Source organism: Condylura cristata, unplaced genomic scaffold, assembly GCF_000260355.1.
Source record: "Condylura cristata isolate star-nosed mole 26May11 unplaced genomic scaffold, ConCri1.0 scaffold00023, whole genome shotgun sequence".
Classification (NCBI taxonomy): domain Eukaryota; kingdom Metazoa; phylum Chordata; class Mammalia; order Eulipotyphla; family Talpidae; genus Condylura; species Condylura cristata.
Window position 1 is genome coordinate 14829377 of NW_004567124.1, and position 61554 is coordinate 14890930.

At 36.3% G+C, this 61554-nt stretch overlaps 2 protein-coding genes across 3 annotated transcripts in view; both read left to right on the top strand.

Annotated features, from left to right (window-relative positions):
* The window catches only part of PYGO1 (pygopus family PHD finger 1), a 17348-nt gene extending 14774 nt beyond the window's left edge, over nt 1-2574 (top strand). Inside the window, exons 2-3 of the mRNA XM_012728532.1 lie at nt 104-189; nt 1450-2574. Coding sequence (XP_012583986.1) covers nt 104-189; nt 1450-2574 — 1211 coding nt within the window. The remainder of the gene's footprint in view (nt 1-103; nt 190-1449) is intronic.
* A 19897-nt stretch (nt 2575-22471) lies between these two features.
* Nucleotides 22472-60143, top strand: DYX1C1 (dyslexia susceptibility 1 candidate 1). Of its 2 annotated transcripts, XM_004687770.2 has the most exons (9): nt 22472-22605; nt 22957-23104; nt 27537-27670; nt 37068-37308; nt 41378-41523; nt 42669-42778; nt 56174-56327; nt 58306-58411; nt 59898-60143. In XM_004687770.2, the coding sequence occupies exons 1-9, from the start codon at nt 22483-22485 to the stop codon at nt 60008-60010; spliced, it is 1275 nt and encodes a 424-aa protein (XP_004687827.1). In that variant the 5' UTR covers nt 22472-22482; the 3' UTR covers nt 60011-60143. The 2 variants fall into 2 exon arrangements, with proteins under 2 accessions (XP_004687827.1, XP_004687829.1); XM_004687772.2 differs by lacking the exon at nt 58306-58411 and having other exon boundaries at nt 59898-59981.
* Nucleotides 60144-61554: the final 1411 nt, after the last annotated feature.

Sequence of the window (61554 nt, forward strand, 5' to 3'; positions counted from 1 at the left end):
CAGAACACATGTTGACAGGTAATTAAATAAATACTGCTATGAGAAATATAAAATTATTTTACTTAGGCGAAAATAATATATGGATTCTATATTTTATTTTTAGGTGGTGATAGTGGACTGGATGGGTTAGGAGGACCAGGAGTACAACTTGGAAGCCCAGATAAGAAAAAGCGCAAGACCAATACACAGGTAAATTGATGTTTTTACTTCGCTCATATGATGAGGAAAATTCTATTTGGCCATAACTTTTACTTTTTTTTTTTATACTCATTCAGAACCTAATAGTAAATTCTGCAGAAATTGTACTTTTGTTTTACTTTACTCTGCAAATAGCGGTTATTGTTAGACTGCAGATATAGAATATTGGAAGAAGGAAATTTTCCATTTTAACTTTAAAGTCATAAATGCCTATAGTTGTATTAAAAGATTTAAAAATATTTGAACACAAGCTTAACCTGAAGTAATGTTCAATTATAGTAAGTCAGCAGTGTGGCAATATGAAGCAGTCATATGGAGACATCTTTTTTTTTTTTTTTTTAAAGATTTATTTATTCATACAGAACTGCAGTACAGGCCAGAGATGCGGAAGGTGAGAGGATTCACCAGAGACAGATTGGGGAGCAGAACAGGCAGATGGACGAAGTACACTGTTGAGGGGAGCAGAGGGCGGGTCAGGAGAGGTCTGCCACGCCATGTGGTCACCTCCGGGGCAGGCTGGGAATTGAACTCATGCTTAAGCTTCTTAGTGCTGTGGTTTAACCTGCTGCGCCACCAGGGAGGGCCAACATCTTTTGTTTTAAATCTGTGGTTGTACTATACATTTTAAAATACAAACTCTCATGGCTTTGTTCTCAGTAAATTTGAAATACTCTTGTTATTATGAAGACTTCAGATGGATATGATGTGTATACAGATTACATTTTTCTTTTTTCAGTTTTGCACTGTATTTGTTAATCTTCCTATGACTAAAACTAGAAGTTTATTTTTCCAGTCTGTGGCCTAGAGCTTAGTGTTTTGGTAATACTTTAATAGGTATTCCCTAAAGTTGAGCCAGAAAGAAGTTTAGTTCCTGTTTATTGTTATTTGTTGTTTAATGGCTATTTGAGAGTGTGAAAGATATTTTTAGTTAGAATTTTAAGTGAAAGATTTTAGATTTATAGGCTGTTGCATTAAATGAAAATTATAGTATTGAAGCATCTTGTGAGGTTAAATACATTTAGTTAGAAATAACAATTTAAGTTAGAAAAACATTTCTTTTCCTAAGTTATAAATGTATATGTTTTAATCATTAAATATAACATCAATTAGAATTATAGAGTGAATTTAAGAATTAAATTTCATAACATTGCAAGAGAAATTTAATACAACTAGGTTTGTTTAGTCTTACTAGGACAATTTTAATGACTTTTCATTAAAAATCTGTATTTTAACCTCATATTCTCATTTCAGGGGCCTTCGTTTCCTCCATTGTCTGAGTATGCTCCACCACCAAATCCAAACTCTGACCATCTAGTGGCTGCTAATCCATTTGATGACAACTATAATACTATATCCTATAAACCACTACCTTCATCAAATCCTTATCTTGGCCCTGGTTATCCTGGCTTTGGAGGCTATAGCACATTCAGAATGCCACCTCACGTTCCTCCAAGAATGTCTTCCCCATATTGTGGCCCTTATTCACTCAGGAATCAGCCACACCCATTTCCACAGAATCCTTTGGGCATGGGTTTCAATCGACCTCATGCTTTTAACTTTGGGCCACATGATAATTCAAGTTTTGGGAATCCTTCTTATAATAATGCACTAAGTCAGAATGTTAACATGCCTAATCAACACTTCAGACAAAATCCTTCTGAAAGCTTCAGTCAAATTCCTCCACAGAATCCTAGCCAAGTAGCTAACCCTGAGTTGGCATCCAACTTTGTTCCTGGAAATAATTCAAATTTTACTTCTCCATTAGAATCTAATCATTCTTTTATTCCTCCCCCAAATACTTTTGGTCAAACAAAGGCACCACCCCCAAAACAAGACTTTAGTCAAGGAACAACCAAAAACACTAATCAAAATTCCTCTGCTCATCCACCTCATTTAAATATGGATGATACTGTGAATCAGAGTAACATTGAATTAAAAAATGTTAATCGAAACAGTGCAGTAAATCAAGAGAACAGCCGTTCAAGTAGTACTGAAGCTACAAATAACAGCTGTGCAAATGGGACACAGAATAAGCCACGACAAGCTAGAGGTGCCACAGATACTTGCACCACTGAAAAAAGCAATAAATCTTCCCTCCACCCAAGTCGCCATGGCCATTCTTCTTCTGACCCAGTGTATCCTTGTGGAATTTGTACAAATGAAGTGAATGATGATCAGGATGCCATCTTATGTGAAGCCTCTTGTCAGAAATGGTTTCATCGAATCTGCACTGGAATGACTGAAACAGCTTATGGCCTCCTAACTGCAGAAGCATCAGCAGTATGGGGTTGTGATACCTGTATGGCTGACAAAGATGTCCAGTTAATGCGCACTAGAGAGACATTTGGTCCACCTGCAGTGGGCAGTGATACTTAGTCACAGGCATTAACTAAAATGGTTTTTCTTCCCTGTGTATTACAGAGGTTCAGTGACACAGGATTTTAATGTTTTACATTATTTTTTTAAATGCACATGAAAGATGATTTAGCTTTTAGTGTTTATTACTATTACACTTCATCACTAGTACAAATTTTGTATTGTCTTTCCTATTTTAAGTGAGAATAATGTATATGGGGTGCTTTAGAAAGTACTATACAAATAGATGTTAGTAGTTGAGTTGTTGATCATAAATAAAAGCCTCTTGAAGCTTCAAAATAATATATAGCAAATATAGGCAAGTTTTGACTTAAAAGTTAAGAGTCATTGGAAAATGTGTATTTCAGTGCTGAAATTTGGCAATATGAAATTCAACATCTAGTACAACTTTTTTTCAAGGATGCATTTAACATATTTGCTGAGCAAAATATACACGACTGTAATATGGAAAAAAGCATAAAGTTTACTGGATGTTTTTAATAGAATATGACACCAGATCCTCCCCCAATAGGGTCTTTGAAATTAATGACTTTCATATTTTCAAGTCACTCTTTCCAGGATATTTGCTTGTACAGATATGAGACAGATGTGTTAGCATAAAGTAGACATTCAATAGGTACTTGTTGATTAGCTTGTTGATTGTGTCACATGAAATTGCTAATACTAGAGCAACTGAAAATTGACTGCAATTGGTCTGTTTTTAGTCATCCTATTTAGAATTATGCTTTTTGATTTTTTAAATTATTGAGTTGTTTTCTTATCATTTGCCAGAAAAATAATATGATACCCTCAGAAGAATTGTGAATACCTTTAAAAATATGATTTTAAGTGAATTAGTTAAGTAGGTAGAAATGTTACTTTAACCCTAGAGGGCTCTATTGGCCCTCTACTTGCAGAATAACTCAGTGGTGGTGGTTTGAAAGATCTGGTTCTGAGTACCTGACTTTTAAAATGAGATTCAGGGGAAATCAGAATATATTAATTTAGCGTCAAGGAGAAAGCTTGCTCACAAACAATTCAAGACCTTGCTGCAAACAGGAATTTCCGCTCTAACTGAAGAAAGAGTAAAAATGGCCCTAAAAGTATTCTCTTGAGAAGATAATCAGGATGGAGACAGTTGGAGGTGCACTTATTAAGATTCAAAACAGCACAAACCCACTTTTGAAAGGATAATAACATGATCGAAAGAAGAAATACTGTTGGACAAGTAATACCAATTTATACAATGATTGGGTGTTGGTGGAGCTCCCAAACTTGCACCAGTGTTATTTTTGTCACCAGAAAAGTTCTGAAGACCATATGGTGATTTGCAAAAGGGATAATTAATTGCTACTTTTTAAACCTGATGAGCAACAGTGGCAACATATTGCCAAGAAATTTAAATTATGCGTGAAATGTTTGATTGAAAAACAGTGCCCTTTGGTTTATAAACATGCATCTACCCTTTTATATGACAGCACTTGACCTCTCCCACGATAAACTATAAAGCAAAGTCACTTGAATTGGGCCATTAAATTTTGTCTGTTGTAGTCCCTAGAGCTTTAGCTAATGAGCTTCCATCTTTTCATCATTTGGAGTTTTTTCTAAGAACCAGCACATTCTTCAACTGAGAAATGATAATTGAGGGATTTGAAGATTATTAAACAACCTAACATATGATAAATTTTGTAAAAATGAAATACTTAGTATCCTATCAGAAGAAAATTGAGTGCATATGATGCATATTTTGATTGAATAAAAGGTTTTTTATTTTAATGTTTTAATTTGAGCTACAAAAACAGCAATTTCATATAGTACAAGGTAATCTAAACTTTTCTACATTTACCTGTGACTAGTTAGAGGTGAGTACAAATATTTTCAGTAGTTATAAAATATATATCTTTACAATTTGGGGAAATGAAATTATATAAATGCTGATTCTAAGTACTCCTGTGTGTGAAAAATTTACCAGTTGAAGCTAGTTAAAATGCAGATCAAAGGCCAGCTGTGACATTTGATGTGTTCAGTAGTGTACTTGAAGATTTTGCTTACACTAGCTTTTGTTAAAGATACATAATTTGCTAAATGTTTAAGGACCTAGTTATGTGATTCCTAAGGTGCTGACTTTTAGAAAATTGTGCACCATGTGCTATATGCCCCAGTCCAAGTATCAGACTCCAAATTTTTTGTGACTCTGAATACAGCTAGATAAATACTGAGTAGAACCTTCCAGTGTTTTCAAAAGCAAATATTCTACAGGGTAGTACTAGGGTGTACTCATTGCTAAAATTGCTTATGCAGTTTCATATGTCCTCTGTTATTTGCAGTTTCAATAGTTGTGTGAAATGAAATAATTTTCTCCATGCTAGTCTAAATATGCTAGATGTATACTGTGACTCTTTCATTTTCCAATTCCCTGTGGTTATTTTTAAAGCCTACAAATACATTTTTATCAGGTACTTAGGTCTTCAGAAACCTTACATAAGAATCTGTAAATAGTCAAAAGAAAAACCATAGTTGATTTTGACACTGAATCATAGGCAAACTATAATCAGAGTTGATGAATGTTGTCACAAATTTGAATTAATTTTCTTCCTAGTTCCACATTTGTCTCTACATAATACTAAACCAAAAGTAATCCAAATGCTTTTGGTAGGGAAAATAATGAACTGTAAGAATGGCTAGGTATTTGTCTAACTTGACCCAAGGAAGGCTATTATAAAAATTGATAAGGGCTTTCTTAGAACAAATAATGAGCTGCTCTAAACTTTTCAAAATCTATCACAGTAGTGACAAAGTAATGCACACAGTACATTAGCTTTACACCTCTTTTGGTGTAATTGTTTCATTTCACTGACAAAGCCCTCATGTCGTGTACATGTACACAGAGACACACATACACAATTAAGCAGGAAATTGGAGTTTCTCCTGCATTCTCAAGGTTTGCCAAAGTTCAGCCTGGCTAACTACCAATAACTAGGCTCTCTCACCAAGACCAGGTTACTAACAGTTTGAAAGCATCAGTTCTTTTCTCAAAACTTGCTTTGTTTATTCACTAAAATATTTTGATCCACTTGTTTTTAGATGGTACTGGATTCACTAATACTGAACAACTTGTAAACGAAAAATTCTTCAGATAGAGTGCTTAGCATTAGAATTGTGATCAGTGCTTTCCTTTTGTGTGAAATACTTCAGAATATTGCTATTATGATTCTTGTTACTCAAATTAGAAGATTATGTACATAAAGCTGAAGGTTTTCTTTTACTAGTACTTATTCATAGATGAATATGATGTAAAGAAACCTTTTTTTTTTTTGATGTTTTTTAAAGACTCCACACTGTGCCTAGTGATAGAAAAAAATGAATAGTATGGGTCACCAAGAAATCCGCCAACTTTAATCATCCAAATAAAGTAAGTGTCAGAAGTCTTCATCCAATATTCTTTTGAACTTGTTTGTCTTAAACAAATTGAGAGTGTTAATACTTAATGTCCAACATAATTGCATTTGTCAATAAAATATATAGCAATGGTTTTTTAAAAGGGAGCTTTAAAGAATTTTTAAATTTCTATTTTGCAGTGTGTAGAGGTTTCATATGCATGCATATTTGTGCTATTTTAGATTATTATTTAATTTAAAAAGCTTAATTAAAAGCATCCTGGCTCCCAAAGCTCATTTGTAAATAGTGGTTTGGAACTCTATATAAATTGATTAGATTTTTAGGGAAGTAATAAAGGCTTATTTAGACCTTAATGTAGTTAACCAGTAGTGTCGTGCTGAGCACTCACTTTTCTTAGGGAACCATTCAACATGGAAGAGGAAACAGCAGAGATTATCTTTTTCCTGATGTGACTCAGGAAGGTTGAGGGCTTTGTGTGTTTCCCAGTTGCCCTCTTTCTGTTCTGAGCTCTCCAGTGGTAAGCTATATAAATATGATTACTTGGCTTTCCCCTGCTGGCTGCTTTGTGCTTCAGATTTTCATACCTTTTCTCCAATCAGATTTCCATTTTGTGGTATGACTGTGGTTGACTATAAATTTTAAGGGCAAAGTGTCTACCATCAAGAATTGAATGAAAAATAGCAAATGGGACTTAGTTTTTTTTTTTAAGACTTTATTCAGAATCAAATCAATCCTTGTCTAATATCTAAGATTTCAGACATTATGATTACATTTCAGCCATTGTGGGAAGCAATATATTTAATGAATCAACTGATACTGTCTTGAGAGTACTGCCCACTTTAGATTACTGTGATTTTTCAATTTCCTTTTATTTTTTTAAAGCTTCCTATTGCAGGTGCTTTTAGTTTCTGCATTTCTGTAACTTCTCCCTTTTCTTTTTCCATTTGCCCAGTAGAACAGTAGAGTGCTATATCTCTGCATTTTCCCCAAATCTCTCTGTAGTTATGGGAGTTTAAAGGTACCTCTGAAGTAAGGAAGCTAAAGATGTCATAAACATCTCAATTGAACAATGGTCTAGGAGAAATGAAGGGAAAAAATTTGACATTGATAAGATAGAGGCTGCCTGTGTTCCTGTGTGTTGTTTAAATCTTTTAATGAAACCTGATGGATAAGCTTCATGTTGGCTTATTTTGTCAAATACATTACTTGCAATTATATAAAAATGTATTCTAGATACCTGTACCTTTCTTGTTCTATAGATTATGTAGATGATGTTGCTTGTTAGTTAAAATATTATCTTTTATAAAAGAAAGTCCTGCTTCTTATCATGATGTATGTGACTTAAATGACTGTTTCATATTAAAACTATTTCTTCCTTATGTACTGTTTACATATACCTCTTTTTGGGATATTAGTTCAGTACTTTTATACAAATCTGAGTGTGTTCCACATTGGTGACATGTATTTTTGCAGTAATTTTTTGTTTTGTTCTTAGAGCATGTCTGAAGTAACACATGCACTAGTGCTGTGGTCTGTGGCAAAATTACTGTAATTCAAATTGGAAAATAAAATGTTTCCAGACTTTGTCCAACATTTATTCCTATGGCAAAGGAAATTACTATGTAATACTAATTATTTCTTATGCTGGTATGTTTAAGCTACTCTATGAAGTATGTGAAACATCAATATTTATGGATTAGTAGATGGCCTGATGCCTTTGAAATGAGAGTAATGAATAAAAGTTGGTGTTACAATTCATACCATTCATAATGCAATAATTACCAAAAAAATGAGCTTCTTACAACTATAATTTACTAAGGATTTATCTTAATTGACATTGTATATCAGGATTTTTTAAAACTACACCAATAAAATCATATACTACACTTTGAACTTATGCTGATATCTTCCAACCAAAAAAGAGTTTATTCACTCCATCACAACCAAAATAAGTAGTAATACTAATTTTCACTATTGAGAAACTATTAAGATACTTTAAAACTCTTCCAATTTACTTAAATTTACAACCATTGGAACAAAGACTTTGTATTTACTTTTTACTCTCTAATGAAATGATTTGTTAAAATAAGTTATAATCAAGAATTTAAAAAATGATTAATGTTGGCAAAATTTTGAGGCACTTATCCCAGCATACTAGTTTAAAAATACTCTTGTTATTATTAAAGTAAGTATACAAAAGAATTGTAATAGGTAAAAACTTGGCCAATGAAATTTGTTTATTTGAAATTATATGCTTGAAAGAAAAAAAAAAAGGAATGCCTGTGAGTGCTTAAACTTCCTATCTTTTTAAAATATTCAAAAGTTTAGACTTTTATCAATTCCAAATCCTAAAGTAATAAGGTTTACTGTATCAATGATGTATATTACAAGATAAACGTCTTCCAATGCTATGTTAATGATAACTATACAGCATAACTTTTGGCATGGTAGCTGTGGTATAGTCTGTACATTTGATTGTTGACTGTTGATAGGATTGACATAGCAATAAATTTGATTCAGTTCGTAATCAAAAAAGTGCCAGGTAACCATACTGCATCATAATCCTATACATTTTATCTGGATGCCCAATATTTTCCTCAGTGTACTTCTTGTCCTGGCATTTTCATGTACAATCTCTTAGAACTGAATCTGGTCTTTCTTAAATCATAAAGGTTTAAAGAAGAATTAGTGTTAAATATTTCATGAATTGCTTTGTGGAAAAATTTAAGTATGAAATAACTAGCTTGCCCAAAATTGTTTTTTTATGTGGTTAATATACATGTGACAGCTTTGTGAGAAATAAAATTGGCTTGATAACTGATTGATTGAATGTAGTAGATAATAGATAGTTTGACTATCTTAAGGGCTTCCAAATGTTAAACCAAATCACAATTCTGAATTTTTTTTTTTACTAATCACTATAAATAGTAGTAAGCCAATTCTCTTCTCTTTTTGAAATATTCAATTCTTATAACTTCCTACTTACTTTTCCTTTTTCCTTAAACAACATACTTGAATTTAAAATTGAAGGAGTTTAATTTATCTTCCACTTTTTCATTTTTTATTCTGTAGATAAATAGGCAAGTAGAGATTTTACTATCAGTCCATGTTACTCTTGACCTTTCTTTTCAAGGATCATGTTAAATGTCATTTGTGTGTTATATAAAAGAATGTTATTTATCAGTATATAAACCTATTAGTAATAGAAATCATGTATGGCAGGCTTTCTTGAACAATATGTATTGTAAGTTTGTGTCCTATGGTGTTATGCTTCAGATTCTTTTTAATAAAGATAGTTTTTAAAGAGAAAAATAACTTTTCTAAGTTCTTGACTTTCATCAGTGCAAGTATGTGACTGTCTTGGCTTTGGGTAGGAAATGTTGAGCAGAGCAACAGCCTGTAGTGTACCAAGAATTAGATTTTATATTGCAGAGTAGACCATTATATATGTATTGGCCCTGCTACATACATACTTTCCCTCCTGAAGTTCATATGTAACACTTAGTACTGAGTGATATTAAGAAACTGTTGGTATACCATCTCTTTTTTATTTTAATAAATTAGGACTTTAGTTCTGTTAGTGTAGAATTAATTAGAAACCATGATCCCTGAAGCCCTGTAGCAACATTGAGAACTAATGTGTTTGAATGATGAGGTTAGTTTTACAAAAGTTTTCCAAGGTTTGAAACAATAATCAGGTGCCTTCAGTCCTGAAATGAAAAGAAAACATGAAAAGAGTGTGAAGTCCTGACTGTGTCAGTGCAACTTGATCTCAAAGGTAGTAGAAGTGATAGTATTATATAACAATTGAAAGCAAGAAAGTTCTATTTGAATTAATGGAAGGAAAAGAATCAGTAATAATGTTAACCTCTAAGTAGGAGGTAGAAAAGATGTATAGAGGCTGCTGGTCATATAACATGAATTGGTGCTCTAAGGCACTCCTTGTTCCGAACATTAAAACTTGGGTTCAAAAAATATAAATATATCCAAGTATATATAGATAGAGAAAAATAAAAAGTATAAAAGATAAACTATCCTGAACCAGTAACTTACCTGATTGGATTCAGAAACAGAAATTTGCAGTCAAAATTCTAATCTAAGAAAAGTCAATTAAAAAAAAATCAGGCCTTCCCAATGGGACAGGGGTTAAAGTCTCAGTATTATCAAGTTACTGCCAGTCACTGCAACATGAGCATGAGTTCTATCCCCAGCCAGGGAGTTAATAATCCAGATGGCACAGAGACGTCTCTGTCTGACTTGCTACTCCCCTAGCCGTGTTCTTCAATAGATCTGCCTGTTCTGCTCCCTATCTGTCTCTGGTGAATCTTCTCAACCTATACCTTTGTTCTACATCCCAGTTCTTATATGCATAAGTAAATAAAAAATAAATCTTAAAAAAATGAATTAAAAAGTTTTAATTTGGTAATTATGTATACTGCTTTTCAAAAAGTATGCAGTGCATAATTCAGTATTAAAAAGGAAATGTAAAGCTTTAGACAATTTGTTTTCTTTTAAAGATTTATTTATGCATACAGAACTGGGGTACAGGGCAGAGGTGCAGGAGTGGTGAGAGGATTCACCAGAGACAGAGTAGGGAGCACAACAGGCCAACTAACAAAGTACACTGCAAAGGAGAGCAGCGGTTGGGTCAGGAAAGATCTGCCGCACCATGTGGGTCACCTCCGGAACGGGGATCCAACTCATGCTGAAGTGGCTTTTAGCTTCTTAGTGCTGCACTTTAACCCACTGTGCCATCAGGGAGGGCCAACTTGAGACAATTTTTAAGCTTCAAATGAGTTAGCTTACAGAGAATAAAATGTGCGTATGTAATCTAGTATTTTTACAATTTTCTCCAAATAAACTGAACATCTTTTACTTTCAATGCTCTTTTAAAGGAAAAGAACTCAGAAACTGCTAGCTCAAAAACACTTTTAATTTCATACAACCAAATCAGACATAATTGATCATTTAGGGCCAAAAACAGTCCTACTTTCTTCCTGATTACATTAGTGTGAAATAAAACAAGTGTGTACACTTTATTCTTTTTAAAGATTTGAATTTTACATGAAGAGAATAATCTGAATTTTCTACATTTCTTGATATAAGAGAATAATCTGAATTTTCTACATTTCTTAATATATGAGGTTTGTTTTGCTGAACTAACATGACTCCTTCATACTTAGGATAAGGAATCGTGAAATGAAAATTTAATTTTGAATTTAATTCTGAAAATGTTTAAATATTAAGATTTTAAACACTCAACATTGTTCTATGGTTTGTCCATTTAAATATTAACTTTCAGGCCTTAAAATATAATAAATTGAGTTAATTAGTAAATAAACGTTGTATGCTTTGATAATTTCTAAATAATATACAACACCAAACTAATATTGTTTGCTGTGCACAATTATTATTCATATATTTTTAGATTTTATTCTTACAGGTTATAGAATGCTGTCTTTGGGTCCTGGTGATGAACATGTTTGTCACTTTAAGGTACAAAAGAGATAAGTGTGTGTATTGTATATATTTTAAGAGTTGGGGCCACTTTGTACTAGTGGCCTAATAGTGTCTATTGAAATGCGCACAAATTCCAGGTCTCAGCAGATGTTCAGCCTCTTAACAAGGTAGGTAACTGAACTGAAGTGGTTCATTGACATTGAGCTTACTATAATCTTCAATAGCTTTGGCTCCATGAGAAAATAAACTGCCACTCTCTGCTTGCTTTCTAACCTATTTTTCAATTGATTTGCTCTGGTCATGTACGTCAGAGTAAGGCAAAGGTATAAAAAACAACAAAGAATTCTTCCAACTTAGAACTTTGTGAGACTGCCACCCAGGAAACATCAAGGGGAAGAGAGACAGGTTGTGATTTCTGTTTAAAGAAAATTGCGGGTGGGGATAGGAAGGATGTCATCTTGACTTAACATATGCTAAAATCAAAATACTGTTTCTGAGAAACTAATATTGTTTCATGAAATGAGATGGCAAAATATTGGAACACAGCCTAACATAACAGTTCAATCTATGCATCTAAATGTACGAATTATCCCAATATTTATATCTCTATCATGTCTTTACTACTACATTCTTAATCTTTTCCAAGATAGGCTTACATAGCACTTAGGCCTCTTTTTTTTTTTTAAGATTTATTTATTTTTACTTTTTATTTATGCATACAGAAGTGGAGTACAGGACAGAGGAGCAAGGGCAGTGAGATGACTCACTAGAGATAGCGTGGGGAGCAGAACAGGCAGATCAACAAAGTACACTGCTAAGGGGAGCAGTGGGCGGGTCAGGAGAGGTCTGCCTCGGATCACCGGATCACCGCCAGGGCTGCAAATGGAATTGCATTGAAGTGGCTGTGGCTAGCTTGCAGTGCTGTGTCCTTACCTGTTGGGCCACCAGGGAGGACCCTTAGGACTCTTTTAAATGAAGAATCAGATGTTTTTCTTTCTGAATGATTCTTTGCAAGTGCTTGATTTTTAAACAGTGACAACAGTTTTAGATCACAGTTTTCCTTGACAAACCACAGCCTAGTTTATAGCTACAAACTATAAAGCCCAGAAGAAGGCAGGAAAAAAAGGGGTAATCCAAAGGGATAAATAAGAAATAAGGAAGATTGTAGATTAAATGCATTTTTTCAATAATCACATTAAATTTAAATATTTCAGTTAAAGGGAAGATTATCAATTTGACTCAAAGTGAGAGATGTTTGTCATTGATGAAAGGATATATAAACTTCCAGATATAAGGTGAGTAAGTTTTGAGAATATAGCTTGTTGACTAGTTAGTAATGTAATATATTTTTGAAAATTACTAAAATAGTATATCTTAAATGTTCTTACCACTACCTCCCAAATTGTAATTATTTGATGTGATGAACACATTAACTAACCTTACTGTGGTGATTATTTCACAGTATGTGTGTATCAAATCATCATATTGTGTGCCTTAAACTTACACAGTGTTGTGTGACAACTATCAAAACTGGGGTGAGAGAACCACTAGAAATATAAAGACAGACCTGAATTGAATATAAAAAAAATGGAAAATAATATGTGTTGCCCTAGCATAAATTAGAGGAAAGCTGAAGTAGTTACATAAATACTATAAAACTATATTTCAGAGCAAAGAATTATTTTAAAGATTTATTTATTTATGCATACAGAAGTGGGGTACAGACCAGGGGTGCAGGAGCAGTGAGAGGGTTTACCAGAGACAGAGTGGGGAGCAGAAAAGGCAGATCTACTGAAATACATGGCTGAGGGGAGCAGTGGGTGAGACAGGAGAGGTCTGCAGACCATGTGGGCCAGCTCCTGAAGTGCCTACTGCAGCTAGCTTCCATAGTGTTGTTCTTTTATCTTGTTGCTCCACCAAGGAGGGCCCCAGAGCAAAGAATATTATCAGGGATAGAGAGAGCCATTTTATGATGACATTTGTAATGATAATTCATTAAAAATATAAAACAAGCCTACCTAATGATTCTCCCATATTCAGGTTCTCTTTTCTTCAGTATTTTTCCCTATAAACTTCTTGGCCTCCCTCCAACTTTTCTCCTCAACTCAGGAAGACTCCTAGACTCTCCCTGAGTACCCTATCACCATGTTATGCATTAGTCATGCTCTCCAGGGAGTAAGTTGTTAATCTTAGTTGACCTCAATCATTGCCCTCATGTACCTTGAGCCTAATATCTTAAAAACTATATTGTTCTGTGAAATTTATTTTCCAGGTATTTAGTCATTTTTTTACAGAAGAATAAACATAGCCCTGTTACAGATCCATCTTTGTGAAAGGGGAAGGAACATTGTGAAAGGGGGCAGATCATGACAGTTTATGAATGGGCATCATTTCCCTACCTCCAGTTATGTGCAACTGTCTTGGACTACAACTCCCAGCAGGTCATACACTAGACTTAATGATGGGCAACTGGAAAGGAGTAAGGTAGATATATACATCGGAGATCAAACAAAAGAGGAGTAAGGGACAGCACAGAGAGAGATAAGCAGATTGAAAATACCAAACAGATTAACATGACAGCCCTTCTAAAATGAAAGACTAAAGAAGATATATAAGTAAGTGATAATCAAAGACAAAATGATGAAGTTTATGAAAATCACAAATCTTCAAATTCAGGAAGTACAAGCCTCACTAAAAATATAAATTCATACCAAGACATTTTAGTAAAAATGCACAGCATAAAATAACAATCATCTTTGGACCTTTTTAAGATGCCCCTGAAAGTCAAACAATTTTTATTTTACTTTACAAAAAAGAGGAATAATAAGGTAATTGGTAATATCAGATATGTTTCATATTTCCTTGTTCATTTATTATTTTATTGAAATTAATTTCAATCTTTTCTATATTTATTTTTAGGTAAATACAAGTATAAACCTATTTCAGAGATTATGCACTAACATTTTATCAATACTTCACTATCTGTAATATATTCTTTCCCATGGGGGAACACTGATCAAATCTTATTAGTTACATATATTGCATCCCAATAGAGATGTTTTACTCTCCTCTATTTTTATTTAGCCTGGACCATTCAACACGTAGTTTTTGTTTTTCTATCATATTTGTCTGAAGCCTTTGTTTTAAGCTGCAGGTTAAAAATTAGGTCTTTAACTATACAGGAAAGTCTTAGAAAGTTTTAGAAAAGATACTGCTAGCTATTCTCAATTATTGATGCCTCAAGAAGTTAGAGAAATTGAAAGGTGGGTGGGTCTGAGTGATATTTAAGACTTGGAAACTGGATATGCTAGAAAACCCTATCAGGTCTGTCAGAATGTGGGTAAGGAAAACTTACGGTCAAGTTCAAGAAGCCCTGGATATGTTCAGATATCTAACACTCTATCCAAAATCACACTGTTTTTTTTTTTTTTTTACACCATTGTTCATTTTTGTGCAGTGAATGTTTGCTTTCTCCTTTTAGGTGAACTCCCCATAAAATTCACACCACCAATTCACCCATGAAACATTATCATAGTCCCTTGAGTTCTCAACACTTTGTAAAAAGATATTATTTTTTTATTTTACAGATGAGGAAACTAAGGCTCAGGGGGTATAAGAAACTTGCTCAGTATCATATAGTTAATAGTATTCTGACACTACCAGTCAGACTTCAAACATTAGGATGGAAGACAGGTTTTAGCACCAGAGTTAAAAAATAAGAATTTATGCCTGAATACTTTCAATTGGCATTTCTAGCAAAGGTCTCATGTGGAAATGAGCTCTGTTAGCAATGACCTTTACCTACAAAATAACCATTATCCTTTTTTCTGCTTTTCTCATTCCAGGATCATACATTTGTTGTTGTTGTTGTAGTTTTGAACCTCATTCCAGGATCATACATTTGTTGTTGTTGTTGTAGTTTTGAACCTTTATGTCTTTAGTTCATTCATAATATTAACTGTGTCATATTTTGGTACTAATGTCATATTTATTAATATCATTAATAAATGTTAGTTTCATTTTTTGGTCATAAATAGCTGTCCAGTTGTTCCAGCATCATTTGTTGAAAATACTATCTTTTATATTTACCTTGCTCCTTTGTCAAAGATCAGTTGACTATTCGTGTAGGTATATTTCTGGGCTCTCTGTTTTCTTGCATTGATATTTGTCTATTCTTTTACCAGTGCTGCACTGTAGTGATTATTGTTCTTCCTGACTGATCTATAGGTTAAATAAAATTACAATAAAAATTTGATTTATATTTTGTGGATATGGACAAACTAATCCTACAATTTATACAGAGAGGCAAAAGACCCAGGATAGCTAACACAATATTAATGGAAAAGAACAAAGTTAGAGTATTCACCTCACCTGAGTACACAAGTCCACCTGGGGTTCCTTGAAGAACTCAAGAGAGTGGCTTTGTCTTGCTTCATAGGCAGTGCAGTCAGTCCTCTGTGTCCATGAGTTTCTCATATGTGAATTCAACCAATCAAGGGTAGAAAATACAAGTTATGTAGTTAAAATGGTTACATCTATACTACAAGTACACTCTCTTTTTCCTTGTCATTATTCCCTGAACTGTGTAGTAAAACAACTATTTGTATAGTATGTATATTGTGTCACATGTTATAGGTAGTATAGAGATGAATTAAAGGATATGAGTCGGTTATGTGCAAATAGAACGTTGTATAAAAAGGACTTAAGTGACCATGGATTTTGGAACCTTGGAGGCCAGGACCCATTCCCTATGAATACTGAGGAATGACTACATACCCTTTGCTTTTATTTTCTGAAAGAGATTGTAGCGAGTTAGTATAATTTTTTCTTTAGATGATTGGTAGTACATTCACCAGTGAAACCATTTGGGCCTGGTACTTTCTGTTTTGGAAAGTTACTGATTACTGATTCAATGTTTTCTGTAGCAATAGGTCTGTTCAGATTGTCTATTTCTTATGTGAGTTTTCACAGATTGCTTTTCAGGAAACTTATCCATCCATTTGACTTAGATTATCAAATTTGTGGGTACAGAGTTGTTATATCCTTTCAATGTCCAAGAGATCTAGTGTGATAATCCCTCTTCCACTTCTAATATTAGTAAATGATTCCTATATCTTTATTTCTTACTTAACCTGATGTAAACATTTATCAATTTTATTGATATTTTCAAAGAATAATCTTTGTATTGTTGATTTTTCTCAATTGATTTGCTATGTTGGGTTTAGTCGATTTTTGCTCTGTTTATTATTCTGTGTGTGTGTGCAAGTGCGCACATGCACTTACTTTAATTTGTCCTTTTTCTAGCTGCATAAGTAAACACTTAAGTGATTGAGTTTCATATCTTTCTAGTATATATACATTCAATGCTATAAATTACCCTCTTCAGTTAAACCCTGATAAAACCTCAGCAGGTTAGACTTTGATTAAATAATTTCTCCTTATGCTAGATCTTGCTAAGAAGAACATAATGCTCTGGGATATTGCAAAGTAATTCCCTCTTCCCTCCCTGCATTGAGCACAAGGGGATTTTTCTCTAACATTCACCAGTAGAACTTCAGGAAGTAAAACTCACAAAACCGTTAGGGTTCTCTGATCACTGGGTTCTCAGATTTTTTTCTTCTCAGACTTGTCCAGTGAAGTCTCCAACAATTTACCAATTGCCGTTCAGTTTTTTTACATCAGCATTGATTCCCATGGAGCTTTCTGCTCTAATTGAATGTGATTCTCTGTACTCACATGTCATTCCCTCCCAGTTACTGATTAAGAGGAGTTGTTGAGGGCCCTCTCTGGTGGCGCAGCGGGTTAAAGCACATCACAAAGAGGCTTAAGCCACTTCCGCATGAGTTTGATCCCCCTGCCCTGGAGGAGATCCACATGGTGAGGCAGATCTCTCCTGACCCGCCCACTGCTCCCCTCAGCAGTGCACTTCGTCCATCTGCCTGTTCTGTACCCCACTCTGTCTCTGGTGGATCCTCTCACCCTCCACATCTCTGGCCTGTACCCCAGTTCTGTACGAATAAATAAATAAATCTAAAAAAAAAAAGAGGGTTGTTGATTTTCATCTTGTTTTACTTATTAGGATGGAGTGGTGACTTCCAAATTCCTTAGCTGAATCAGGTGCTAGAAGCACTTTTTTATAAATAAATAATTTTTTGGCTAAAACAAGTTTAATAGGAAAAATTATCAATACCTATCTATCTATATATGATTTTTGGGCCACAAATGAAAGGAATATGATGCAAAGGTCATTTCACACTCTATATGATTTCTACCTATACATTCTTGCCTAAATTGTAAATCATATTGTCTTTTCTTAAGGCCCAAGTTTAAAATAGTAAAATAACTAATGCATTTAAAAACCTACTGGCTAGAACCTTGGTCTTGAAAACTATTCTCCATTAAAAAGAACTGAGTGTTCCTAGAGATATAGCCTAAAGACAAAAAGAACAGATTTCAAAGTGGAACTAAGTTACCTTGTTTGAAGAATTTTTAAAAGACTTTAAGAAGTTATAGAGTGATTTTAAAAATTATAGAACTCAAATGTTCTCAATAGCCAAATTTGACAGTTGCATCCTGAAAAAAAAATTATAATTATTGATTTCAGGTTAAGAATAATTAGACTTAATTTTTGCTTTATATATATTTTCACTACATAAGGACCTTACAATATATAAGAAGAAAATAATGACACTTCTCTACGATTTTTAAACTTTAATTTTGTAATATTTGTTACATATAAAACGTGTATTTTTACATATATCATGAATTATACAATGAATAAGTACAAATCTGTTACCTAAAATTAGGAAACTACTTTGCAGTTTCTTTGATACTCTGATAGCATGCTTTGATGTAATGAAAAGACTCAAACAAAAATGACCTATGGTATTTCTCTCTGGGTTTTCCTAGGGAACCAGGCAATGGGAGCTAACCCTCTTGATTTCCAATGGGTGGGGCAGTGCCTGAACTCAACTTCCCATGGTACTGGTGATTTCTTTTTTCCAAGTAAAACTTTCCGTGTGTGAGTCAAGTTGTTCATATACAGGTAGCGTGTGAGTCAAGTTGTTCATATACAGGTAGCTGTAGTTTCAGACAAGCCTTATAAATCGCTGTCACTTAAACCAAGTCTGCCTGTTACTCTGGCAATTTTCCTACTGATAATTTTCATTCTGACCTATAAGAATGGAGAACAGAGGGCTGGAATTCCTCTTTTGTAATACAAACCCACTGGATTCAGAATATTCTTCGAGCTCCAGTGTGCTTCTCAGGATGATGGAGAACACTGTATCTTTTTCTGGCTTTGTTAAGTTTTCCCTCACCCCAGTGAAACCTATTCCTTAACCTATTAGTTCTCAAACTTAACTGTGTATCAGAATTGCCTTGTGGATTTGTTAAAATAGATTCTTGGGCCCCATTTCCAGAACTTCTGGTTAATAGGTCTTGGAATTGGCATTTCTAGCAAACATCTCGTGGAAATGAGCTCTATTAGCTATGACCTTTACCTATAAAATAACCATTATCTTTTTTTCTGCTTTCTTCATCATCTTACCACATATACAGGAATCCTTAATAAACAGGTACAGTTTTAAAATTTTATCAGCATATTATTCCTTAAGGACTTGCTGTTTTTACTCATCCATCCACTATATAGCTATAATTTATTTTTACTGTTGTGTGATATTTTGCTGGTGAATGTAACAATTGATAGATATTTGACTTGTTTTCAGGTTTTTATTTGACTTGTTTTTTGCTAGGAAGCTGCTATATAGAGTTACTTATTTACTGAATTATAGAATTACTCTCATTTTCTCAAAGGATCCAATCTATAAGGAAACCTCTCCCCCTTAGACTATCTCCTTAAATCCAATACCCTCCTACTGAAGCACCTAATGGTGTATGTTCCTTGTTCAGTGAGTACCTCATTTTGTTCAATTGCAGGTTTTCCTACAGTCTTTGGTTGAAGGGCATTTACGTATTTCTGTACCTTTCAGTGAATACCAGTTCTTAATTTGATTCAAGGTTTCAATCCTTTTCCTTTATTGCATGTGTTTGTGTGTGTAATATTTAAGAACCTCTTTTCTCTCTCCAGGAGCATACATTTTCTTGTTGTTGCTGTTTTAAACCTTTATGTCTTTAGTTCATCTGTTTTGTGTGTCACACCATATGCTTTTGTGTGTCACACCATATGCTTTTAGAAGTCCAATCTCTTTTTTCCCCTCCACATGGTAACCATTTCCCTAAAATCAGTGTATTCAAATCATTCCTTCTTTTGTTTTTCTTTACTTGTAGAGCTATCTTTGCTATGTATCAAAATTTTATCTATGCATGGATTAAAGCTCTTCAGGTTTTTTCAATCTAATTAAAAAATACAGATTAAGACTTTGAAATCAAATTAGTTTTGAAGCTTGTGAAACACTGGATGAGTACAGCTTCATGAAACATTGCATAAAAGTTAAGATGTCTTAAATTGGTACAAGTAGATGTAATGATTTAATACTAGAAATTTTTCTTTCTTTAAAGATATAATTCATTTAGCATGTAAAAAGGTAAGATTTTACTTGTCAGGAGGATAATTTCACTGCAGAGGTGTGTATGTGCTTAACGAAGTGAATTGTTAACACTTTCCTCAAATTCCCAAATAGCACAAAGTGTCTTTTTCATTATATTACTTGGATTTTAGAATAGTGGGAGAATCTAGACTAGACTTTAAAATTGTATATAACAGAGTGTATAAACAAACTCCTTTTGAAGACACAGGAGAATCTGAAATAAAATGGTAAAAGTAGGAATAAAATCAAAGGGAGACAGGCCCTCCCTGGTGGCGCAGCGGGAAAGAAACTTAAAGTACAGCACAAAGAAACTTAAACCAGTTCAGCAGGAGTTTGATCCCCGCCTGCCCTGGAAGAGTCCACATGGCGAGGCAGACCTCTCCTGACCCGCCCGCTGCTCCCCTCAGCAGTGTATTTCATCGATCTGCCTGTTCTGCTCCCCACTCTGTTCCTGGTGAATCCTCTCACCCTCATTTATTCTGTATGAATAAATAAATAAATCTTAAAAAACAAACAAACAAAAAGCCCAAAGGGAGACAAATGGCAACATAAAAAAAGAATCATTAGGCTTCTTCACTTAGGAGAACAAGGTGAGGGGCAGGGGAAGTCTAAGAAGACCCCCAACATTCAAGGGTAGAGATGCTGAGCCACTGACAAAATTGAATGCATATAAAAAGTTTGATAAGATAGCACTTAGCAAGCCTTGGCACAGAGGCAGGCTAGTTTGGGGGAAGGAATGATTTTTTTTTTTATTCCAACTCTGATGCTGTTCAAATTTCCTCAAGGAGACTGGAGGAATTTGTAGTAATAACCTCCAAAAGTGAAAAATTTAAAATCCAAATACCTAGGTGGCAAGTAGTTTGTAGATGCTCAATTTTTTTAGATAATATAATAGTTTATTTTTACATCATTTTGTGCCTTTTCCCATCTCAGTTGTAATCCCTGTGGGCTGCCCATCACCAAATCACCCATGTGCCATCACCATAGTCAGTACACTCCCCCCCACCCCATTTTTGATCCCATTCCCCATTCCACCCCTGTAAAATGTCTCTGGTATATAGTTGTTCATTATTATTATTTTCTCTCCTGGTCCTTTATACTCCTGCTATGAGTGAAACCATCAGGTATTTTTCCTTTTCTTTCTGGCTTATTTCACTAAGCATGATCCCTTCTAGCTCTATCCATGTTGCTGTGCAAAGGCATGTGTTCATCTTTTTTTGACTACCGGGTAATATTCCATTGTATATATGTACCACATCTTTTTAATCCAGCCATCTACTTTTGGGCATTTGGGTTGATTCCATGTATTTCCTGTGGTAAATACAGCAGCAATGAACATGAGGGTGCAGGTATCTTTTACAATCAGTGTTTTTGTGTCCTATGGGTAGATACCTAGGAGTGGGATTGCTGGGTCATCTGAAAGCTCTATTTTTAGCAGTTTGAGAAAGCTCCAATTTTCCATAGTGGTGGTACTAGTTTGCATTCCCACCAGCAGTGCAGGAGAGTTCCTTTTTCTCCACATCTTCACCAACATTTGTTGTTGCTGGTTGTTTTAAGATGTGCCATTCTCACTGGTATGAGGTGGTATCTCATTGTGGTTTTAATTTGCATCTCCCTGTTACAAGCAATGTTGGACATTTTTTCATATGCTTGTTGGTCATGTAGATGCTCAATTTTAACCTAAATTTTTAAAATATCGAATTTCAGCAATTTATAAACTATCACAGAAAATAGACCGCAGAAAAAGCACTGGAATGGGAATGAAGAGGCAGGATTTTAGTCAGGTCTGTCACCGATAGGTAACAGTGGGGTGCTGAATGTATAGGTCTTACATTCCATCGGTAAGATTTTATGGTCGTCACATTTCTTCAGTATTAAAAAGTTTCAAGTTTTCTTAAGCAATTGTATGATGTCTCATGTAAAGCCAACATCCTAGAGTTGAGTGGCAATCAGGCATTTGTCTATTGAGACATAAGGTTGTTACTCCTCAGTTCTCAAACCGAGGAGGAAACCTCTACATATTTTCTTGGTGGTCTTAACAGTTGGTAGCATTTGAAGTGCCACAGTAGTACTGGTAAGCTTCCAGGCCAAGATATACATAATTCCTCCCGCCCCCCAAAAAATTGAAAACAGGAACACCCAATATTGTTAACTCATAGCCTCCATCAGAACAAACAAAAGATCAAGGCTGCAAGGCGTGTGGGTTTTGCACCTGCTTCCCTCGGGGATCACACCTTCCTGTGTAGTAAGTTCACACTCTTTTATATTCTTAGGCGCGATTCTCTTTTCTTAAGTAGATCAGAGATCCACTCAGACTGCCGGCAAGGAATAAGATATTGACAAATGATCTAAAGCGTCCACTAGAGTGCACAAGCAGACAAGAGGGGTCCACCGTGAGAGGTGAACGCTGGGTGGCCCGGCTGACCCGGAAGGGCTGGTGCGTGGCAACCCCGGCTTCCCTAGCAACCAGCCCTGCGTCGGTCCTAACCTGATGCCCCAGCCGCTTCAGCCACCTCCCAGGATGCCTCTGCAGGTGAACGATTACAATTGGCAGCAAACCAACAATGCGGTCTTTATCTCCGTGCCCCTTCGAGGCGTCTGCGTCAGAGACGCGGACGTGTTTTGCACAGAAAACTATCTGAAGGTAGGTAGGGAAGTAGTGTCCGCCGACTACCTGAGGGTGCTTCGGAACTTCTGCGAGAGTGCAGCTGTGTAAGCGCAACAGGCACATCTTTGCAGATAACGTCACAGGCTTTTAGTTATGTTTTTAAAAAGCGAATCCCACACAGTTGGCGCCGCATCTGTAGATAGGTGTCATCAGACCAGAAATCATTTTTGTCCTAGTTTCCCTCTTACATACCTTCTTAATCTTTTGTGACTTGGAGTAAAAGTATATAGCAGGCACTTAAAATGATTTTGCCCTTCACCACTTATTTCTTAATGATATTACCTTTAATCTGTGTAACTAAACTTCTATTTACTCTTTTCTGAATAGGTCAACTATCCTCCATTTTTATTTGAAGTGTTTCTGTACGCTCCCATAGATGATGAGAGCAGCAAAGCCAAGATTGGCAGTGACACTATTGTTTTCACCTTATATAAAAAGGAAGCAGTCATGTGGGAAAACCTTTCTGTAGCAGGTGGTAAGTTCCTTATTAAAGATGTTCTCATATGGTTATGCTTTTTTATTTTAAACCTTCTTAAAAATTGCATTTCTAAACAATTGCTTAATCAGGGTGGAAAAAAAGGGACATGGGCATGATTTAAATGAGAGTGTTTCAGCTGCACTTAAAATAAAAACCTAACGATTGAATTATTCAAAAGTTAGAGCATATTAATGATAGCTCTTAAGTAGAACATGAGGGTTTATATTTTCCATTCATAAGACTTCCTGATATGGGCTTTCCTGAGCACTTATTTATATTAAGCATGACTTTGCCTATTAATTCTCAGGACAGTCTTTTTCTTAGGTATCCTTTTTTATTTTTTAACAGATGGGCTCTGAGACACAGAAGGGTTGATTAATGGGCAAAAGCTATGCAGTTACTTAAGTGGCAGGCTGGAACTAAAGCCTTAGCAGTGTAACTAGTGAGCAGTGGCTCTCAACCCTGGCACTGTATTTGAATTACCTGCAGAACTGATAAATAATATAAATGACTGATAGGCTCCCACACCCATTAAATCAGTTTCTGGGAGTGGGACCCAGGTAGTGGTAGTTTTTAAAATCTTTCCAGGGGTTGCAATGTGTATAAAAAAGTGAGATCCTCTATTACTGGACTTAGTATTCTGCCAAGATCAAATTATAGGTAAATAATTCCTCTCTACTGCTTTAGTTCCACTTTCCTCCTCCCTATTCTGTTTGTCATGTTTTTTAGTACTTCATGTCTATTATCCTGTATTAATTAATGCCAGAGGGCATTAAGCCTTGAGTAGGGTTTACTGAGAATGAGGAGATTGTAATCATGCTTAATACTAATGTTTTCTTGGTATCTTGCAAAGGAATTTAATTTTTTTCAAAAAGATTTATTTATGCATGCAAGAACTGGTGTACAGGCCAGAGATGTGGGAGGTGAAAGGTTTCACTAGAAACAGAGTGGGGAGTGGGACAGGCAGATCTACTGAAGTACACTGCTAAGGGGAGCAGAGGGTAGGTCAGAAGAGGTTTGCCACACCATGTGGGTCACTCCCTGGCCTGGGATTGAAATTGTGCTTCAGTGGCTGCAGTTAGCTTTATAGTGCTTCTCTTTAACCCATTGCATCACCAGGGGAGATCTGGGAATTTAATTTTTTAATCTCCAGTAGTGGACAGAATTTTTCTCTAAGATATGGTATTTAGCTCAGAAAGTAGTGATTATGGTGGTATATCAGATTAGTTGAGTTTTTTAAAAACAAGAAACTGCTCTCCTACCCCTGCCTGCCTTTGTGATTAATTCAGAAGTCTGGATGAACCTGGGAATGTGTCATAAAGCATAATCAGAGTGTTCTGACTTTTTACCTAGCTGTAAATGAAAATACTTTCATATATTTCAACTCTTGTCGATAATTTTAATTTTGATGTTCTTTGGAACCAAAACCATCATCTATTATACTGGCTTACTTAAAAATAAACAGAAATGGGGAATAGGATCAAAACTGGGACAGAAAGAGCACACAGGACTGTGGTGATGGCAGCACATGGGTGAAGTGGTGGTGGGAAGTCCTTGGGGATTACAACAAAGTTGAAAAAATGTTCAAAATGAAGAATGATATAAAAAAATACAATTTTTTAAAAAGATTTATTTATTTGTGCATACAGAACTGGGGTACAGGCCAGAAGTGCAGGGGCGGTGAGAGGCTTCACCAGAGACAGAGTGGGGAGCAGAACAGGCAGATTGACTAAGTACACTGCTGAGGGGAGCAGCTGGCGGGTCAGGAGAGGTCTGCCAAGCCATGTGGTCACCTCCGGGGCAGGCAGGGGTCGAACTCATGGGGAAGCGGCCCCAGATTCTCAGTGCTGTGCTTTAACCCATTGTGCTACCAGGAAGGGCACATTTTTTTTTTAATGAAACAAACAAACAAACAAACAAAAAAACAAATGGGGAGGAGAGAGGAACTATGATCCTGGTAACCGACCAGGTTTGAGAAACTATGTGTGTGTGTGTGCGCACGCGCGTGTGTGTCCATGCTGATGACCAATACATTTACTCAGGAAATATTTTATCCACCACATTTTTAGGATATATAAAAGGGTTGTATCAGAAAACGTGTTATTTTCTCCTACGGCTATTTTCTTCTATGTCAAATTCCCTTTTTAACCTTGTAGGTCACCTTATCAGGAGTGGGAAGGAACCTCTCTCCTAATCATGTTCTTCCTCTCTATTTTACATTTAACCTATGGATTAGCAAACATTTTACAAAAGGACCAAATATATTAGACTTTGTGGGCCACGTGGTCTTTGCCACAACTATTCAACTCTGCCATTATGACAACAACAACAAAAAAAACTATACATAGTATGTATTTATTGACACTGAAATTTGAGTTTCATCTAATTTTTCTATGTCACAAGGTATTATTATTCTTTGGATTTCTTTTCAACTATTTAAAAATGTAAAAATTATTTTTAACTTGTGGCTGTAGGAAAGCAGATAGCAATCTAGTTTTGTCCCATAAGCCATGGTTTGTCAATCTCTAACTTAGAGTAATCAAAACAGTTTTAAAACTGTTGTAAAAAGTAATGAACATTGATTCTGTTTCAGAAGTCAGGTTTGAGATGCCTATAGAAATCAAACTCAGTTTCACATGCAGTTCAGTTATTTCAGATTAATTATTTGCCGTATTTTTTCACATGAATTATTGTATATCTCCAGCCTATATCCCTAGCCTATCTGATGCATTATTCAAAATATTGTGCTCTATTTATTACTGAAGTTCCTTTGCAATACACTTCATTTCTTTTAGGTGGTGAGCATTTTATTTAAAAAAGTTGATATTCCTTCAATTGTTTCTTCCCTTGAAGTTGATCCAACTGTCTGCTACCCTGTTACTAAATAGGAGGAGGGTTGGGGGAGGCTCATAGTCCTCATTCCCAGCCAAACTCTTGGATGAGTAAAAATTCCATTCTTTTGACTTAGCCACTAACTGAAATTTAGCATTCCCTTCAGTTATGAAGGGAAATCACAAATATCTTCATATCACAATTATTGCTATCTTTTAATTTCATCACCACTTAGAAATTATAGCATTAGCTATATTGCTGTATAGTATTTAATGTATTAATGAATTATTTATTTGTATATCACAAATTTAGTTTCTATTGTATAATTTTAAATAAACTGATTTTCTTTGTAATCATATATATCCCATACATTATATATGTAGTCCTATATACTATATATGTTTCATATATTTTAAAACATTGTGAAGGGGTCGATAAGGCTTCGCTATGCTGCCAAGGTATCCCCTGCACAAAATGTTTAAGGACCCTTAAATTTTTAAGGATCCCTGTGTAGGGTCTGATCCCCCCCTTATTTTATTATCCCCACCGTCAATCTCCCCCCAAGTTTTCTTCCCACCCCCATTTTTTTCTCTATGCCTAGATCCCTTCCTGGTTCCTATTCACCTAAACTGATTTACTACCACAGTTTGTAAAATATTAAGTCACTGAATATCAAAATAATTGTGAATGGAAAAATTCTATATATAACATGTCATATTAGTTTATAATTTCTCCTAATGCTGAAAACTCTTCATATGTATAAATTAACATTTATATTTGTGAAGGTCACTAATCATCTCAAATGATCTCAACCTATCTTCTAGGAGATCCCATAGCGATGATATATTGTGATCACGTTTATTAAAAAAAATAGTTCTGATTTTTCAACAGAGGAAGGAGGATAAATGTGTTCTCATCTTCCCCTTATCTTGTCTCCTCTCTCTGTTCCTTATCCTTGCCCTTCTTCCCCTTTCCATCATTCCACTACCCTTCCTCTCTTCCTCTTGTGTTCCTCTTCCCCCTTACTTCTGCTCTTCCCTCACTCACTCTTTAATTTTCCTCCTTTCTCTCATTTATATTCTTTCTTCCTTTCTTTTGCTCTTGTTTCTCTCCTTCAGCTGTAACTTGTTACAGTTACTTGTCTACCTTTTAATGTTAGCTTCTTGGCCAGTCTGAAATTGAGAAATGTTTCCATTTCTCCAAATGAAATTGGATAAAAAGGAATCTCATCTTGGATCAGTGTATAAGTGGTTTCCTCCTTATGTTTACAAGTTAAACAAATTTGTCATAAGAATATCATAATCCTGACCCTCCCTGGTGGCACAGAGGGCTAAAGCTCAGCACTGCAATAGTGCACAGTCGATTCATTGCGAGTTCCATCCCCAGACCCGGAGGTAACGCACATGGCATGACAGATCTCTCCTGACCCGCCCGTTGCTCCCCTCAGCAGTGTATTTTGTCAATCTGCTTCCCACTCTGTCTCTGGTGAATCCTTCACCACCCCTACACCTCTGGCCTATACCCCAGTTCTGTATGCATAAGTAAATAAATCTTTAAAAAAAACCATAATCCTAATTTAGTGATATTCATATTTTAGCTGACAAACAGATGATGCAAGGAATAAGAGAAAAATCTATTTTACAAGCCCAAGAAAGAGCAAAAGAAGTTATGGAAGCAAAAGCTACAGCAAAGCGGGAAGATCAAAAATTCACACTAAATGTCATGATGAAGGTAATTTGCAAATTGATAGAAAAGTCTTGTAATTAAAAAGTTAATAGTAAACTGGTAAGAATAATTAGTTCAAACAATGTACTTCTTAGCATGTTGTTAATACTTTGGTTTGTAGGCCTTATTAAACTATATAGGCATCTGCTACTTACATGTAGTCCTGAAAATCTGTTTGATAGTTGAGGATATAAACATATGACAATAGATTTACTTATTTCAGGAAAAATGTTCTATTTCTGGAGAGAGGGGCAAAAATAATTACAAATTTTGTATGTCATACCTGTTCTACTTTTTTTAAACTTAGAATAATTATGTGATTATTTAAAATAAAAATCACAGAGATTTAACACTAAATACTTATAAATTAATACTTTTATCTGTCAAGATCTTTAAATTCAGGCTTTAATCAGCAATATGTTCTTGACATATAATTCACATAATACAGTTCATCTATTTAAAACAATTAATGATTTTTAGTACACAGTTTTTCAACCATCACCACCATCAATTTTAGAGTATTTTTATTACCCCAGAAAGAAGTTCTGTACCCATTAGCAGCCCCTCCAGATTTTCCCCAAACTCCTAGCTCTAGATAATCACTAAAGTATTTTCTCTGTATGTAGATGCACCAATTCTGATTTTCATAAGTGATTTCTTTTTTTAAAGATTTGTTTTATTTTTGTGTACAGAACTGGGATGCAGGCCAGAAGCGCAAGAGCGATGACAGGATTCACCAGAGACAGAGTGGGGAGCAGAACAGACAGGTCGCCAAAGTAACTGCTGAGAGGAGCAGCAGGTGCGGGCCAGGAGAGGTCTGCCGCGCCATGTGGGTCACCTCCAGTGCCGGGGATTGAACTCATGCTAAAGTGGCTTTAGCTTCTTAGTTTTGTGCTTTGCTCGCTGCGCCACCAGGAAGGGCCCTCACAAGTAATTTCTTACCCCCTATTTTCATTTTGACATTTTTAAAATGAGTGAGGAATCTCTCACAAGCATTATCTCATCAAGAATTCTGAAGAACCTTGACTTCTTTTGCAGTTAGATCACTGATGTTCTTGTAATCAACACTTGATTATTGCAAAGATTTCCTCACTTCTTTCATCTCTTCAACTTGACTTTAAAATATAATTATATACTTTATGTCCTTTCTTAGTTAATAGTAAACATGTGGTGAGTTAGCCACAGATTTCTACTTTTGGTTTATTTGATGATTTCCATCTTTTTTGATGATATGGCTGTCAATCTTTTAATTTTTAAAAATTTCCATGAACTAAAAAAATTAAAACAAAATAATATAAAAGTTGTGACAACAGATAAGTCCTTACCGAATTAGTAGTGAAATAGTAGTGCTGTATTGTAAGTAAATATAACAAAACAGCAATGGCAGGAACTAACCCCTGCCCTATACCTTGGAGTTATTAATCTATCAATGCATGAAAGACCGACTTTGTTGTTTGAAAAGTCAAGCCCACATTCAAGAATTGAAAAAATAAATTACACTTCTGCTAGGAAAAAGAGATTAAGTCACATTTCAAGGGAACATGTATGTAGAAATGAGAACAATTTGTGACTTGAAAAGACTAAGGATTAACTATAAAGAGAATTTCACTTATTTAGCAGAAAATATTCAAAGGAAGAGCAGTTGTCAGATATAGTTAAATCAAAGCTGTGACTCTCTCTCCGAAACCTCCTTAGTATTGCCTTTCCTGGGTTCTTTCACCTGTAGGCTGATAGTGAGCTGGTCCACATCTGCATATAACAGGACCCAGTGGAACACAGGCTCTCTCTATTCAATTGGCTCCCTTTTAAGTCTCATAAAACAATTGCCTCAGGTATTATAGAATGATATTAAAAGTGATCATAATGACCCTCCCTGCTGGCGCAGCAGGTTAAAGCACAGCACTGAGAAGCTAAAGCCACTTCCACATGAGTTCGACCCCTGCCTGACCCAGAGATGATCCACATGACACTGCAGACCTTGCCTGACCCACCAGCTGCTCCCCTCAGCAGGGTTCTTCGATGATTTGCCTGTTCTGTTCCCCACTCTGTCTCTGGTGAAGCCTCTCGCCGCCCCTGAGCCTCTGGCCTGTACCCCAGTTCTGTATGCACAAATAAATCTTTTTTTTAAAAAAAGTGATCATAAGTTTTACATGTGTTTCAATCAATCTTTACTTCAAGTCTATGTATGGAAAACTTAGTTTACTACATCAACTTCCAGGTATTTCATTGAACAAATTTTTATGGATCTGTGAAAAGTGCTCACTCATTTTAAGATGTCAATCTTCACTTTCAATTTACTTGTGATTTAGAGAAGGTTACAGACAACAAAGCAAAGAGTAAACCATAATGTTAGTGGGCAGACTAAAGGAGACCCCAGGACCCCCAAACTTGCATGGTCTAAGTGAATTCTGCCATTCACCACATAAAGACAAAGCATACTCTTAGTGTAAAAGATCTTTAATAGATAGATTGCACCTAGAGAGGGAATAAGAGAAATGAAACACTCATAATAACCCATCCTCTTATGGATAAATTCCTAGTCTAGTAGGGTTGACCAAAGCAAAGCTGGTGAGGCCCACAAGCTCACCACAAGTCTAAAGCACCTTTTGGCAGGAAACCATAGGAAAAGAGTAAAAGGGATGAGGTAAGTCTGGGACAAAAGACACAAAATCAAAGTAAGTATAAATCAAGATAAGCACTGACATTAGCCTTCCCACATGTCTCTCACCACATGTCTCTTTCAGATGTGTCTCCACTTCTTTTCCATGTTTTCTGAGTCTCCCCTTTTTATTGAGATTCTGATGTTACAATAGTATGTATTGTTTAAGAGGGCATAGGAAGATTAAAGAGACAATACTAGAAAGATTCATATTTCATCCTGAAAGTATGGTTAGGAAATAGACAATGTTTTCCATACTCAGTACTAGAGAATAAGTCATAGTACCTGGGGAATAAATGGAGAAACAAATTTAGAGACAGTATGAATAAATGCTTGACAGAATATGGCCTAGTAAGGAGAAATAAAATGTTAAGATTTTGAGAAATTTCCTAAATATAGGAAGGATTTCTTTAGGTACTTTCAGCAAGAACATCAAATTAATTGGGTTTGTATTTTGGAAAGCTCATCCTGGCTAATGAGTTTGAAGACACTGCAAAGTAGGAGCAGAGCTTCTGTATTTTTAACATGGAAAGACTTGGAACATACTTACATGTTGATTTGCTCCTCAATGCCATTTTTAATTCACAATGTATGCTTGAAAACCACCTATTTCCTCCCCCTACTCCATACAACTTGTAAAAATTTCTTTGAGATATGGCCCTCCCTGGTGGTGCAGTGGGTTAGGATGCAGCACTGCAAGCTAGTTGTAGCCACTTCAATGCAAGTTGGATCCCTGGCCCTGGAGCTGACCCACATGGCGTGGCAGATCTCTCCTGTTTTGCCTACTGCTTCCCTCAGCAGTGTACTTCATTAATATGCTTATCCTGCTCTCCACTCTGTCTCTGGTGAAGCCTCTCACCACCTCTGGCCTATATCCCAATTCTGTATGCATAAATAAATCTTTAAAAAAATTCGTTGAGATAAGCTAGAACCTTTATTTTTGCTTGATCTTATCCCCACTTCTCTCATCATTGTTCTATATAGGTATTCCTTTATTTAAATAGCACTTATTGAAATATAATACATCACTATGACATTCATACTTTTAAAATGTACAATTTTTAGTTAATTAAAAAATTTATCTTCTTGACTTCTTATTTTGGGGCATTTTCATCATCTCAGAAAAGCACCCCATTAAAAGTCATTCCCACTTTCCTATTTCCTGTTATTCCTGGAAGTCACTAATCTGCTTAAATCCTTGAAGTCTTAAATTTAAGGTCCAGTCAACTGGAAGCTTCTATCATAATAAAATTAGCTATCTGAGTAGTATATTTGTGTGAGTAAACTTGAATACTGACTTAAAGTTTTTTTCATCAGTAAACCAAAGCTTAAATCCTTAAAAGATACCAAATGTGATGATGAATAGCTTGAGAACCTCAGGAGAGTATCGCAAATTATTAGAAGGCTATGAAACCATATAGCATAAAAACAAAAACTTTCAGAGTCCTCGCTGGTGGCACAAAGGGGTTAAGTCTCAGCACTGTCAAGCAATCACCAGCAACTGGAACATGAGTTTGACGTCTGGCCAGGGAGCTGACCCACATAGCACAGCAGACTTCACCTGTCTCACCCACTGCCCCCCTCAGCAGTGTATTCTAGTAGTTCTCTCTGTTCTGCTCCCCACTCTGTCTCTGGTAAGTCCTCTCAGCCTGCTTCTCACCCACACATCTTTGGCTTATACTCTATTTCTTATATGCATAAATAAATTTAAAAAATAGTAAAAACAAACTTTTTTATGTTATTACTTGATCAAGGAGAACAAACGCTAATTAATCTAATAAGAGTTTACTTGTACCCTTGTTTTCACATGTAGTTTCCAAGTTACTTACAAATTTGCATGTGTTAGACAGAAAATCCAGATAACAAGTAAACTGAAATACAGAAAATCTATGTCTACATTTGCTGATATATTAAGTAAGTTCCTCTCAATTATTCATGAGTTTGATATTTTTAGTTTGTGAATTAACTAGCAATTGGTTTTCCCTTATAGCTCTCATTGTTTACTCTGGGCCATCTTTACCTATTTGAAAATCTGCCAAAGGGAAAAGAGTCTCAGTCTGCTCCAGCTGCCATAACAACAACAAAGAACACAGACAGTGTGACTTAATTAACAGAATTTATTTTCTCATAGTTTTGGATACTGCAAAGTTCAAGTGTAGGCTATTTCAGTTTCTGTTGAGGAAACTTTTCCTGGCTTGTAGATAGCTGCCTTCACGTTATATTTCCACATGGTGCAGCTCAAGCAAGTTCTTGGTGTCTTTTCTCCCATCCAAGTACTAACCAGGCCCGACCCTGCTTAGCGTCCGAGATCAGAAGAGATCGGGCGCGTTCAGGGTGGTATGGCTTTAGACTTGGTGTCTTTTCTATAAGAACACTAATGCTATTGTATCATGGGTCCACCCTTTTTACCTCATTTAACCTTAATTCCCTCTGTGTAGTCCTCATCTCCAAGTAGTATCTCCTTGAGGGTTAGGGCTTCAGCACATGAATTGGGAAAGCTCATAGTAAAACGCTTTGGCTATAACAGATATGTATGCCATTCTAAACACTAGATTCTTATTTCTACAGAATATAAGAACCTAAATAAGTAAGTTTCACAAGTTGACCACATGAGCATACTATAACATTTCTGGGACCCCTCCCCATCCCTGTCCCTGCATTGCTTTCCTCTATCATCAGCATATATTTAGGGCCACACATCTTAGAATTGGAGCCCGTTCAACCATAATCACATTCTGAATCTCAGTGATTTGCTGTTCCTCAAACATACTGAGTTTGTTGCTGGAATAGTCCTTTAAAAAGTAAAATCCATTAGACTACTTCCTGCCTTTGAATCCTCACTTTGACTATTAAATAATTTGTTTATCTATTATTGGAATTTTATTTCCAGTTAACAATGTTCCATGAGAAACTTTAAAATAGTATATTAAACTTTAGATTGATTCAATATTTTAATTTTCTTAACTCATATAAGAATGATACATATCTTCATGTGGATGGTAAAACATGAGTATATTTGCACCTGGTATTTTTGCATTAGAGTCTTTACTATATTAAACAGTTAACTTTAAATTTCATGTTTGATCATTCTTACATCTATGCTGTATGGATCTGGTTCTAGTGATTGCTTTGTCTGTTTACAGTATTTTTTTTTCTAGCCTTTTGGCATATCTTGCAATTTTTTTCGTTGAAAACTAGACATGTTGAGTCAGATTATTTGTCAATTAGTGTGTGGATTTATTTTAATTTGGCTAAAATTTGGGCCATGTTTAATGTTAACTGTAACTGTAGGTATTAGAGGCTTCACATTTATAACCTCTTTTCCTCCTTCCCTTCTAAGTTGGACTCTTTCATCTTCTCAACTTTGCAGAGTCTGTCATACATTTCTTCTGTAATTTACTGTCATTATCCTGAAGACCATTTGGTGTGGTAGTAAATTACAAGGAAGAGGAAGCATTCTTTGTACAGTTTTTCAATTAAATATGTCTTTCGCATGGTCCTGTCTTTTGGAGGTATGATGGTCACAATTGTTTTTCCAAAGATAATATTCATCCTCTGCCTCAATTTCCTTCCCTGGCTATAGTGTTTCTTCTGCCAGGGGCAACCTAATGGGTTTCTTGATGTAAAAATTAAAAAAATTGGGGTTACCCATGAAGACTGTGGCCAATAGGAGTTTTGCTCTGTTGCTAGTTCATACTTAGACTCCAGCATTTTGCCAGAATTATCATTTATATTTTCCTAGCAGTTTATATCTCAACTAGGTTCTGCTTGCTCAACAGAGGAAGCAGATCTTTGTGTCTTTCTGGATACTCCTGTATCTACAGATTTTAGTATAATAATATGTTTGTTGCTGAATTCCCTCATGGGTCCCAGACAACTTACTGTTTTTCAGTTTGTCCTTTTTTGTTATAAAATAGGAATGACAACATCTAAGCTCTCTACATGCCAAAACTGAAGCTGGGTCTCAAGTAAGCCAAATCATATGATATATTTATATGTGTGTATATAAAATTAACCACATTTTGACTACCAAAACTTCCTTTTACTTTTGGTTATAAGTCTTATTATTGTTAATTAAGACAGTCTCAGGGCCCTTCCTGGTAGCATACGGTGTTAAAGCACAACACAGTGAAGCAATCCACAGCCACTTGCAGCACAAGTTCAATCCCTGGCCAGGGGGCTGACCCACATGGCAAAGCAGACCTTTCCTGACCCACCCACTCTTCCTCTCAGCAGTGTTTTTCAATCTGCGTGTTCTGCTCCTCACTCTGTCTCTAATGAATCCTCTCACGCCCTCCCTCCTCTGGCCTGCACCTCAGTTCTTGTATGCATAAATAAATAAATATTTTTTCAAAAAAAGATTTAGCTCAACAAAAATAAACATCATCATCAAAAAATGGGCAGGAGAGCTAAAAAGACACTTCTCCAAAGAGGAAATGCACATGGCCAACAAGCATATGAAAAAATGTTCGATATCACTTGTAATAAGGGAGATGCAAATTAAAACCACAGTGAGATACCACCTCACCCCAGTGAGAATGGCACATCTTAAAACACCTAGCAACAACAAATGTTGGCGAGGATGTGGAGAAAAAGGAACTCTCCTGCAATGCTGGTGGGAATGCAAACTAGTATAACCACTATGGAAAACTGTTTGGAGGTTCCTCAAACTGCTTAACATGGAGCTTCCATATGACCCAGCAATCCCACTCCTAGATATTTACCCAAAAGACACAAAAACACTGATTCAAAAGATACCTGCGCCCCCATGTTTATTGCTGCCTTATTTACAATTAGAAAGACATGGAGACAGCCCAAATGTCCCAAAATAGATGACTGAATTAAAAGGATGTGGTACATATACACAATGGAATGTTATTCAGCAACCAAAAAAAATAAACACATATCTTTTGCAGCAACATGGATGGAGCTAGAGAAGATCATGCTTAATGAAATAAGCCAGAAAGAAAAGGAAAAAATACTGAATAGTTTCACTTATAACAGGAGTATAATGGACCAGGCGAGAAAATAATAATAATAATGAACAGCTATATACCAGAGACATTTTATGGGGGTGAAGTGGGGAATGGGATCAAAAACAGTGGGATGAGGGTAATGCACTGGACTATGGTGATGGCACAGGGTGGTTTGGTGATGGGAAGCCCACGGGGATTACAACTGAGATAAAAAATGCACAAAGTGATGTAAAAAATATACTAGTATATATTTTTTAAATATTAAAAAATGTTTGAAACCTAAAAAAAAAGATTTAGTCTTAGCATTTTTAAAAGTTCATTGAAAATTCACTCCACTTACAGGAATTATGAAGAGAGTATGCTAATTCTTTATATACTTTCTCCTCTTTCCATGTGCTAGAACAAAGAAGGAAGGAAAAAGCAAGATTATTATTAAACAGGGTAAAGTTGTCATCTTTCAGGCTGTGTTTACTTCATGTTCACAGTCTGTTATCAGGCATTTAAATGCTTTACATTGTCAGGAGTCTCCTTGGCCCAATCTGTTGGCAACTCTCTGAGCTTAGATCACCTAGAAATTAACATCTGTTGTGCTTAATTTTGGCCATAAGTGTAATACTGAGACCATAGGAAGTTGCTGTTAGGATTTGTAAAATTTATTTTTAAATTAGTGTTTTATAACTCAAGAGAAAAGCAGTCTTCCAGAAAAGGGTATTGGGTCATGCAGGTAGTATAGAGCACCCTTCATAACATAGTTGTACCTGTAATGTTAATTTTGTATCCTAAAATAATTCAGCCTCTAGGAACCTTCAACCCAGCATTTATTCTAGGACTATGCTAGGTTTACCTATTTAAATATAAATTTAAATTTATGTTAATGAAATTAAAAATTTAAATTCAGTTCCTCAGTCATACTGGCCATATTTTAATTGCTCAATTAGATAGTGGCTGCTGTATTGGATAACACAGAGCTTAACCAACATTGAGAAAGGTTGTGTTAGACACTGTTTCTCTAAAACTTTTGTGTTATCATAGAGCAGTGAGATACATGGAATCAGTCATATACATTGATCAATTACTCTGTTTTACAGGGGGTTTATTCTTGCCTCATGAGGGAAATTTGAAAGGGACAAAACTTGGCATATTCCTCAGCGATATACTGCTTTCAAGTCACTGAATTTAGCTTTCTTTTGGAAGTTTCAAATACCTACTAGTGCAAAGATAGCTGGCTGCAGAATTCAAAGTTCAAACATCTCCACTCATCAAAAGCAGTAATTCTTTTCATCCTTACTTTTTCCTTTCTACTTCACTCCTTAGGTGAAGTTTGACACAATTTCAGACCTAAGGCAAAGTAAATAGGAAGAATGAAGAGCAAATGTTTGTATAAGTGTATTTATGTGTATGTATGTACATAAGATTTAGGAGACGTTACCTAACTTTTAGAATAACAAATTCTTAAATTTTTTTTTACTAAGCATTTAGGTAGCATCTAATTGAATGTCTGCCCACATTTTACATATCAGAACTCATGCTAGAGAAAGTGATTGTCTAATATTGTATCAATAGCTAATGATAAATCTGAAACTAAAACCTGTGGGTTTTGCTAACTAAGTCATTTTTGTAGTTTCCACTTTAATTCTTTTTTCACTATAAATGTGATTATAGATACAAGAGTTTAGAGCTAAAGACTATTAATTATTACAATGAATTTCTTATTTTAGCATGTTGCATTTTATATGTTTTAATGACTGGGTAATTCTAATCTTCACAGATTGAAGAAGAAGAGAGGCAAAAAATAGAAAACATGAAAGAAAACGAACGAATAAAAGCAACTAAAGAATTAGAAGCCTGGAAAGAATGTCAAAGAAAAGATGAAAAACAAAAAGAACAAAAAAGAATTCAGAGGGAAGAGAAATTATATCAACAAGAAAAACAAATTGAAGAAGAGAAAAAAAAATTAAAACACCAAAACCTTACTAAAAATTCAGCATCTAGAAATTTTGCTACAAAAGGTACAATGATTGATATTTTCTTGATATTTTCTGGGGAAAAAAACCAGTCTTATGGTGCAGTATGTATATTACTATTGGGGGGTTTGCTTTGTAAATATATTTATAATAATAGTATTGGGACATTATTTTGGTATATTGAGAATAAAAAGATAATACAAAGAATAAGGTGACAGATACATCTTTTTCTACAAAGTAGTGAAATTTTCAAAACAATATGAATGTGGGCTCGCTGTTGTCTTTGTTTTTATGCTTCCTTTTGAAGTTTATGCAGGTGATATTCAGTATGTGTTTAACCAAGGCCCAAGAAACACTTGGAGAAGACTAATCGGTGTCAGGAAAATTTCTTTACTTACTTAGAGATACAAAATTGGGAGTTTCATGAAAAGCCTCTTTTCTTACATGACTGAGGAAAATAGTACAATAAGCAAACTAGTCTTTGAGTAAACAAGAGCTCTTCTGGCATTTGATCCTATTGTATTAAAAAGGAGGTGAAAAGACATATTTCGACATTGGAAAGCTACAAGTTTGATTTTATCTGATTTTTGTTTTGGGCCTTGTGTATTTAGAAATGGAACAGCTTGTAGTAAATCATTTATAGAACAGTAATAATTAGCCTTTATTTAATGATATAACGTGATTTTGTTTGTCAATATCAAGTAATACTTTGCTATTCTTATTTTAGAGGAAATAGGTGTTCAGAAAGGATAAAGCAACTACCAAACAAGTAAATCTATGGGATTTGAAATAGATCTGTAATCTTACTCCACCAGATTGTATACCTATACTACTTGAACAGTGAGGTCCAGCATGTTGAAAAGTTATTTATAGTGAACATTAAACATTTAGCATTATTTAATTTTTAGATTTTATTGTGGTTTAATATCGGCATTCAAGTTAACAACCCAACTACCACCATTTTAAATGCCTTTCTAACAAAATATTGATACCAACTAGGGTATATTAGAATACTTCCTTCCATATTTCAAACATTTTTCAATAAATTGGATGTTTTCAAGTGCTTTTAGAACCCAAATACAATTTTAAAAATGAGAAATATTCTGAAGATGTTTAAAAAAATTTATCCATGGGCATAAAGGGAATTAAACATAGTAAAAGAAAAAAACGTTATCACATTTTTCTTTAAATGTGGTAATAATTTATAGTTGGGTTTTTTAAATGACCTTGTAGAATACCTACTAAATGTGTGTGGGTCTAGAAATATGATGTTGGGGGAAATGATGTGGAGCCAGTGGTAAAGCCTGGTATCTGCTGTCCTGACACTGGCTGACATGTGAGCTCTGAGACTCCTGGCACCTTTCATTTTGTTGAAGGTATCTCTGCAGAGGTATCTGTGATGCTAGAGTTGGTCATGTTGGTTGGGAGTGTGCATGAACCTTGTACATACTATTTCCCTAGCTGACCACAGGGTAAGTTATTCCATGCAACTATGTGGTTCTGAATTCCCTGGCACTTTTCTCATGACTTTCAATATTCAGCTTCTCCCAATGGACAGATGAAGAATTAGGTATCCTTTCTGACAATGAAGAATGAAAGTGTAGATTCAGCTCTTTGTAACAGTCAGGTGAGAATTTCAAGAAATTATGGAGTTTGTATTGTACATTAAAATTGTAAATTACAGTAGTTTGGTCAAGAATGAGGAAAAAATGATATGTGAGATTTGCCTTAACATACTATGATATGTGGGGCCCTCCCTGGTGATGCAGGGGATTAAATCTCAGCACTATCAAGCTATCAGCAGCCACTACAGCAGGAGTTGGAGCCCAGGCCAAGGATCTAACCCATATGGCATGGCAGACTTCTCCTTTCTCACCCACTGGTCCCTTCAACAGTGTAGTTCAGTAGGTCCTGCTGTTCTGCTCCCCACTCTGGCTTTGGTGAGTCTTCTCACCCTCACCCTGCACCTCTGGCCTATACCCCAGTTCTTGTATGCATGAATTAATAAAAATAAATCTTAAAAAAATTAATATAATATGACATGTGGATGTGGCTACAGGTAAAGATGAATGGTATTGGCTATGAATTAATCATTAAAGTTGGAGCATGAAAATGCCTGATGACTAATTACCTACTTTTGTATGTTACCTGAAATTTTTTTTTTAAGATTTATTTATTTGTGCATACAGAACTGGGGTACAGACCAGAGGCTCAGGGGCGGTGAGAGGCTTCACCAGAGACAGAGTGGGGAACAGAACAGGCAGATCGACGAAGTACACTGCTGAGGGGAGCAGTGGGCGGGTCAGGAGAGGTCTGCCGCACCATGTGGATCTCCTCCAACTTGCACTGACGCAGCTATGGCTAGCTCTCAGTGCTGCGCTTTAACCCGCTGTGCCACCAGGGAGGACCCTATTATCTGAAATTTTTATTATGAAAAGAAAGAAGGATCTAAGTTGAATTCAGTCTAAATTGAATCTTTTTTTCAAAATAATTTTAAATTGGTTTTTAAAAAGGAAGAAAATAAAACTCACTTCCCTGGACTATCCTGTAACTACTCGCAGGCAAGTAATGCAGTTCTGACTGATGTAAAGCAAAAAGAAATCTAAGAATTTATAGACAAGTACTACTTTTCTGATCAAGGACCTCAGTCTTTTCGTCTTGATTTGGCCTTTGCTTTTCCTGTCTGAGATGAAGATCTAAGCTAGGAAGTGTGATACCTGTCTTGGAATCACTAAGAGGCAAGCCATATGCTAAGAGTGACAGAACAGGGAAGAAGAACCTTGGGATAATAATGATTTTGGGAACCAGTACATCTACTGTGAATTACCTTTTAAATCGATGTATCATATTTTGGATACCATTGTATTATTTCTTTAATTGAAGGAACATTGCAATATAGCATAATAAAAATTTCAGGTGTGGCCCTCCCTGGTGGCGCAGCGGGTTAAAAGCACAGCACTGAGAATCTAAAGCCGCTTCCGCATGAGTTCGATTCCCGCCAGCCCGGGAGGTGACCACACGGCGTGGCAGACCTCTTCTGACCCACTCGCTGCTCCCTTCAACAATGTACTTTGTCGATCTGCCTGTTCTGCTCCACACTCTGTCTCTGGTGAAGCCTCTCGCTGCCCCTGAGCCTCTGGCCTGTATCCCAGTTCTGTATGCACAAATAAATTTAAAAAATCTTAAAAAAAATATTTCAGGTGTGCAACATTAAAAATCAACATGCATAGACCCTCCCTGGTGGCGCAGTGGGTTAAAGCACTGCACTAAGAAGCTAAAGCCACTTCCGCATGAGTTCCATCCCCGCCTGCCCCGGAGGTGACCACATGGCGTGGCAGACCTCTCCTGACCCGCCCGCTGCTCCCCTCAGCAGTGTACTTCGTTGATCTGCCTGTTCTGCTCCCCACTCTGTCCCTGGTGAATCCTTTCACCCCCTGCATCACTGGCCTGTACCCCAGTTCTGTATGAATAAATAAATCTTAAAAAAAAAATCAACATGTATATATGCTACATTATGTTCACCACTAGAAGTTCAGTTCTAATTTTTACATTTTTCTAGCTACTTATTCTTCCCTTTATTCATATACTTTATATTCTGGCACATGAATTAATTTCTCCTCTACACTGGCTTAACCATTGTTACATCTAGCTACCTTTATAGAACTATGTAACTTTTCCTTTTTATTTTTTGCCTATTTTCATTAGCTATCTTGACTGGTTGAAAAAATTTATATGATCACAAGGAATTTTATAGCAGGTACTGCTTTGAGAATTGAGGAAACAGGCGGTATTGGCAGTAGGGCTTTGACTCAGTGCCTTCTTCTAGAGCTGATTTGGAGTGACCTAAAGTACCCTCCATATGACTAATATAAATTAGATACTATGTTATTTGACAAAGAGAACCCCAGAAAAGTAGTTGGGGTACTTATTTAAAGAAAAAATTAGTTGCCATAGTTTTAAAGCATGGATTTTTTTTTTTCATTTCTACTTGCACAAAGTATAAAGCTTTATTTGTAGAGGATTTTAGAAATAGCTTGATGTTCATTACTTTAAAAGGCAGCTTGATTGTACTTAGAAAATGATAAATAACTTTCTTGCTAATATTGCTTTTAAGGGAGAAATTCAGAAAATATATTTTTTGAAAAGTTAAAGGAAGACAGTATTCCTGCTCCTCGCTCTACTGGCAGTATTAAAATCAACTTTACCCCTCGAGTTTTTCCAACTGCCCTTCGGGAGTCTCAAGTAGCAGAAGAAGAAGAGGTAAAAATAACTGCTACTTACTGCAGTGATCACAAATGAAAATATCTTTTATTTAATCTTTTAAAACTAAAACTGGTTCTGAATTTCTAAAGTATTCATTACACTAAAGGCCTTCATGAATATGTTTCTAGAATATCCTTCTGAGAAAAAATATATGTTGTATAATTTTTTGGCTTCAGAATGCTGAAGGAGGATAACGTGTAATATACAGAATTGTTACTTATATCAAGAAATAAACTCTTACACTTACCATTTATTTTATAAAACATGTAATTTTCTAGAATAGATTTTTAAATTTTTCATTAGTGTGTGTTTTAGTGAGAAAGGCCTGGAAATTTGTCATTAATATGTTATTATAATTTACTATTACAGGGATTTTTAAGTGATGTGACATTTTGGAATTAATATCTTTCATCCATTTATAAATTTCTGAGTCCTATAATTTTGAATATTTTATCATTAGTAATGTAAGCTCTAAGAACTACTTTTTTTTAAACTGATCTTCAATTATGAAAATAACTATTTTCATAATTGAAGATCCTTAAGATACAATAATTTATAAATATGAAATTCTTATTAAACAGTACATTTAAATTTTTACTAAGAAAATTATAACTAAAATAATTTATTTTTCATTATCAAAAATCTATATATAAAAGATAAAATAATCATCACATTAACTACCAGAAATGTGTATGAAATATGGACTAAAAGTGTTTCTATATTTATATATTATACCAGCTAATAGTGTTTTAGCAAATGTATAAAAACTGGAAGCTTAAAATCACCATGATCTTGTAGCATAGTTATAACAAAATGCCTAGACTGTGTAATACACAGGATTTATTCCTCCCAGTTTTAGAGACATCCAAGATCAGTGTGGGTGAGGGTGGTAATATATGCTTCGTGCAAGGGTCCACCCTCACAAGTTCATCTAAACCTAACACCTCTTAAAGGACTCACCTTTTAATACAACATGTTGGTTGTTAAGGCTTTAGTATGTGAATTTGGGGAGGGGGGTACACAAACATTCAGTTCACAGGAAATAGTATTTTCATTTTATGTAGGAAGATGGAAAATCTAATAGTAAACATTGCTGGTAAAAGCAATGTTTTTGTATTCATTAGATTTCATTCTCATTTCAGTGGCTACACAAACAAGCAGAAGCACGAAGAGCAATTAATACTGACATTCCTGAGCTTTGTGACTTAAAAGAAGAAGAAAAGAACCCAGAATGGTTAAAGGACAAAGGAAAGTAAGTTGTTTTAACTCTGACCGTGAGATTTATGATATAAGTTGACATTAGCACTCATCATATTTTTTTAGGTATCGTGTGTGCGCGCATGCGCGTGTGTGTAGTGGTGTTGTTAGGAAGAGAGTACAATTAAGCAAATTAGGTATTTATAGGTATATTAGGCAAAGGAGAAAGAAAAAGAAAGGAACAGGTGAGCAGGAGAGATGTAATGGCTTCCAGTTTTAAAAAGTTAAATAAGATAACAAATAAGCCTCTTCTTTTTGATTTTTATGTTTAAATGTTATAGAAATGAAAATAGCACATCTTTTAGATTGCTTAGTAAAATCTCTTTTAGATCCCTTTTATAGTAAACATAAATTCTTCCTAATATTTTTCTTAAAAGCTAAATCTTTGATTATTCATATCCATCTTTAAAAGTTTCTAAATTATATTATCATTTATCCAGGTACCCCTTTTTGTTATTCATACATGGTATGTGAATATTTCTTACAGTTATTAAAAATAGTGAATTATGGTACCATCTGTGTGGCAATTTGAGTATATATTTTGAGGTTGAGAAATAGTTGTAGATAACTTCTGGATTCCTAGTTTATTTATATGTATTTATATATCTTTTATATTGTTTTTCTATTATTGCCTTAACAAACTATTGCAAATTTAGAGATATAAAACAACAAAATTTATTATCTTACACTTCTGGGGGTCAGAATGCCAAAAGGATTTCTTTTGAGGCTTCAAGAGAGAATCTACATCCTCAAATTTTCCAGCTTGTAGGCTACCACTGTGCTCTGACATGTGGCCCTCAGTCAGCCACTGTTTCACTCTCCTCTGCTTCTATAGTCACATTTCCCTTCTCTGACTCTGATCTCATCTCCTTTTTTCTTGTATGAGGATCCTTGTGATTACATTATTCTCACTTGGATAGTCTAAGATATCTCAAGATCTTTAATTTGACCACATTTGTAAAGTCCATTTGCCATGCTAGTTAGCATTATAGGTTCTGGGGACTTGGATATGGACATTTTGTGGAGGGAAGGTACTATTTGTCCACCACAACACCTCAGTTTTTCTTTTCTTATCTTATCTCCATTCTGTCATGTTTTTTTCCCTCCTGTCTGTTATAATACCAGGGACTAATTTGTAGAATTGAGATGGAGTGTGCAATTTTTCTGAAGGTTGGAAGCTTGAAGCTAACACACTGATTCTACATAATCCTTTCTCCTCTTTTCTTCTTCCTGCCCTCCTCCTTCTCCATTATTTAGCCATTAAATAAACATATATTGCTTGCTTGTAACTAGGTCATATGTAATAGTCCCTGACCTACATAGATCAGTGATGGAGAAAGATAAACACAAATACTATTGTATCAGAAGTCTAATACATAGATAAGAACAAAGTAAAAGAAGAGTAGAAAAGCAGGGTGTCTCACCAGGAGGGAAGAAAAGTAGTTTCACACGAGGCTTCACAGAGAATGCAGCTCCTGCGCTCCTCTTAGTGGTAAGTAGGAATTTCAAGAGAAAGCCATTAATTTTGGGTTAAGCAGACTGAACAAAAGCTCAGAGATAAGAAATAGAGTTGTAAATAGGTCAAGATCTATGCGTGGTTTATTTTTTGCGAAAGCATAATATTTTGATCTAGGAAAAATGACAAATGAGCCAAGAAAATAGGTAGTAGTCTTGAGTGCTTGGTTAAGATTCTTAGATTTTATTCTGTAAGATGGAGGAAAATGTTATAGGAACCAAGGCCAAAACCTTGAACTACAGCATTGTTGTAAGGGGAGAGAGGGGGCAATTTGAGAAATATTTAAAAGGTAAAAAATAAGCAGAACTTCTTGATTTATTGGGAAGAATAGTTGTGGGAGAGATTTCTAGCTTAAATGATTCATTTTGTGATGCCACTAACTGAATTAGAGGATAGTAGACTGGCTAATGGTCATACATAGTGTTTGGTCTTAGTGTTAAAACCAAAATACACTAATAACATCATTTAGATTTAAGAGTGAAAAGAGTAGGGCCCTCCCTGATGGTGCAGTGGGTTAAAGTACAGCACTAAGAAGCTAAAGCCACTTCCTCATGAGTTCAATCCCTGCCCATCCCGGAAGTGACCCACGTGATGCAGCAGACCTCTCCTGACCCGCCCTCTGCTCCCCTCAGCAGTGTACTTCATCAGTCTGCCTGTTCTGCTCCCCGCTCTGTCTCTGGTGAAGACTCTCACTGCCCCTGCAACTCTGGCTGGTACCCCAGCTCTGTATGCATAAATAAATAAATCTTAAAAAAAAAAAAAAGAGTGAAAAGAGTAGATTGAGTCAGGCTGAGAATTTTGAATAAGTGCAACAAAAAACTGTGTATGTGTGTTTCTATTTGTGTACATAATTGACTGCTGGCAAAATCCGATGAATTGGCAGCGAACTCATGCCAACGTGTATGTTGTGGCAGTCAGGCATGACTGGTAGTTATAATTATTTTAGACTCTGCTGTTTTTGTACCTGTGCCTTATTGATTCCAATTAGGTAGAAAAAGAAAGAGAAACAGAATAAGAGGAGAGTTAGAGTTTTGAAAATGAAGAGGGATGGAAAAAAACTTGGTGACTAATGACACCCAGAAAATCAGGGCAAAGTTCAATTAATTATTGTGCCAAGTACAAACAAATAACAGAAAAGGTAATACTTGTTAAAGAAAAATGTATCCTCTCTAGCATTGTAATGCAGTACAAAAGATAGGTACAGTCATAGAAACTGATTAAGAAGCAATGTGTTGTATTTAAGCCAAAGTGTGAAGTACTTTCATCTCCAGAGGTTTTGTTTTGTGTTAGACTTCTAATATATTTAGACAAGCAAAAGCAGTCCAACTCTCCTATTTTTATTTAAACATATGGGACATCTTTTTCATAGAAAACAAGCAAGACTTTTAGGGGATTATACCTACTCAAACAAAATTTCTTAGAACAAGCCACAGTGTGTTTTTATTTTTTGTTACCTAGCTTTCTACTATTGTACCTTAGTTTTAAATGCCAGGTATACTACTAGGAAAATGCATTAGCTTAAGTAATTTCATTTGCTCATGAAAGCATTTTCCTTTTCCAATTACTTTGACACTGAACAAATTGGGGTGCGGGTTGGGGATGACCCAGTTGGTGAGTTCTCACCCACACAGTTATGGGGCATGGCCTCCAAAAGGGAAGAATAATAGTAATAGAGTTTAATTTATAGAGGAAAAATTTGGGAGCTAAGAAGAAGAGAGAAGGAAAATTTATAGGTCAGTATGTGGCCAATGCAGTCTGTCCTAGCCTAGATGGTGTCCATGTTGCAGTGTCTAAGCCAAAAGTCACTTGTGGAACATGGCAGCTGTCCCTCCAATGACAGCCTGCAGTCATCCTCATACCTGTAGGATCAAAGGGATGCTACTGATCAGGAGCAGTGACCTGGTGCCTCACATGAAGGCCTGACATCTAGCCAGAGATCAGAAGCAGTAGACATCAGAAGCAGTCGGAATGTAGGGACCAAAGGTCAAGTTAATGTTGTCCACCAAAAGAACAAGAACATCCTCTGCTCCTGTTTATAAAGTCTTTGGGGTCTCTCTGCTCTTCCCCTTGCTCCCAACAACTACCCTCTTACATCTCCCACTCAGGAAGGGGATTAAAATCTCCACCTTCTTAGTGGCACCATCCACTGCCTTTGAGGTTGCTGATCCCAGCCCCTTTTCAAGGCTGAAGGGCAGGACCAGGGTGTCAGTGGATCCAATTACTGCACTGATGTGTGCAGCTGTTGCAGCATGTCAGCCTTGTGGCATCCCACCCCCCAGCTAGCAGAGCCCAGATCTGAACTGGTTCCCCTAATAGTAGTGATAGCAGGTCCAGAAGGGGCCAGGGTTATTGACCCTAACCTGGCTCTTCACTGCTCACCCCTATATAAGCGGGAGTGGGGCTGTCTCATGCAGTGGCATAGGGACCTGGAGGAGACACCCTTCCCCTTCAACACACAGTCAAACCAGACAAGTCCAGGGTCACTCCTCCAACAACTGTATCAGATAGCATTTTACTGAAACGTCTTACTTAAAAGTCTCATGGTCTAATTTAGATATGTGCATGGTATGATGTCACTTAAACAGCCTAATGTGACTCAGTATCTGTAAATAACTTTAATAGCCATCACAGCTTTCCTCCAGATGCTATAATCATATAAAGTAGGTGGACCACTTTTCTGTCACACTGATAATACTCTGTGCTTGATTTTTAGCCTAAGTTGTTTTGGACTCTGTCCTAACCCTAGACTTAAAGTTCCTTCTTCCCCCACAACAGGTTCATAACTCACTCTCTACAGAAAATTCTAAAGTTGGATAGGAGTGAATTAAGGATATCTAATTCTACAATGTATCACCCATCATTGTATTACTCTTCCCCCTCCCCTTATTACTATTGTTGTACAAAATCACTGTCTATCCTAGTTTTGATGTCTTAATTTTCTTTCTTGTTTTTGGTCTAAGTACTAAATTCTTTTAAAAAGTGTGATCATTAAATACCTGGATACATAAGTAAGGAATGTAGTATTGGTTGCCTACAAAGAGGACACTAGAAAGCTACAAGATAAGAGGAGGGAACTTAACTTTTCCACTTTGACATGAGTAAGAGCTTATAATGGGGGTGGGGAATCTGTTATTGTGAAACTTTTCAGCACTGTGGAGTAAGCAGCATAGGGGCTGTGATCCATATTTTATGGAGCATATATATATATATCAAATATAGAAATGAAGTGACATGCCTGGAGTCACAACACTAATGAGGGATAGATTGAAGGAAGGATAAAAATGGTTACCTTGAGGGAGAAATCCCTGACGCCTGGACATGAGATTATCACCTGAACACTTGGAACCAAGGGCTTCCTTCACTGCCTTTCTCTCATTTCCCTGCCCCAAGATTTCTTCAAGGAGATAGATGATGTCTTGGAGGAGGCGGTTGGCCCAAGAGAATGACTCAACTCTAGACCCAACTTCTTTATACTTGACCCAAAATTCGATGCCTTTACTTCAAATAAAGACACCCTCCCATGGAGGGGGATCGAAATATGTGTCCCTCTCTAACTCACTTCCCCTACTGATTTTATCATCTGCTTTACACGGAGACTTCTCATGATTAGGTGATCACCCTGAATGATGAGTAGTCATTTCTAACCTCCTGAGAACCCAGCATATTCCAGACCAACCATCCATGTAACAGATCCATGCAGAATTGTTTTCACTATAAGTGATAAGCTCCTGATGAGCAGTTTAAGACAAAATTAACTGGAATAATGGTTTGCTAGGCTGGTGCTTGGGTTTGTTAATGAATCTTGAAATTCAAGTTGTGACTGACTAAAGTTTTGACAGCTCATCTGAGGAAGAGAGTGGAGGCCTGACTGTGTATTTGCTCATCAAAATCCCGTCTTTGCTCTACAAACTGCAGCCATTACTCTTGACTCTCCTCACTGATTTTATTTCCACATTTCTGTCAATGGAATGGTCAGTGGAAGTGATAATTTGCAACCCTGCCCTATTGATTATCTAGGTGCCCCTTTTTACTGCTGCTGAACTACTGGAGATGGTCAATGGGTTTTCTTGACTGTACATACTTTTCTTGTGAAGGCTGGATTTGAATCTTTGAAGATTGTTTCTTTTCATAGTATCAGTCATGATCTACTTCTGTCTATTCCTGAGGCCCCTTTACTAATAGATAGGATTTCTTCCTCTGTCCATCCATTGAAAGAGTCCTTATCATGTGCTGAGGGAGATCTGGAGTCTCTTCAAGCTCACTTGTGAAATCTTCAGTGCTCTTCAAAAGCCAGTCATGTCATCCTAGACTCTACAAGCAACAAGCAGGAAGGCACAAGGGGCCTCTATGGGAACTGCACCTGTTATGGCTGGGTCTGTGTGACATGCAGGTCAGACAGGGTGTCGGGGGAACCCCAACTATCAGTTGCTTGCAGATTAAAGATCTATGTTTCAGAATTTCACTACCTATAAAGCAATTCCCTGGGTGCTGTATTGAGCAGATGATATACAGATGGTCTGAGTCTATTAAACCTTGTAAAATTTTCACTGCTGCCAAAACCCAGTCACTTTCACATTTTCTTGAGGACATCTGTGCTATAAGCTGGCCCAATTCCTCCCAAGGAAGTACCTTCACTTGGCCTTTCAGGGGAGTTTTCACTTGCTCTTGACATTGCCTTGAGATTATATGAAGCCTCCTCCTCTTTGCTGTCACTGGGAAGTTTCTTTACCAGGTCCTCAGGGGGGCTACAAGGACAGAGTGACTCTCAGCCTGTGGAATAGCTCAGTAACTGTTCAGAGAGCTCTGCTTGACTTGAACAAGAGAACAGCGTTTGGTTTGAAGCATGTGATTAATTGAACGGAAGGAGGGGCAAGAAGAGGAACAGCAAAGTAATGAATAAACAAATCCTTGTTTCATAGTTAAAATCAACCTAAACAGGCCCTCCCTGGTGGCGCAGTGGGTTAAAGCATAGCACTAAGAAGCTAAAGCCACTTCAACATGAATTCGATCCTCACCCCAGGAGGTGACCCACATGGCCTGGCAGATCTCTCCTGGCCCAGTCGCTGCTCCTCTCAGCAGTGTTCTTCCTCAGTTCTGCCTGTACTGCACCCAACTCTGTCTCTGATGAGTCCTCTTGGCCCCCACACCTCTGGCCTGTACCCCAGTTCTGTATGCATAAATAAATCTTTTTAAGGATTTATTTATGCATACAGAACTGGGGTACAAGTCAGAAGTGCAGGGGCAGTGAGAGGCTTCACCAGAGATCAACTAAGGAGCAGAACAGGCAGATCAACAAAGTATACTGCTGAGGGGAGCAGAAGGTGGGTCAGGAGAGGTCTAGTGTGCCATGTGGGTCACCTTCAGGGCCAGGGATAGAACCTGCACTGAAGCGACTGCAGCCAGCTTTGCAGTGCTGTTTCCTAACCAGTTGTGCCACCAGGTAGAGCCCTGCATAAATAAATAAATCTTAAAAAAAAAAATCAACCTAAACAAATAGTGTCAATCCCCACAATATACTAAACTAGGTACTTAATTCCAGGGCCAGATTTTATAGCCTTCCTAGTCTTCTGGTCCTCCAGGGGCCTCCCCTGGTAGTGTTAAAAGGTTGAAGCACTATGAAGCTATTTGCAGCCACTATAACACGAGTTCAATCCCCAGCCTGGGAGGTGACCCACACGGTGCAGCAGACCTCTCCTGTATTGCCCGCTGCTCCTCTCAGCTGTGTATTTCAGTCTTCCTGTTCCCCACTGTGTCTCTAGTGAGTCCTCTAACCCCCCTACACCTCTGGCCTGTACCCCAGTCCTTGTATGCATAAATAAGTAAATCTTAAAAAAAGAAAAAGACTGAGATTCTACTTTGGTTTATTTCCTGAGCCCTAGTTTTGTGTGTAGAAACCTGCTCTTTGCTAACAGACTAACCCAGCACCAACCCATGTCAATCTAAAACTCTGTAAGCTTTCTGTTTCTAAATTTTCTATAGCTAGATTCTATCTGCCGGGTTGGATGTCCTTTTGTTTCATGTTGATGCTGATTTTTGATCACCTGTTACCATCCCAGAATACAGTTCCATTTGCCCAGTTGAATTTCTTTCTAATAGTTAAATTTGGGTTTATTCCCTTGGCAAGAACTGTGAGGGAATAGCCTGCCATAGTTTTGTGGCAGCTGGCAGAGGGAAGACTCATGGGTCTGGGGAAAAGGACTTTATTATTCAAGATACAGTAAGCAACATGAGCTTCATGTTGGTTTCCACTGTCTCTTCAAGTTCCATGGAGCTAGTTTTGAGTTAGGCTCATGTTTGTACAGCACTTGAGAAGGCCAAACTTAAGGGGCACATCTTTTTAAATAAGGGAATTGTTAGCAAATCTGCCCAGGTTGTGACCCACAAGAAAATTGTTATCTTTTTTATACTAAGCAACAAATAAATTTGCCCTTTGCTGCAAATTCTGTCCACAAAACTTTTCCAAGGCTGTGTGCTACACAAACGTCTTTAAAAAGATAATCCCAAATAAAAGCTGTCAGTGCGTCTGATGTAGGACGTGCAGAAATTTCAGAGACCTAATGAGAACTGTCTCCCAACAGTCCCTTTCTTGACCTGTGGCTTTCAGGACGGAGCTGCCAAATCTTCCTTGCTCTGCTGCATTTTTCAGTACTCTATGAAAAAGAGTTTTTTATGCTCCCTCCTTTTGCCTGACTTAAATAAGTTTAATCCATATTCTAAGATGATGCTTTATTATAAGCAGTAAATTTTCCAGTTACTCATTTCTAGCCCCTAATATTCTATTGCAGTCCAGTACCTATCTATGATGGCCTATTGGTCATTTTATTTAGTGCACAGTATCCTTTCCACCCTTCATCCTAAGTGCTAACGTGCGCAGGGTTAATGTGCCTTCTCTCAGGGACACTGACCCTCGGCATTAGAAATTCTCAAGTTTCCCAGGAATGTTTTCAGTAAAAGGCTGAAAGAAACAGGACTTTCAAAGTCCTTTGAGGGACAGGTGGCTGCTGTGGTTCTTATTGCCCAAAAAATGGAGCTGTCAGCCTTCTGTTGGTGTGGGTGTTGCTGTCCCATTGCTGTTCTAAATCCAGCTACTCCTGATTTCTCTGCTTCTCTGCCCTTTTCTTTACTTCTCTCCACTTTGCTTCTTCTTTTTTTTTTTTTTTTTAAAGATTTATTTATTTATTCATACAGAACTGGGGTACAGGCCAGAGGCTCAGGGGCGGTGAGAGGCTTCACCAGAGACAGAGTGGGGAGCAGAACAGGCAGATTGACGAAGTACACTGCTGAGGGGAGCAGCGGGCGGGTCAGGAGAGGTCTGGCTGGCCATGTGGTCTCCTCCGGGGCAGGCGGCAGGCGGGAATAGAACTGATGCGGAAGTGGCTTCAGATTCTCAGTGCTGTGCTTTAACCCGCTGCGCCACCAGGGAGGGCCTCCACTTTGCTTCTTTATCATTCTTGCCTTTTGTGTTTTTTCCCCATGACCAACTCTTGAACAAAATGTTTGATTTTTGACCAGTTCCAGCGTGCTTTTTCCCTCTACAAATGTGCAGAATCGTTTATCAAAAAAATGGCAAGTATTTGTGATTGTCTTGCTTTTGCTATTGTACATTTAATGCAACCTGTGTTGAATGAGTGAGTGCTTTTGCAGCATTCTTTTCATTGATCTTGTCTTATTTGCAACAACAGAGAAGATATAATGTTCTTAACTTCTCTGTTTAAACATGGTGTTCAAAGATTACTGCCCTTTAAACAGAGTTTTCTTTCCCTTTCTTTTTTAAAATTTGGCTTTTTCTCACTCTGAAAACCATTCTGAGCAAAGTTTTGGATGTTTGTCGTGGTTTTGAACTTTAAAAAAAATGTATTTTCTTTTTGATTTTATTTTATGATTTATTTATTTTATGCATACAGAGTTAGGGTACAGCCAAAGGTGCAGGGGCGATGCGAGGACTCACCAGAGACAGAGTGGGAACAGAACAGGCCAACTGATGAAGTACACTGCTGAGGGGAGCAGTGGGCGGGTCTGCAGTGCCATGTGGTCACCTCCCTGGGTGGATATTGAACTCATGCTGAAGTGGCTTTAGCTTCTTAGTGCTGTGCTTTAACCTGCTGCACCACCACCAGGGAGGGCCCTAGACTCATATTTTAATGTAAACATTTAAAAATTTTACTACCTCTTTCTTGCTACTATCCCTCTTTTTAGTGGTTATATTAATACTAGTCTTTATAAACTCTTCCCTGAGAAACTGGAAGAATTTTTTTGTGATAAAAGTTTTGCATTTTTATAAAATTATAAACTTATGTTAAAGATAAAAAAAAATTGTTCTTTAAATATCCTTATTAATCTAAAATACATATAGACATGTAGATCTGTGGAATCAGCAACGCAAAACACCCCTCACATATATGGTACCACGTAAATGATTTTCAACAGGGTGCTATTTAATGGAAAAAGGACAGTTGTTTCAATAAACAATGCTGGGAAAACTGGATGTCCACATGTAAAAGAATGATGTTGAACCCTTAATGTCATATACAAAAATGAACTCAAAGTGGATTAAAGACCTAAACATAGAACTAGATTTATAGAATTCTTAGAAGAAATCACAGATAGCTTCTTGGCATTGGATTTGTCAGTATTTTTTAGATGTGACATCAAAAACATAAGTAACATCAGTTCCAGAGCAACATCAGTTGCAAGAGCACTTTACAACTACATCAAGATGCTCTCCCACAACTTAATGAGCTTGCCTAAGTGTGTGAGGGGGTAAAGCCCAGTTGCCTTTTCTCTGGCTTCCTGGCCACCAAGTTCTGCACCAACCCTGTGGCTTTTCACCCTGACTTTATACCAATGTCAAGGTGAGTGGGCAGCACTTTCAGAGGCAGCTAAAAACTTTCATCTAGTTGAGGTACCCAAAGGCTAATTCAGGGTTGTGAGCATGATAAATTTCTGAGGAAGATGTACCACATGCTGCTGGAAGTGAAAGTCTTGACAGGTACCTTGAAATGCCCAAAGACTCTTAGACATCTGTTCCCCATTAGGCTTGGGATCCCCATCTCATATACTGCTGTGTGATGAGGGAACCAGTTTACCCTTACTAGGCACCTCTATCTGTTTATGTATATCCTGATTTGTAATTCTGTCACGTCTATCCCCAAGCCTTGACCTAGTGACATACCACAAAGTGTTCTTGAGCTTGGTGTACTATATACGTTTGCTCACTGAAGTTTCAAAATTCAAACAAAAACCAAAAAGAAACCCCACAGGCAAAAAGAAAAACTGGTAAGCTGGAATGTGGCAAATTAAAAACGTATGTACACCAAGGACATTAAGAGAAGGAAAAGACACACCACTCCACAATGTGAATGTACTTAATGCTGCTGAGCTGTTTAAAATGGTAAAAATGGTAAAAGATCTATAAGTTACTGTAATTTTTAAAAAAGCCTATAGTAGACATCATAGTTTAGCTAGCATTTGTTGTTCCTGTTTAACCCTTGCTGACTGAGTTCCTATTTTAGTTAGTTAGGCATGTGGAGCTTGCCCATGTGACTAAAGATGGCAACTTTATCCCAAGTCCAGGGACAAATTTTGATTGACAACAGTTCAGGGTTATTTCATTGGACTGCTGCTTTTAAAAAGTGTTTATTTTTAATTAAAGTTCCATTGGTTTACATTGTTTTAGTATTTTGGAAATATAGGATCTCCCCCTTCAGGCCTAGCAACCATAGTGTACCTATCGCTAAAGCACACATAGTCTTCCTCCATAGTCCCTGTCTCCACCTTTAGCAGTGATATTGTAAAATGCACTGCCATTTCTTCTGTACTTTATTGTTGCAAGTACCATATCCAAGTCTTTCTTTTTTTTTTAAAGATTTATTTATTTTTATTTATGCATACTGAACTGGGATACAGGCTAGAAGTGCAGGTGCAGTGAGAGGATTCACCAGAGACAGAGTGGGGAGCAGAACAGGCAGATGGACTGAAGCACACTGCTGAGGGGAGCAGCGGGTGGGTCAGGAGAAGTCTGCCTCACCATATGGATCACCTCAGGGGCAGGGATTGAACTCACGCTGAAGTGGCTACAGCTAGCTTACAGTGCTGAGCTCTAACCCGCTGCGCCACCAGGGAGGGCCTATACCCAAGTCTTTTATCCTTTTGAATTTCTTTTTGTGTATAGAGTTATAATAATCCCACTTTATTCTTGTACATGTAGCCTTCTAATTTTCCCAGTACCGGTTGTTAAAGAGACTCTCTTTTTCCTGTTATATGGTTGCAGGCCCTTTATCATGAATTAAGTTTGGTAGATATGTGTATTTATGTCTGAGCTTCCAATTCTATTCCACTGATTCATTTGTCTATTTTTATTCCAATACCACATTGATTTACAGTTTGGAGTTTGACAATGTGATGCCTTTGTTTCCTTTATTCTCAGGATTGCTTTTGTCACTGAGGCTTTCTATGGTTCCATGTAAATTTCTATATTTTTAATCAGAATTTTTGAACAGTATGTTTGGTATTTGAATCGGATTACATTAATATCTCTGGATTTTTTTTTTTTTAAGATTTATTTGTGCATGCAGAACTATAGTGCAGGCCAGAGGCTCAGGGGCAGTGAGAGGCTTCAGCAGAGACAGAGTGGGGAGCAGAACAGGCAGATCAACGAAGTACACTGCTGAGGGGAGCAGCGGGCAGGTCAGGAGAGGTCTGCCACGCCATGTGGTCACCTCCTGGGCAGGCGGGAATCGAACTCATGCGGAAGTGGCTTTAGCTTCTCAGTGCTGTGCTTTAACCCGCTGCGCCACCAGGGAGGGCCTATCTCTGGATTTTTTTAAAATGTGAAGTCATTTATTTCCTTAAACTGCTTTCAGTTGGGGTTCTGTTATTGTAAGAAACATCCTAGCTGATATTGAAGCATTTCAGAAACAAACTGTTCCCCCAAATTAGCTTCTAGTTTGTGCAGGTTATATTGAATTTGAGCCAGTCCTAGGTTTGATGGCATGGTGGTTGGGCTGACTTACCTTTTACTCATGATTTACCAACTGTTTTCATGGTTTTACTTTTCTTGTAAACTAATTCTGTTTAATAATATAGAACTGTGGTGTTTGAAGTAAAATCTACTAGAAGTGAATTAAAGGTTACTTATACTACTTTTATACTTGACAAAATAATTTCTAGTTTCTCATGTTTGTGACTTTTTCAAAATTCTGGGAACCATATGTGGGAAAAAAGTTAACTTTATACTTCAAATAATCTTTTAATAATTTATATTTTCATATTTTAAAGAAAATTTTGGAGGGTTGACTAATATATTAATAATATATATACCCATTAAGATGCTTTTGTTTGCCAGTAAAAAAAAAGTTTATGTTTAACTTTATGTTAAGAGGAGTACGTTGGCTTATAAAATTGAAAAGCTAAAGGTGTAGTGCCTTTCTGGTATAAGCTTTATTCTTCTTTCAGCTCCTGCCATAGTGGTCAAAATAGTCAGCTGTAACTTGGTCTGTGTGCTTTCTTCATTTGCATCCAGCAGGGGGAGTTTTCCCGATTTTTCATTCTCCCTGGAAACAGTTACAGTCTTCATTAGGAAAATACCATTTCGGGTCACAAGCACATTCTTTTATTAGTTATTCTACCAGTGAGGGTGGAACTATGCCAATTTGCCTAAACTACTGAAAGGGATGGGATGGCTTCCATTCAGTTTACATGCTGATGTTGGGGGAGGGGGGCAGGGGGAAAGGTGGTGACTGCAGCTACAATGTCCATAATACAAGGACTAGAAATGTAGGTAACCCATCCTGTGTGCCAGATATCATTGCATATTATTTCTGATAGTTTTTTCAACACTTATACTGTTTTTACTTTCTGTTTTTGTCTCATTAGCAAATTATTTGCAACAGAAAACTATTTGGCAGCTATTAATGCATACAATTTAGCCATTAGACTAAATAGTAAGTTTCCATTATTGTATCTGAATCGGGCTGCTTGCCATCTGAAGCTAAAAAACTTACACAAGGCCATCGAAGATTCGTCTAAGGTATATATATTTATATATTTTTAAAGTAATGTATTGTTATGGGGTAAAAAATGTTATCCTCCTATTTATTGATTTAAATGATGCCCTTATCTTCTGTTAAATTTAAACAATGAGAGGTAAAGATTTATTTATTTATGCATACAGAACTGGGGTACAAGCTAGAGTTGCAGGGGCAGTGAGAGGATTCATCAGAGACAGAGTGGGGAGCAGAACAGACAGATTGATGAAGCACACTGCTAAGAGGAGCAGCGGGCGGGACAGAAGAGGTCTGCAATGCCATGTGGGTCACCTCCAGGGGCCAGGTATTGAACTCGTGCTGAAGTGGCTTTAGCTTTGTAGTTCTATGCTTTAATCAGCTGTGCCACCAGGGAGGGTCCCAGATGTAAAGATTTAGGAATTATCTTGCATATTACATTTTTTACTGAAAAAATAGTTTTTGAATCATCAAAGAATTGATGATACTTAAAGTTGGACAAGAAAACCTATTAATCACTACTATAATGCCTAGGTGTATAGTTGAAATTCATAAATTTTGCAAACTTATGAATGGTAGAAGGAAAAAACGTGATATTCCCTTGTTAATTGCTATCACAGTCACTGGGGAAGCTATCTCCCAACAATCATTTTCCCAATTTCAAAGTTAGTCAGTATATGTTAATTTTCACTACTAATTTCCTGTCATTATCTGGAAATTCTAGTTTGTTTTTTTTCAATTTGAGTAATTTTTTTAAGAGAAAATCACATAGAATCTCTTAGGTGGTTCTTTGAAATTAACAATATGGAGAAAACAACTAATTCTCTTTACTTTGAAGATTTGACAATATCTTTATGATCAGATTTCCCTTTTACTACCACACTTTGTTGAACAAATAAACAGAATCTCCCAGTTTAAATATAAAAGATCATACATGCTATTCAATCATTCTTGCTGTTAAAGGTAAAGTAGTAGATTTTTAAAAATGCAAACCAAGGACCTCCCTGGTGGCACAGCGGGTTAAAGCACAGCATTAAGAAGCTTAAGCCGCTTGAGTTCGAGCGAGCCCTGCGTGCCCCGGAGGAGATCCACATGGCGAGGCAGACCTCTCCTGACCTGCCCGCTGCTCCCCTCAGCAGTGTACTTCGTCGATCTGCCTGTTCTGCTCCCCACTCTGTCCCTGGTGAATCCTCTCACCCTCCGTATCTCTGGCCTGTACCCCAGTTCTATATGAATAAATAAATAAATCTTAAAAAAAAATGCAAACCAAATTGTACCTTTGGGGACAGGTAAAGTATGAATCTCACAAGAACAACTGATTTATTCCTTAATTGCTCCTATAAAAACATGTATGTGATAAATTACCAGCCAAGCCAAAATTTAGGTAGGTGGGGACCTTTATGAATAGTCCAGAGGTTTTTAATTTTATTTTTTATACCTATTATGTCAAGAATTCAAAGGGAATGGATCCTAGAGCTCCTGCCCATTGATTCTCACAAAATGTGCTTCTCTGAGTAGAGCAGTCTGGCACTTCAGTTGAACCCAAGTACCTTTCTCTTGAACTCCTTTTTTTCCTGATCATTTTCTTTCACCTTTTTCAGGAAGCTACTATGGCACTTACAGTGCTTAATATGCTCAAATTCCTTTACTTTTACATCACTGCCAGCTGCATGCTGGGTAACAATGTAGACTTTTCCAGTTTTGCCAAGGTAATATGTGTGGGGTATTCCTGTTTGAACAGCACCTATCCCCTTGAGTTTAAACAGTGCCTTTCCTGCAGTATTGCATGTGTATGGCCAAAGGAACAGCTGTTTTCTAAAAGGCCTAGAAAACATAAAGCAGATGCCTTTCCTCTTTCCTTTATGTTGGTCATTTTTGTGATGTACTGGACAATTGCATTCCAGACAAAAAGAAGGCTCAAGGCCTAAAGTTATGAGTTTTACTATGTTTTTGCTCAAATTTAGAGAATTATGTCCTCCCCCCTTTTTTTTTTTTTTTGGTAAGGCACTAGAACTATTAACACCACCTGTTGCAGACAATGCTAATGCAAGAATGAAGGCACATGTACGACGTGGGACAGCATTCTGTCAATTAGAATTGTATATAGAAGGTAAGAAATTGATAGAAATGTTTTAAATTTCAAGTTCTATCTTGAAAAAACTTTGAGATTATTTAAGATCATGACATGTTAACACTCCATTATTTTATACTTAAGTATATTGTTTTGTTGATGGCTGTAATTTATCTGACAAAATAAGAAATGACTTCAGAATATTTAAAGTTCACTTTTGTAGAATAAGTTAAATTAAGGTGTGAACAAGTTCAGATATAGGAAAAAGCTGTAATATCAGGTAACTTCTACAAAAAGATGTGTGACAAAGGAATCACTTAGGAAGTGACTTAACAACACACAAAGTAAATGGAAATTTAAAAACTAGCTTCTATGGTCATATGCACATACTCTCAGAAATAATTGATCTATTACAATGCATCATTATTGCTTGTTGGAATGTTTGTGAGAATATACAGAGGTTTGGTATATAGCCTCATATGCTTAGAAACCATAGCATTTATTTAGTTTTGAATTGAATTGAATTAGTTTTTTTCTTCATCTTTTATATATTCAAGGACATTTACAATTACATTACACCAAAGGCAAAACTTAGTACTAGCTAGGGTTTTATCTCCAAAGTCTCTGTTCCCATCCCTCTCTATCCAGATGTCCATTCAGTTTCCCTTCATTCAAGACCTAAAGTACTGTGCTTGGTGATGCATTGACAGGAAATGTATGCTAACCTATAAAATTTTATTATTTAAAAACATCACTTTTTTTCCTGCAATTTTTAGGAGATTTTTCTAACCTAAGCATCCTAGTTAAATTTATAGGCCTCATGCTTTTTTTTAAAAAAAGTATTTTATATAACTTCATGAGGATAAAAATGATCAAGACAGGAATGCAACAATATAAATCATGGTTTAGGAAGCATATTATCTTAGACTGTTTTGAACTAAAAGGACCCTTTGTCTTAAAGATGAGAAAATAGAGACTTGGAGAAATTAAGTGATTTGTCTGAAAGTATATAACAAATCAATAGCACTTGGAATTCAGGTTTCCTTACTTCCAAACAAATTGTCAACCAGTTTATAATGCTGGTTTAACCAGTTTTCCTCAGAGTAATTCTTTAGCTATGATAACTACAGAAAATTTATAAACTATTGTGTATGAATTATATAAAGTATGGATTGAGTCTACCAAAATTATTGAAAAAATCTAGAATGTCTAAATAATATGCCATTTTTTATTTTTGTTGAGATGCTAAAAATGCCCTTTCATTTCATTGATTAAACTATTAGCTTATTTGTTCTTCATTTTAAAGTAACTGTTTCTTTCTTAACTCTGAGTGAAACCATTATTATTATTTCTGAAATAACTGAAATCCCTTAGCAATACTACCATGTCTATCAAAAAGTGTTGATCTAACTTAAAACCCAGTGGTTGAGCCATGTTCTTGGTGGTTATTTTTTCTTATACTGACTAGATAACACAAATATTTATAAAGTATTTTATTGATCATCATTGGCACATGTATGTGTAGGCCTACAGGATTATGAAGCTGCACTTAAGATTGACCCATCTAACAAAGTTGTACAAAATGATGCTGAGAAGATTCGGAATATAATTCAAGGAACCGAACTAAATTCTCAATGACTATAGAAGCAACTAGGTATCATTTAAGTATTACTTAAGTAAGTATTGTTTTAAGTCTTTCAAAAGTAACTGGAGGCACTGGAAATCTTTGTACATCTTATGGCTGATGATGCAGATTCACTTTTGCTTAGTACTCTAGTTGTATACACAGATTATAGTATAAATCTATAGAAAATGAAATGTTTGACTTAAATAATTTCTGAGTAAGTAAATCAAAATAAAAATAATCTAGGTTAATTATTTGTTTCTTCATATTAATACATAATTGAATTATATATTTTTCTTGCTGTATTCAGTTTGCCTTTATAATTAATGAAGTATTTCTTGATGTGGTGAGTGCCAGAACATTTGTTGATTCATAAGTAAGGTAGAATTTTAAAATAAAAATTGGTGTTTATGAAGTATTTTTATATGTATTAAATATACTGGCTAATCCTTCGAAAACTTGATGTTTATATAAGCAATAGTGATGTTTTCACTAATTTCCCCATGCATAGAACAGATTCTTTCCTTTAGTATCTCTTTATCTCTCTATCACCTGTTGTTTACTAATTCAGTTTTCACGTTAGGAAAACTTGTTAAGCAGTGTTCCCCAACATTGATCATATTTTATAACACTATCTGGTGAAGACTCATTTTCATTTTTTGGTAAGTTTTCTAGTGAGATTATTTTCTAGTACTTTCAATTACAATGGGAGAAAAGTACACAACAAAGGTGAAATGTTAATTCAGAATATTATGATTTTGGCATAGAATTATAACACTTGTGTGTTGTATCACCATGGTAATGAAATCATTAAACAAAATAGTACATCTCTATTGCATGTAGTTGTGGTATCAAGTCTAAGGTTATATTTAGAGGATCATTAGAAAAACAAAACTGGATGATGGCTATATACTATTTAGTCATCTGCTATCATTCAAGTCTCTTTCTTTTTCTTTAAATACAATACTTTTCTTTTTCTAAAGATTTTATTATTTATGCATATCAGAACTGTGTTGTAGGCCAGATGTGTGGAAGTGATAGGATTTACCAGAGACATAGCGGGGAGCAGAACAGGCAGATGCACTTAAATACACTGCTGAGGGTATCCACCAGTGAGACAGAGACAGGAGAGTTGTGCTGTGCCATGTGGGTGGTCTCTGGCAGGGGATTGATCAAACTCATGCTGCAGTGACTGTGATAGATTGATAGCATTGTGTCTTTAACCCTTGCACCACTAGGGAGGCCCCTGGATGCAATGCCTTTTTTTTTTTTTTTAAGACTTATTTATTTATTTAGACACAGAACTGGGATACAGGTCAGAGGTACAGGGACAGTGAAAGGATTCATCAGAGACAGAGTAGGGAGCAGAACAGGTTGATCGACAAAGTACACTGCTGAGAGGAACAGCAGGCTGGTCAAGATAGGTCTTTCAAGCCTTGTGGGTCTCCTTCGGGGCAGGCAGGGATCGAACTCATGCGAAAGTGGCTTAAGCTTAGTGCTGTGCTTTAACCAGCTGCGCCACCAGGAAGGGCTGCAATGCTTTTTTTTTTTTTTTTAA

Coding starts and splice junctions, on each gene's coding strand:
- DYX1C1 (XM_004687770.2), top strand. CDS start 22,483: ATGCCTCTGCAGGTGAACGATTACAATTGGCAGCAAACCAACAATGCG. Junction 27,671..37,067: donor CACTAAATGTCATGATGAAG/GTAATTTGCAAA, acceptor TAATCTTCACAG/ATTGAAGAAGAAGAGAGGCA. Junction 58,412..59,897: donor ATTAGAATTGTATATAGAAG/GTAAGAAATTGA, acceptor ATGTATGTGTAG/GCCTACAGGATTATGAAGCT.